A 72,089-nucleotide genomic window follows, 5' to 3' on the forward strand; every position below is an offset into this window, starting at 1 on the left:
TTGCGATATATTGTAGCATGTGATATGGTATATATGCATGTCTGTTTCGTAATCTTGATACAAATATATGTTGATTCAGTTGATAATACATATGCTAGAGATAAGCGGTAATTTGCATATACCCTTAGTATAGGGGACCCAAAGGAGAACATTTTTCTAAAACTGGGAGTCGATGCTCCCGAGTATAATATATATATATATATATATATATATATATATATATATATATATGAATAGTTTTTAAAACTATGAATCAAATAAGGTTTATTCGATAACTTTATTTTATTAATGAATATTATTTTGAATATTTATTCGAGGGCTTATGACCCCGTTTATTTTATTAATGAATATTATTTTGAATATTCATTCGAGGGCTTATGACCCCGTTTATTTTATTAATGAATATTATTTTGAATATTCATTTGAGGGCTTATGACTCCGTTAATTTTATTAATGAATATTATTTTGAATATTCATTCGAGGACTTATGACTCCGATTAATTGCTAAATAATATTCTTTATTTTATTAAAGAATAATGTGTCGATAATCAAACTTACTTTTGATTATTCAAATAAAGATATTACTTTCGTATAAGTATATCTTTGGTTATTTAATATTCATTTCAAGTATAAGTTTTACAACTTCTACTTCAATTATTTTTATAAAGATTATTCTTTATGGGAATATTATTTAAATAATAATATTCAGATATTTTCTAATATATTGGGACTGATTTAGTTTATTAAATCAGCATCACTCCAAACATTCTTAAAAAAGTTTTCGAGTCTTCAAAATGATTTTAAAGGTTAGGGCGGATCCCAAACTCATTTTTATATTTAAGATCCTCCTTTCGAAGGGGATTTAAATATTCGCTCAAAATCTGAGGGATCCGGCTCTGTGGTGTGTTTCATATTCGCAACAAGGTTGCTATTTTGATAAAAGAGTTTTTGATTACTTACCCAACACTCGGGAAGTAAAATTCTTGGAACAAGTTAATTCATTAACAGGCATCGCCTGGGAAATATCGGTGAGTTTTCCTTTCCAACTAGATACGACTTCTTGGTGGAGCCGTATCAACAAGTTTCTACTTGGGGAAAGGGGGGACGAGCTTTACGTTTCAGAGTCATGGATTTCATCTGAACTAGGAGTGGCGTAAGTGGTCGAGTAGCGCCGGCCCAGCCTTATTATATTGGCCCAAATGGCCCGGAAGTTCCGCTAAGACGGTCCATTCCTTAGGAGTCCAGTGTTCGGTTGACAAGTAAATCCGACAGGTTCTCCTCTACATGTAGAAAGTGGTGGGGTTGTAATAATGCGACTGATCATCGTAAGTGGTCTTCCTGGCGCGACAAACTCCCGTAATGAGTTCATCATCCAGTTGGATATTTCTGCAACACTACCCAGAGCACTTCGATAGAAAGGCTACGGTTGGGCGATTGTTGAGTGTTGGCAGGGTCGAGTTTTCAAAATGGTGTTTCCATTGAATGAAGTATCTCGTAACTTCATTTCTTTTGAATGATATTTCAAAGATTGATTCTATACAAGTTATGCCTTGTAGCTTCATATATGTGATGAACTAATTATAACATTGAACGGTGGTAGTTCAAGTAGTATTCGGAAAAGATATAAGTATATTGGAGTATCTTGTAACTTCATCTTTTAAACTTATATCTAGTAAATGATTATCTTGTGCATGTCAAAGATTTTCAGAAAAACGTTGAGACAAGGTTAGATATATGAGATCACCTTGCAACGATATTTTTATACATTTATAAACTGGAACTCTGTGTATATTATACATGTCAGAGGATTTCAAAGATTGTGAAAAGTATATAGGTATATATATATACTGAATATTTTGCGACTTGGTCGCGTTAAGATATCAACTTGGTTCATTTCTTCTTGACCAAGACTTTCATGAGTACTATGAGAATGCTCATATATTGTTAATCATTATACATATTATTTTGGTGGGCTTGTTGTTCACCCTTGTTTTCTTCTTTTATCACACAATAACAGATAGAAGAGATGAACAGGACCAAGCTTCCAATTCGCAAGCGGTTAGGAAACGTTCCGCAGTTTTCTGGAAGCGTTGATGCCGCTGTAGCTATGGTAGAAATTACCAATAGGCTAGACTTTCAACTTCTGATGTACCAGACTTATGTATCTATATGAATTGTAATAATGGCAAAGAAATGTAAATTTATTCAGAAACCCTTTTAAGGTGTAATGGCATATAATTTTGGAATAAAATGACTCGTGTTATTTTTGGATATTCATCTCTGAGACTATAACTTGTGGTGTGTGTGTTTATTGTGGGGTCACAGTACAGAATTGTTGATTGTTTATTAAGATTGGGTGTTATTAAGGGAAATGGAACTCGTGACAACCCGGATCCCCGACCCCGGATTTGGGGGCGTTACAGAAATGGTATCAGAGCCCAGCGTTATAAACCTTAGAGATGATGTGACGTTAAGATAATAAGTTCATTAAGATAATAAGAACTCTTGCCAAGTTCATAGTCGGGCTACCTAATGTAGTACTGACGGTTAAAACCCTTATGGGAACCCTTATAAATATCGTGATAGGAGCGTAGTTTGTTACCTTATATGGTAGCGGGACTCCGAACCCTGAGGTTGAGGAGCAACAACGCGATGATGTTTTATTAGTTATTGGAGATCAGATTGTGGATCCGATATAGCGTCCTAACACGGGACGGGATGATGTTCATATTGAGGATGTAGCGGTTGAGGATGTTGTCCTAGAAGGGATTATCGTTGAGAAGGATCCTGTGAAGGATCCTGACAAGAATGAATAAAGGACCACTGAGGAATTGATGACCATGGTTAGGGCAACTACCAGAGGTAGGATTGGCCGGTCACTACCAAAGGTTCGTTCAAGTTTGTAAAGATAGTAGCCCCTTTAACGCGGCTTACTCATAAGGCTGAGAAGTTCGAGTGGATAGAGAAATGCGAGAACAGCTTTTAAGAACTGAGGCAAAGATTGGTGATGGCCCCTATGATGGCATTGCCGGATGGAAAATAAGATTTTGTGATCTGTAGTGACGCTTCGCATAAGGAATTAAGGTGCTTCTTATACAGCACATCAAGGTAATCGTGTACGCGTCAAGACAATTAGGGGAATATAAAATTCGATATCCCCACCCATGAGCTCGGGCTCGTGGCAATAGTTTTGCCCTAAAGATTTGAGGCACTACTTGTATGGAGAGAAGTGCGAGATTTACACAAGCCATAAGTGCTCTAGTGCATTTTCACGTAGAAAGAGCTCAACATACGCCAGAGGAGGCGGTTAGAGCTAATCAAGAATATTGATTGGGAGATTCTTTATCATTCGGGGAAAGCCAATGGGGTGGCTGATGCCCTTATTAAAAAAGAGAAACTCAAGATGATAATATCTTTGGGAGAGTTTATAAGAGATTTTGAGAAAATGGAAATAGAAGTGAAGGTAACCGAAGCCGGTACCGAAAAGATGTTTGAGATTGCAATACAGTCCGAATTATCGGAAAAGAACATATTGTGCCAGAAAAAGTGATGAATGAAGGCAAAAAGCCAACAATTAGATAAAAAATTAATACCGAGAAAGATGATAAGGGAATAATGAGGTATTCCTACAGAATTTGGGTTCCAAATGTTCAAGAGCTTAAAGATGAAATCTTAGATGAAAGCTAGTTTGAGAAATAAGATTTAGAGCAAACTCTGAACGTGATAGTCGGGGAGGTCACCATCAAGATAGAAGGAACCCATAACATAATGGAGTGGAAAATGAGGATTTTAACGTATAAGATAACCCCAAGTATGGGAGAAGGATGAAACATTTCATACTAAGGAAACAGAAAGTCGAGTAAGGAAAGGAGACCTGAGACGGTACTCCTATACGGTAATTCATGGACCTGTCTAAAAAGAACTTAGACTATTATCCCCAACCACCACCTTGAGGAAACAATGTGGTAGGAAATTCTTTCATGACCTTTAAGTCGCTAAGCTCTCAGAGTTCCAAGGAACAGGTTGACCCAGTCGAGGCAAGAGCCTGGCTAAAGGAAATATAGGAATCATTTGAGATTCTAAATGATTGACGAATCACAAAAGACTGTTTTTGTCACTTACCCTCCTAAGAGAGAGGCCACCCGCTGGTGAAAGGCCAAGGAAGGCACGGAGCAAGAGATTATAATAAACTGATTAAAGTTCAGTCAATTGTTTTCGGGAAAGTAATTCCCAAGGTTAGAGAGATAGTGTAAAAGCTTTAGATCCAGAACAAAGGCGGACGAGTATGATGAATTATGAATCTAAGTTGTAAAAGCTGTCAAGATTCGTTCTGAGGACACGAATCCCAGAATGACGTGATGTTTGAAGTAAATGATTAGTGGGTTCATGAAATAATGATAAGAGAAAGGAAAATAAAAAGAAACTGAAGTAGAAAGGAATATAAAGGCAATAGAGTTTGAGGAATGATAAGGGAGTTGGGTATGAGGAAACCCTAAAGAATCATAGTAATAGAAATATAAAAGTATGTGATCGTCAAGATGAGGATGATTCACTATGAGCTAAAGTTGATGGTTAAAGGCATAAGAGATGTACTTATTTTATCCCCTGTAAGTTGGGAGAATTCAAGGAAACCTTGAGATAGTTCGAAGGATAAATAATAAGACGTGGATAGACTGAGGAGACAAGGAAGTAAGAAATTAGGAAAATTGGATGAAGGAAGTGACCTTCAAGAATGTGAAGTGTAAGACCGGTAGCTTGATACCCAGAAAGGGAGACGCCGGGTATGAAAGATACCCCAGCATTGGGGTGACTGTTGAGATAAACAACAAAAGTAAATAAGGAATTATTAAGAAGAAGTTCACGTTGAGCACGACCAATATCTTCCAGAACATCCTTGTTATCGTTACCAAATTAGGCAAGAAAAGCGGATAACCATTGTTATCTTTTGGAGGCCATATTGATTGACCTCATTTTGAATACAGATGTTATTGTGAAATTAGGCATATACTATCGAGGTGGAAATGATTGAATAAGACACCCTTATCAGGGATATATGACTTGATTTATCCATGGAAGGATGCATGTACCTTTTTAAAGGTGGAATTAAGGATAGAACATCGGTGACTTAAAATGAATCCTAGGGGAATGCATAAAGGTGGGCATTTCACCCTTAATAGGGATAGTATGAGTTTTGACAGTATGAATTGGAAAGGATTAAGGTAATAACAACCTTTAAGTATCAGTGGAGAAATTTTTCAGAAACATATAGACAATGGTTCTAGTATTAGTAAAGGGTATTTTGATATGCCCTGTATCTAGGGAATACAGGAGGAACGATTCAAGGATAACCTTAGAGGTTTTACAAGGAGAAAGGTAATATTCAAAATTCTCAAGAATAGAAATTTTGATAACGGAAATATGACATAATAAAAATAATGCCAAGTGGGGCACATGTTAAACCATGAGAAAGTATAGATTGAACCCAACGAAGGTCAAGAATGGTGAAAACAAGAAGGACCCAAGATAAGAGACGTCCTAAGTATGATCGAGAGTCAGTCGTGACAATGATTAACCTCTAATGACAGAGGCAATAACTTATGGAAAAATGGTGGTATTTTTTTTACTCATCAGATTTTAAGGAAAACATCTTCACACAAGCAGTATTTGGAAATGAGGTAGAAAATTTAGTTGGAGATCGTTCAAACAAAATTGATTGTAAGGAAATTTTACTATCAGGAAAGGCCAAAGAGGTGGCTGACACTTTAAGTATAAGAGAGCAATTATAGGCGCTCGTGCCAGAGGAATACAGTGATGATGGTTGAAGCCGTAAAGGTTGTATTATGGTTTGGAAGATTGACATTCCTTCTGATGACTGTGCAATACCCAACCATAATAGTAGTTGGTAAAGGTTTAATTCGTGTAATCGCCATGAGCGGGCTATCGATCTTAGAAGGTCCTATCTTGAGAATAATCCAGGACCATGTTTCAAAAAGGACTAAACGAACCTTTGAGTTAAGTCTTCTATTGAAGGCATATGATTAAGAATGGTATTAACCTGCTATCGTTGCTTTGATTGAAACTCTTCTGCAATTTTATCTGCTTGATGTCATGAAAGTACGTCAGGATCTGGAGTGTTCTTCATGAATTATGAATGGGGATTATGTTAACTCCTTAGAAGAATTCGATACGACAGGTATGGACTCCGTATGGTTAGCTATTAAGATTCCAAGGAAAACAAATGACTACCGTAGGTCCGTGGTGGACTATAGTAATGCATCAACGATTCTTTGAATAATGAGCCGATTACAACCGCGAGAGTTGTATGGTAATGAATGTTGAGATTGAGTACCACTAATCGGGTTGTGATGATGTATAAGTTATCATTGATAGACTAATTAAGTCGATTATCTACCTATTGAATACTTATTCATTCTTATCAATAGAGAGTCGTATTACTATACGAGGAAGGTTGCAGTGCAAGCATAGTATTCTAGTAACGATGATGTCTAGAATGAGATCCCAGATTCGATTTTCGATGTCGAGGGAGTTTCAAAGGTGATTTTGTATAAGCTCGAGGAAGAGCATGGGTCCATAGAATGATGGACGGAATAGCAAAAATATTTAGGCATGTGAAATATGATGCTATAATACTTAATGTTGATATATATACGTATATGTTTTGTTCTCCTATGATAAACCTCTATAGTTCAGGGGTAGATTCCCAGCCAGATATTTTGTGGCAGTATATTTTATATATATATATAATTCTCTTCAATTCGTTCTTTTCTCTCCTTTTCATTTCATATAAGCTGAGAAGAACAACCCTTCCAGAAGGGGAGGTATTGCCGAATGACTATCTATCTGTGTGATAGAAGCCTAGTAGGATACCACATATTGTTTAATTGCTTGTCAAGTACTAAAGGCTGGCCACCTTCTGTACTAACTATATAATAGAACAAGTGTTCATGATCATAGTGATCTCTCAACAAATTCCTTTACTTCTATATGATGGATCAAGCTTTCGAAGATAGAAGCAGCTAGAAAGGAGTAGTATCAGTGCGGTGGTATTCTGATTCTAACACGTTCGTGATACTAAGGTTGATGTGGTTATTAAAAGGTTATAGAACGCTAAAGAGCAAAAGTGTAACCAGTATAGTATTATGTACGGAAGATAGCAACGACTACGAACTGGAAAAGAATGGGTAGTGAGAAGCAAAAGCTATAATGCTAGAAGTTATGATGAGAGCCGGTGCAATAGACTTAAAAGAATTTGGAATGATCACTTAACGCGGGTTAAGTTATCTCACGAGAATCGATCGTATGTCAGTATCGAGGTATCGCCTTATGAGATCCTTGAGAGAAGACAATGTCGATCTCCCTTATGATAGGATGAAGTTGTAGAGCACAAGATGCTCGGACCCGCAGTAGTTCAAAGGACCAAGGATATAATAGATCTAATCAGAGGACGGCCGGTAGTAGCCCAAGATGGACATAAGAAGTATGCTGATTTGACTCGAAAGGACAAAGAGTATTATGAAATAGGGGACCTAGTGATGTTAAAGGTATCTCTTGGAAAGGATTGATGAGGTTCGGAAAGAAAGGAAAGCTAAGTCTACAATTTGTTGGACCCTTTGATATATTAAGACGTATTGGGAAGTTAGCATACGAGCTAGCCCTACCCCCGAACCTGTAGCAAATTCATAACGTGTTCCACGTATCAATGTTAAGGAAGTATAATTCGGATGCCAGACAAATAGGGGCATTTGAGCGCATAGACATGTAACCAAACGTAACTTATATGGAGCAACCAGGAAGGGTTATAGATTGAGAAGGAACAAGTGCTTGGGAGAAGGGCTATCAAACTAGTCAGAGTTTGATGGTAGAACCACAATGTGGGAAGATTGACTTGAGAGTTAGAAAGTGCAATGCTAAGAAAGTATCCCTATTCATTTTTTTTCCTGATTCCGGGACGGAATCCTTTTAAGGAGGGGAGTCTGTAATAACCCCAAAATTTTTGAACTTTTAATAACCCTTATGAATAGTGTTTTGCTGATTATGTTGAATAAGAAAACTTTCCATGCCACACTATGTAGGGGTTCTTCTATTATTATTCTGAGATCTTATTAGTACTTTATATGGGATATAAGTGTATGTAAAGATCGTCAGAATCCAAATCCGAACACTTTGATTTTTCCCGAAAATCCACCATATACCGAAAGAATTGAGTATAAGGTAACAAGATAAAAAGGATTTAAATTCGAGGATTATAAGAGAGGATCATAAAAGGAATATAATGTATTAAGAAAGGTTAAGGAAACCCAAGTAATAAGATCCCGGGTATGATCCCTCAAACGATAAACGAAAACGAAAGTTAAGCGAACCGTATAACAGATCAGCGGTCATTAGCCAAGTAATTAGAAGCTAATCAAAGAGGTTAGTGAGGATGATGTCATCAAACCAATAAGAGGAGGACAAGTGGGGGAGGATGACATAACAAGGTGACATAAGCATGACATAAGGGAAGGAAGTGTGGTTGATTTATAACCACACAATTTTTCATGGTTAAAAAAATGATTAAAACAAAACAAAAATCAACCAACCAAGGCAAATCAAAACAAATCACAAAAACACAAAAGCTCTTCCCTTTTCTTCAAAGAAAGCTCTCAGCTTTTTTCTTATTTCAAGAGAAGAATTTTAAAAAATCAAGATCCAACCATTGTTAAATCACAAGGTAATTATCCAAGGTCCCTTATGATTAGTTATGGCTATCCTAGAAGTTTGAGCCTCCAATTCTTCATGATTCTCTTCTAATAAATCAATGAAGAAGATAATGAATAGTGTTTTCAAGATTTCTAACTTGGTTTTCTTTGTTTTTCCTTTATGATCCAAGCATTCCTAAGCTACCTCAAGGCTTCTTAAGGCTTCCTAGCTACTCTAATCACTTCAAGGAAGGTATAACATCTCCAAACCCTAACCTTACTTTGAATATTAGGATGGTTTTGATTGTTATGGTAAAAGAGAAGCTTGATGCTTGTATGTTTAGAGTTTGGGTTGGAGTTGTAGTAATTTGGATGTTGAAATCTTGTTAATTAGTTAAAGAACTTAAGTAAACTTTTAGTTCATGATTGGTAAGTAGTATAAGTTGATAATATTGAGTTTTTGGGGCTGTTATGGTGAAGTATGGATGGAGTTTGGTTGTAATGTTGATTGTGGGTTGATTGTGGGTTGATTTGGAGTGGTATAAATTTGGGTAATCGCGTAAATATAGTCGTCGTAATGCCCGATTTACCGTAGACTATTTTTGTTCTTAACATCAGAACTCTTGAACTCACTGTTAGGTTTTGACCATTGATATTTAGATAGTCCATGTTACGAGCTTCGTTTTGTTATGTGGTTCGTTTGAATCCGATGAACGGTTTTGGAGAAACGACCGTTTTAAGTAACGGCGCTTCGCGAACGAACCATTACCCCTCGCCTTACTTTGAAACCTTAGTTAAGGACTTTAAATGATAATTGGGGTATGAAACAATTATAATAAGTGGATTAGGCAGTTGGTAAGGTACTCGCGAAAGAATCGCCTTAAAACTCTTAATTTTTAATTTATTAAAAATAGTGGAGCTGAGGGTACTCGAGCGACTTAAGTAAATCGTTAAGCGCGAAAGCGAACGTTAGGACTCTAAATGGTTAAAGTCTAGTTTCTTAAGCGACCGGGGTTTAATTCCGACTTATATTGTTGTTCATAGGTTATCGGACCCACTCTAAGCTTAAGTCTATCCGGGAGCACTCAGGCAAGTTTTCTACCCGTTATATTGTTGTTGTGATGTATATATGTATATGCATCATCTTGTGATAGATGCATAATGGTTAATTAGCAAATTCTTGCGATATATTGTAGCATGTGATATGGTATATATGCATGTTTGTTTTGTAATCTTGATACAAATATCTGTTGATTCAGTTGATAATACCTATGCTAGAGATAAGCGGTAATTTGCATATACCCTTAGTATAGGAGACCCAAAGGAGAACATTTTTCTAAAACCGGGAATCGATGCACCCGAGTATAATATATATATATATATATATATATATATTTATATATATATATGAATAGTTTTTAAAACTATGAATCAAATAAGGTTTATTCGATAACTTTATTTTATTAATAAATATTATTTTGAATATTCATTCGAGGGCTTATGACCCCGTTTATTTTATTAATGAATATTATTTTGAATATTCATTCGAGGGCTTATGACCCCGTTTATTTTATTAATGAATATTATTTTGAATATTCATTTGAGGGCTTATGACTCCGTTTATTTTATTAATGAATATTATTTTGAATATTCATTCGAGGACTTATGACTCCGATTAATTGCTAAATAATATTCTTTATTTTATTAAAGAATAATGTGTCGATAATCAAACTTACTTTTGATTATTCAAATAAAGATATTACTTTCGTATAAGTATATCTTTGGTTATTTAATATTCATTTCAAGTATAAGTTTTACAACTTCTACTTCAATTAATTTTATAAAGATTATTCTTTATGGGAATATTATTTAAATAATAATATTCAGATATTTTCTAATATATTGGGACTGATTTATTTTATTAAATCAGCATCACTCCAAACATTCTTAAAAATGTTTTTGAGTTTTCAAAATGATTTTAAAGGTTAGGGCGGATCCCAAACTCATTTTTATATTTAAGATCCTCCTTTCGAAGGGGATTTAAATACTCGCTCAAAACCTGAGGGATCCGGCTCTGTGGTGTGTTTCATATTCGCAACAAGGTTGCTATTTTGATAAAAGAGTTTTTGATTACTTACCCAACACTCGGGAAGTAAAATTCTTGGAACAAGTTAATCCATTAACAGGCATCGCCTGGGAAATATCGGTGAGTTTTCCTTTCCAACTAGATACGACTTCTTGGTGGAGCCGTAATAACAAGTTTCTACTTGGGGAAAGGGGGGACGAGCTTTATGTTTCAGAGTCATGGATTTCATCTGAACTAGGAGTAGCGTAAGTGGTCGAGTAGCGCTAGCCCAGCCTTATTATATTGGCCCAAATGGCCCGGAAGTTCCGCTAAGACGGTCCATTCCTTAGGAGTCCAGTGTTCGGTTGACAAGTAAATCCGACAGGTTCTCCTCTACATGTAGAAAATGGTGGGGTTGTACTACTGCGACTGATCATCGTAAGTGGTCTTCCTGGCGCGACAAACTCCCGTAATGAGTTCATCATCCAGTTGGATATTTCTGCAACGCTACCCAGAGCACTTCGATAGAAAGGCTACGGCTGGGCGATTGTTGAGTGTTGGCAGGGTCGAGTTTTCAAAATGGTGTTTCCATTGAATGAAGTATCTCGTAACTTTATTTCTTTTGAATGATATTTCAAAGATTGATTCTATACAAGTTATGCCTTGTAGCTTCATATATGTGATGAACTAATTATAACATTGAACGGTGGTAGTTCAAGTAGTATTCGGAAAAGATATAAGTATATTGGAGTATCTTGTAACTTCATCTTTTAAACTTATATCTAGTAAATGATTATCTTGTGCATGTCAAAGATTTTCAGAAAAACGTTGAGACAAGGTTATGTTAGGTCCCAATTTGTTTGTAGAAGGGGGGGTTGAATACAAACAGTACCAAATAATCGAATAAATGCGGAATAAAAAATGTGAAAAAAAATTCAAGTTAAATAAAAATATTATTAAACTTGAAAGGTGTTACAACAACTGTATCGATTACAAGGTATTAATCTCAAATCAATTATCACAAATCTAGAATAAATTTGACATGAACTTTTTCTATTTTTGCAATAATTAGAATCAAATGCTAAACGCTATTTGAGATTAAGTTCTAGGGATTTTGATCCGCTAGATTGTTACACAAGAACAAGATAAAGATTTCTAGTTGATTGGATTTAACTTTGCAATCTAGAAATTGATCTTTGAATTTCAGCAGAGAACAATGAAATATTTCTTAGGCGGCTGCTGTGTTCTTGTATTTTTTTCAGTTTTTTTTTTGAATGTCTTCTGCTTCTTTTTCTTTTTGTATGCAATCCAACAAAATTACTTGAACTGCAATGACAATCGGTAGGACAATCTCTTTGGCTCAGCAAGACTTTCAGTAGGACTTTCAATTGTACTAGCAAGACAATCTGATTGAACTACAATGACTATCGGTATGATAATCAGTTGAACTAGCAAGACAATCTCCTTCCTAGTGTAACTTTCGGTATGACAATTGAAATGACTTGGCATGACAATCGGTATGACAATCCAGATTGTCATGCTAGTTCATTTTCAATTGTCTTGCTGATTTAAGACTGTTTTTAAACCAATTAAACTTCTGAAAATTCCTAAAATTAATTCAGAATTAATTAATCAATTAATTCAATTAATAAATAAATTATTCTTCGCAGATATAATTTATTTTCTTAATTAAATTAGATGACTTAATTAATTAATAGAGAATTAATTCTAGTCTTGAGCAGCACCCATTCTTCTGCAAATCTTCTGAAAATCACTGAAAATTATGAATCAATTCCACCACTTCAACGTTGACACTCGATGTACTGTCTGGTTCATGAGTGACTAACTTTCGTGATGTTTCTTCATGTCTTGACTTTGATACTCTGATTTTCTTCAGATTAAATCCTTGTAATAAATGATACCCTGACGAGATCTCTGTCACTTGATTAAATCCACGATCTTGATTTATATCACTGAGGCATGATTAAATTCTTGAACTTCTTCCAGTGAATTAACTCCTCAAGTCTGTAGATGAACCTTGTTTCTGAATCCTTTGACAGATATTACTTTACGAGATCTCTCTGACGGTCGATCCACTATTTACTTATTACATTCTTATTTGAGTTGAGTTGAATCCTCGAATATACAAATAGGCCTATGACATATGACTTACAATCTCCCCCTATTTGTTTGTTAGACAATAACACACAAATACCTAGAGGATAACTCAACTAACAAATAAGAAAAAGATATAAACAGAAATGCAAAGTAAATAGTAGAAAAGTTCTGGACTAGATTTAACATTTTCCAGATTCCAAGTAGATGTTCCTCTAGACTGAACATATCTTCAAGTAGTTCCATCTTCATTTGTACAACCACATTTCCTGTTGAGAAACCCATATCTCTTGCTTCTCCCCCTATGAGAATCAACTGATTAAAGAAGATCACCTTCATTTTACCACCTCTCCCGTACAATAGGATCCGCAGATAAAAACCAATGGTACTCCCCTAACAGCTTCTTCCCTTACTAGGAAATCACCTTGTGTTTACCACCTCTCCCGTACAATAGGATCCGTAGATATAAACAACAATGGTGTGGTGTAGTGTACATTTTTAGGATCTTTTTCTTCCTCCCTGCTATTTCTCCCCCTTAGTTGAGGAATCCTCCAAACTATTACTTAAGCTTTTATCTCCCCCTTAAAGAAGGAATGTATGCCGTCGTCTGAAGGAGTTCTCATATTTCACTTGGTTGGAAAAGAAATAACAAGTAGTTTCTCTTTCTTCCTCACTGTGAGTGTGTGATTGTGTTTTAGTGTACCTCACATGTGTTTTACTCTTCTCTCCACTCGTGTTTACACTCATTCTCTCAAGTGTATCACTCTTCTCTCATAGCTCCATAATCCAGCTGTACCTGCAAGGAAAATCACCTTAGCCATCCTTAAGGAGGCCACAGGTGGTGCAATGGGAGTTCACAAATCCCCATCCTTGTTAAACTCGTCAGATGAATCTGAGTCATAATTTACAAGTTACTAGTTTCCCTTTTAGGGTTCCAGATTTGAATTCTGGGAAGGTAAACAATGATCCAACGATTTTAGCATAAAGATCAAAGTTCCCTTCTAATGTCTGTGAAGACACTTCCTTGTGACTCATCAGGTAATATCTGAATCATTGTCAACAAGTTGTCGATCTGCTCCTATGTCAGATCCACTATCCGCAGATGCATCCAGGGGATTTAAGCCTGGGGAGGTAGACACTGACCACTGACATATGGCTTTTGGATCAGTATCATCTCCTAACACCTGTAAAGGCAATTGGTCCACTAACGAACCTTGAACAATCGAATCTGACCTTAAAATGGTCGAAACTCTTATTTCCGTCAACTCATCCTTTGTGTATGTAACCTCTCCTTGTGCATCAAGAATTGTTTATGTTTGAAGTGGTGACACTACATCGGATACCTTGGCCGACAGGCAAAATTCAATAGACTCACCCTGTTGAGAGAATGAATCTAGTAACTGTTTTTGTGCCTTTTCAGCCATTACATCTTTTTGAGAAGATGTATGGGGGCTAGCAGTTGTCTCGGTTTAAATACTACTCATCTATGTAGGAGACAGAGCTACTGGGTTGACTACAGAACCTTCCTTATGTGGTGCACTAGGCACTATCTCCCTCACGCTCATTCATACTACTTTTAGTGGTAAAAGAGTGTTGGTTGGTTCTGTTTTTGTGTTTGTCTTTACAGTCTGGGATAGACGTTGTGGGTTTTCAACCTCATGACTGTCAATGAAAGAAAGTCATTGGAGACTGAACCTGTAACACAGAATATATGGTAATAGAGAGAAAATGATTTACAATAGTGATTTCAAAAGATTTTACATGACATAAGAAATCACTAATGTAGAAAGAAGTTTGATTTTGTTTTTCAATATGAATGAGTTTTTGATAAAACATTGATCACTTAGGGTAAAGTCTAAGTAATTCTCATTCATGTCAAAAGCTTACAAATATCTACAACATAATGTTAACAAGATATCATTGACCGATACTTGTCAAGTACTTTAGATACTAATTGTTATGTTGCATAAACAATATACCACTGCACATATAAAACAATATGATTGTGCTTAGTGATAAGAGAGTTATAAATATGACGACTCTACTTATTCATATAAAATTGTAACTGCAGTTAGAGTGCCATACCATGTCCATGACGATTGCTTGAGCAGTATACTAGTTCATACCAACCTGAAGTGAGATTGTGAAGAAGAGATTGCATAGTCCAATAGATCTGCAGCTGCAAAGTCCATGAACTGTGGTGCACTGACTTCCTCTTTTAACTCACCAATTAGGAGTACACTTGTACACATCTTACTAGAGTACAATTCCAAGTGTAATGTGCAGCAGGTGCCTGATATGTCGTAATATTCTCAAGTCTCGTCACTGGTGCTGTATGTTAGATACTGCTTCCTGATAATAACCTAGCACAATATACAAAATTACAATGATAACATTCTCAGCTTGCAAACAGCCATATCCCTCAGATAAACCTTTGCTGTTATCTCCAAAGGTAACCAGGGGGCCAGCTTTCTCAATCCACATTTGATAGCAGGGCTCTATCTCCGGTCATATGTCTTGATGATCCACTGTCAAGAATCCACACTACCGGTTACACCTGTTTAATGCCCTGCACTACAAATGGATTAGACCTTCTTCGGAACCCAAACTTGGTTGGGCCCGGCATACTTGTAGAACTGTCCTTTGTCAGGCAAAACAATATTTTTAATTTTAATTGTCTCAACTTTCTCAATGACTGAACATTTGACCTTGTAAACAGCCTTAACAAATTTCTGTTTAAGCTTAGGCACAAATGTCTCCTTTCTAGCCTTAGAAGGACTAGCAGTCTTAGACCTATCATGCTTCTTGTTATTCACATGCTGACGAGGAGTAGTCTTATCATTAGACACATGCTTACCATTAAAATAAGCATATATCATATTAAAAGCACAAGACATACAATTAGCAACACCACATGCTTTATGAGAGTGATTAACAGCAGGCAATTTATGCATGGTAGACATGGCATTTTTGTTATCCAACTCATGTGTGTCTGAGTTAGTCTCAGTTGCTTTCACAACTTTGACTGGAACTTTCGACACACTTGACTTGGAAACAACCTTCTCATTAGCAAGATCTTCAGCACGTATTTCTTCTTGAATAACAGAAGAGGTCGCATCAAATGGTTCAGCAATTGATGCTTTATAGAGGGGTTCATCAACACCCTTAAGCACATGTGGTACTTCCCTCCCTTTAGCACATACATGAGGAGGGGAGTTTATGCCTAATTCTCCAATAGCAGCATTGTAATCATAACCTATTCCAGATGTTTGATTAACAGCTTGCTTACTGTAGAACTCTTTAGCCTTCGAACAAGAATTGAAGTAGGCTCTAACCTTAGTCTCAAGACCGGTGATCTTGTCTTTGAGAATAGTTTCGAGTTTTCTATAACAGTCAACTCTATTCTCTAGAAAAGATACCTGTTCTTTTAATTTGTCTTGATTAATGTGCACAAGTCTTAATTCATTGACCTCTTTCTCAAGGTCTGTGATCTGTAAACTTAACAGTTCATTATCACGACGTGCACAATCTAAGTTACCTCTTAGATGATAAACCATTTCAGCATCAGAAAGTTTTACCTCTATTCTTGACGATGAAGCTTTTCCATCAATAGCCATAAGAGCAAGATTTCCTTCATCTTCATCTTCACTGTCAGTATCATCCCAGCTTCTTCCCTTTGCCAGATAAGCCCTTTCAGAGTTCTTTCTTACTTGCTTTGGCTTCCTACATTCTGTGGCAAAGTGTCCCAACTCATTGCAGTTATAGCATCTAATTGTGCTTCGATCAACCATCCCTGTTTTGTACCCACCACTGCTGGTGTTAGAGGATGAAGATCCACCTTTCTGGAATTTGTTGTAGTTGGACTTGTACTTAAGCTTGGGATTCCTCCTGAATCTGACATGGGAGAATCTCTTGACAATTTGGGCCATTGATTCATCTTCCAATTGCTCCAGCTCTTCCAAGGAATAAAAATCATCACTTGATTGATTTGTAGTAGGAGGATCATATTCTGCTACTAACTCATTTTCCTCACCCTTGGAAAACTGTACCATTCTTTCTAACTGTTGAGATTGTTGTTGTTGTTGACCTTCAGCTACAAGTGCAGTAGATGTGCTGACCATTCTATCCTTCCCGTAGACTTCCTTCTGTTGAATCTGCTCCAACTCATAGGTTTTTAACACTCCATAGAGCCTGTCCAAAGAAATCTCACTCAGATCTCTAGCTTCTCTAATGGTAGTGATTCTATGTTCAAGATGAGCTGGCAGTGTTAAAAGGAACTTTTTGTTGACCTCCCTGATTGAATAATACTTTCCATTGATGTTCAGGTTGTTGATTAACGCATTGTACCTCTCAAACACTTCAGTAATTCCTTCTCCTGGATTTGATTTGAAATGTTCATATTCAGAGGTTAGGATTTCCAACTTGTTCTCCCTAACTTCCTCTGTGCCTTCATTAATCACCTCAATAGTTTCCCACATGTGTTTGGAATTTTTACAGTTCATCACATGCCTGTTCATCAAGGGATCAAGGGAATCAATTAATATTAATTGAAGGCTGGCATCCAAGGAGGCTTCTTCCTTCTCAGCAGGAGTAAAATCTTCAGGCTCTTTTGGATAGGTTCTAGCTTCAGTAGTCACCACACCATCTATTATTACCTCCGGTTCAATAACCATCGGAGTTTTTATACCCTTCTTTAACAAGTTTGAATATTTGGGATTTGCAACTTGTAAAAATAATAGCATCTTCTTCTTCCACATGATATAATTCTCTTTATCAAATTGTGGAATTTTAACGGTTCCAACTTTATGTGAAGTCATTATGAATTTTTGAATAAATAAAAATTCAAGGAGTTGAAAAATCACAAAAGTCTAGGATCTTGATTTGTTCGTTAATCAGAAGGCTCTGATACCAATTGTTAGGTCCCAATTTGTTTGTAGAAGGGGGGGTTGAATACAAACAGTACCAAATAATCGAATAAATGCGGAATAAAAAATGTGAAACAAAATTCAAGTTAAATAAAAATATTATTAAACTTGAAAGGTGTTACAACAACTGTATCGATTACAAGGTATTAATCTCAAATCAATTATCACAAATCTAGAATAAATTCGACATGAACTTTTTCTATTTTTGCAATAATTAGAATCAAATGCTAAACGCTATTTGAGATTAAGTTCTAGGGATTTTGATCCGCTAGATTGTTACACAAGAACAAGATAAAGATTTCTAGTTGATTGGATTTAACTTTGCAATCTAGAAATTGATCTTTGAATTTCAGCAGAGAACAATGAAATATTTCTTAGGCGGCTGCTGTGTTCTTGTATTTTTTTCAGTTTTTTTTTGAATGTCTTCTGCTTCTTTTTCTTTTTGTATGCAATCCAACAAAATTACTTGAACTGCAATGACAATCGGTAGGACAATCTCTTTGGCTCAGCAAGACTTTCAGTAGGACTTTCAATTATACTAGCAAGACAATCTGATTGAACTACAATGACTATCGGTATGACAATCAGTTGAACTAGCAAGACAATCTCCTTCCTAGTGTAACTTTCGGTATGACAATTGAAATGACTTGGCATGACAATCGGTATGACAATCCAGATTGTCATGCTAGTTCATTTTCAATTGTCTTGCTGATTTAAGACTGTTTTTAAACCAATTAAACTTCTGAAAATTCCTAAAATTAATTCAGAATTAATTAATCAATTAATTCAATTAATAAATAAATTATTCTTCGCAGATATAATTTATTTTCTTAATTAAATTAGATGACTTAATTAATTAATAGAGAATTAATTCTAATCTTGAGCAGCACCCATTCTTCTGCAAATCTTCTGAAAATCACTGAAAATTATGAATCAATTCCACCACTTCAACGTTGACACTCGATGTACTGTCTGGTTCATGAGTGACTAACTTCTGTGACGTTTCTTCATGTCTTGACTTTGATACTCTGATTTTCTTCAGATTAAATCCTTGTAATAAATGATACCCTGACGAGATCTCTGTCACTTGATTAAATCCACGATCTTGATTTATATCACTGAGGCATGATCAAATTCTTGAACTTCTTCCAGTGAATTAACTCCTCAAGTCTGTAGATGAACCTTGTTTCTGAATCCTTTGACAGATATTACTTTACGAGATCTCTCTGACGGTCGATCCACTATTTACTTATTACATTCTTATTTGAGTTGAGTTGAATCCTCGAATATACAAATAGGCCTATGACATATGACTTACAGGTTAGATATATGAGATCACCTTGCAACGATATTTTTATATATTTATAAACTGGAACTCTGTGTATATTATACATGTCAGAGGATTTCAAAGATTGTGAAAAGTATATAGGTATATATATATATACTGAATATTTTGTGACTTGGCCACGTTAAGATATCAACTTGGTTCATTTCTTCTTGACCAAGACTTTCATGAGTACTATGAGAATGTTCATATATTGTTAATCATTATACATATTATTTTGGTGGGCTTGTTGCTCACCCTTGCTTTCTTCTTTCATCACACAACAACAGATAGAAAAGATGAACAGGACCAAGCTTCCAATTCGCAAGCGGTTAGGAAACGTTCCGCAGTTTTCTGGAAGCGTTGATGCCGCTGTAGCTGAGGTAGAAATTACCAATGGGCTAGACTTTCAACTTCTGATGTACCAGACTTATGTATCTATATGAATTATAATAATGGCAAAGAAATGTAAATTTATTCAGAAACCCTTTTAAGGTGTAATGGCATATAATTTTGAAATAAAATGACCTGTGTTATTTTTGGATATTCATCTCTGAGACTATAACTTGTGGTGTGTGTGTTTATTGTGGGGTCACAGTACAGAGTAGTTGATTGTTTATTAAGATTGGGTGTTATTAAGGGAAATGGAACTCGTGACAACCTGGATCCCCGACCCCGGATTTGGGGGCGTTACATTTTTTGTTCTACAAATGACAGACTTTGTAAGAAGTTTTCCAAGCTGATGCAGTCAAGATATCAAATGAGTATGATGGGAGAACTTAACTATTTTTTGGGCCTTCAAGTCAAACAGAATGAAGAAGGAACTTTTATTTGTCAATCTAAGTATACCAGAAATTTGTTGAAGAAATTTGGAATGCAAGATTGTTCAAGTGCATCCATTCCTATGGCCACTGCAACAAAATTGGATAAAGATACTGGTAAATCAATAGATATTACTGATTACAGAGGTATGATTGGTTCACTACTCTATCTAACTGCAAGTAGACCTGATATCATGTATGTCACCTGTCTCTGTGCAAGATTTCAAGCAGATCCAAGAGAACCACACTTAACAGCTGTGAAAAGAATTTTCAAGTACCTTAAGGATACAGCTGATCTGGGATTATGGTATCCAAGAGAATCAGACTTTAAGCTAATAGGTTACTCAGATGCAGATTTTGCAGGATGTAAAATTGACAGGAAAAGCACAAGTGGAAGCTGCCAATTTCTTGGAGGCAGATTGGTTTCTTGGTTTAGCAAGAAACAGAAGTCAATTTCCACATCAACTGCAGAAGCGGAATACATTGCTGCAGGAAGCTGTTGTGCACGGATTCTTTGGATGAAGAATCAGTTTCTGGATTATGGGTTAGAATTTTCTAAAATCCCTATTTACTGTGATAATCAAAGTGCTATTGCTATGACAGGTAATCCAGTTCAACACTCAATGAGAAAGCACATCAGCATTAGGTACCACTTCATACAGGAACATATGGATGAAGGTACAGTGGAATTGCATTTTGTTCCAACAGATCAACAACTAGCAGATATCTTCACAAAACAACTGTGTGAAGCTACTTTTACAAGATTGGTAAATGAACTTGGAATGGTTTTAGGTTCTTTCTCCAAATCTGCTTAGTTTATGTTCTGATACATCAGACTTTATGATCAGTATTTACAGATATTACTATCTTTGTGTATTTTGTGCTTAAATTGAAAAATTTCTTAAGTGTTGATTGTTGTCTGATGTGAATTTCTAAACTCTGATAGTGATATGAATGTTTCTGTGACTATTCAATCCAATAAGGATAACTGTGCTAGATGCTGACCTAGTAGTCTTTAATATACTAAAGATCCCATGTTTGAAGTAATTGTTTATGTGGAAATCTTTTAACACAAGCAAATTCTGATATTGAGCTTAGTTAAGTTTAATTTATGTATTCTATTACTAAGTCAAAAACTAGAATAGTGCTTCTTATCTGTTAAGTTCTGATGTTAGTAAATCTGGTGAATGTACTAAGTACTGATAAGCCTCACTTATCAAAAGAAAAAAAAAGAAAAGAAATAAAAATTAGGTACTCTTTTGAGATCTAGAGTAAAAATATTGAAGGAAAGACCCAAGTGCATTGCTGGTATTAAGTAATATGCATTAGAAAAGCAAAATAAAATTTTCTTGGTGACTTTTCACACTCTATGATTACTGGAGAAATACTCTAATAATAGCATAAATTCTGATAAGCAGTCGTGACTCACTTACACTGAGAAGCCACCGTAAAATAGAATTTCAAAAGATGCATAAAATGAGCACAAAATAGTTGAGGTGGACTCATGCATGAACTCATTCAATAGTAGGCTTCAGAATAATGACAGATTTTGAGCAAAGTTCTTAGTTATGCCTTATTTCTACGATGTACTGAAGTGAATTAGACTTTACTCTTTGTCTGATATTTAGCTTAATGCACACAGTTACACTCCATATGAATGATGAAAATTACTGTGGTGATCAATGTTGTTTTAGATGAACAGTCTATGTGTCAGATTGCATAAATTCTGAGGACAAGTTCTGATGAAAGTTCTGATGATTAAGTTTTGATGAAACCATATCAGTATTTATGTGAAGAATTAAGTTCTGATGACATTTAAATCCTGATAATAATCAAGTTATGATGCTGACGTGACAATATTTATTTACTTGGTATATTTTTGGTCATTACTTGAACGATAATATTTTTACAGAATATTGGTTTATGTGAGATAAAACAGTCATAATCATTATGGGTTAGTGGTTAGCGTGTATGTCTTGAAAACCTGCATGCGCACAGTAATTATTATCATATCCCGTGCTCATTAACTCTGGCTTTAGATCTTTTACTGACTGTTATTATTACACTTCAATCTAGGGAGTCGAGGGATCATTATTTTTTACTTGTAAAGTTTAACCAGTTCTCGCGTCTCTTAGTATTCTATTGGCTATTTAAACCAACCATTCATTCCAGCCAAATTATCTTTCATTTTCTCACAAACTCACTCTCTTTTTATTCATACCAACAAAAATGGTCCGTTTCAACATGTTCCTGAACTAGGAAACCTTTAACATCGAGTTGAGTTGTGATGAATGGCAACAGGAGTGGCATGTCACCGCCATTCCTGAAGAACTTTAGAACTAAGTTCCACAAGAGGTTCACACAGAACTCTTGTTCTTATCAATGGAGTATTACCTCCATCTTGATAGGTTGGAAGAGGAAAGGAGAGAAGCTCTCCGTCAGTAAGAACGGATCATCCGTCTTGCAGTGCTCTTCGTCAGTAGCAGAAGGAGTTAGTCGTTAGGTATTCTTAGACTAGGACTAAGGTTGTTGATGTTAGGAATCGTAGAATAGGACTATCTTGTAATTTTTGCATGTAATTGCTAAATTTCATTGAATGTAATCATCTGATATATCAACGAAATTTTCTTTAATTGCAAGATTTGTTCTTTGTTTCTCAAATTATGTGACTGTGCATGTTTAATTGTAATTTATTAATCTTTACTTCATCAACTTTTAATTTAATTTTATGATGAATGTTTTGATTAAATTATGTTGATTTGAGGAAACAACTGAGGAACAGGTTCCCATATCAGAACCTGTTGTTTTAGAAGCTGAGAAGGTTTCTTCTCAGAAAGATACTGTAACTGGGAGTTCTAGGCCCCTCAAAAGGCTTAGAAAGTTAAATTCTAATAATAAAGCTCCTACAGTGTCTCCACTTTTGAAGAAAGTAAAGAAACAGAGAGCTCCCAGGGACATAGTTGAGTCAGATTCAGATGTAGTGGAAGCAGCTAGGGAAGGGGATCAGGAATCTCTGATCTCAACAGAACCTATTGTTATTGAATCACTTCCTTCTGCACAACATAAAACTGCTCAAGACAAAATTTCTACACCTCCTATGTCACCTATAGTTGATCCAGTACATACTGAAGAACCAGGTACAAGTGCTGAAATTGATATTCATAACTTGATTGTGCCTGAGGTTTTGTACTTGGAAGCTCCACCAATTCAACTCACTCCACCAACAACATCAATGTTGGATGTTGATCAGAACCTGGCTGCAGATCAGAATTTAGAAGATGATGTTGAAGCCTCTATAGCCTCTCATACTGTTATTTTATCCGAGGATGATGATACTGTAGGTTCTATAAGTTCTGATGCTGCTAATGAAGAAACTACTGGTGAAGCTGCTGCTAATTTAGATGTTGATGCAGCTGGTCCATCAGGACATGCACCTCAACAAACAATTTCTAAAGCTGATTTAGTTAAGAAGTTTGTTATAGGGGAAGCACCAGTACCTTGGAGTGAAACTCCTAGATGAAAGGAGTGGACTAAAGAATGGAACTCAGTTAGTTTTGTTCCTTCTGAAAAGATTCTTGCTGAGCATCTTGTAAAAGCTGATGAAATGCTGATAAATGATGATTTCAAGGCACAACTGAGAGTTACTGCATTGAGTACAAGGCACCTTCAAGGTCAACAATCAATAACTCATGACAAGGTGAATAAAATTCAAGAAAACTTGATCCAGGAAGATATGAATGTGAAACTCGAAAAGAACAGATTTGTCAAGCCAGCCTTTGACAGAATTGCCTACATTGAGAAAACTCAGGAGAAGCAACAAACTCAAATTGAAGAAATTCTGAAGAATCAAGCTTCTCACCAAAATTAACTCAATGAGATCCAATCCTCAGTGGAATTGCTTGTCTCTCTTCTTTTATCTGCTGATGTCAAAAAGGGGGAGAAATTGATTAAGTCCAAATGCAAATCTATTCAGACACTGAAAGGAAAGGATGATGGAAATGATGACCAGGGAAACTCTGATAAGGGTAGAGGAGCTGGTTATTGATTTTCAATATCAAGATGTCAAGGGTCAAGGCGAAGGGTTTTCATCAAGTACAGCTAGAATTACAAGTCAAGGAACAAGTTCTGATACTGGGAGAAGAACAAGTTCTGATACTGGTAAAAGGATAAGTTTCGGTGAACATCTGGAACTTGATGAAGAAATTTCAAGAGAGTTATTTCTTAAAGAAAATCCAGGAATGGACTTTGAGAGTTTAAAGGAAGCAGAAGCTAGACTCAAAGCAGAAGGTGTCAAGATAAAATCTAAAACTTCTGTTGAAGAAAAGAAATTTCCAAAGCCTAAGGGTACTATGATAAAGGAAAGAACAAGTTCTGAGGCAATCAAAGCCAAATCACAAACGGAAATTGATCCAAGGTCCAAGGGCAAAGAAAAAGTTGATGAATCTGTAAAGGTTTATATGCCAGTCATAGATGAAGAAATAATTGATGATGAAGAAGATGCTAATCTTACTCTGATGCATAAGAAGATTTTTCAAACAACCTCTGACATGGCTCATGTTGTTCAGAGTCAAGATATAGTAAATTCTGATATGACAGTGAAGCAAGCAACCTCTGACTTAGCTTAAGTTGGCTTGATATCAGAAGATAAGGAAAAGAAAACCTCTAACATTGCTCATGTTAAACCTTCAAAGATACTCCTACCAGGATTCACCAAAGCTAAACAGGCTCAACCTTTGAAGACTGCAACAAGTGGTTTTGAAGCAAGAGTTGTTACAGGAAAGGAAGCAAGAGATAAATTTGGGTTGGGTAGTTCTGATGAAAGAAGAGTACATAACACTACCAATGATCCAACTTCCTTAAGTGAACCAGGTGTTGGAGCAACTCCTGAAAGATTGAATCGACTTGAATATGTTCAAATGGTTTACCATACCTTCTTGAAAGAGCATATCTTGTTATATTTCATGACAGATGGAAGGGTATACCAGATTAAACAGAATGTTATACCACTGAAGTATTTTGAGGAACTGGAACATGTTCTATTCCTACTTCAAGTGAAAGACAGATTAACAGATAGTTCTGCAGGGTATTTAAAGTCTCAAATTCAAAGATAGAAGAAGCTTTATTTTGTAAAGTCTAACAGCACATATTGTCCCAAGTACAGATATCACAAAGGTGATATTGTCGATATGAAGCCTAACTCTGCTAAGATTATAACTACTTTTCTGGGTTATAAAGCTGTGGAATTCAATCTAGAGTCTGACAAGGCATATCTGAGTAGACTAGATCAGGAGATAAGAAAAGCTAAGATAAAAGATCTCAGAGCAGCTATTTTTTAAACTGGTGAAGATACAGCTGAATTGATAAATGCTAAAAGGAGAATGGTTAATGAACTTGAATATGCTGAGAGATGTTTGTTGAAGAACTATCTCAGGACAACTTTTGATATCAAAGAGATCAGAAATTGAAGTCAAGTCAAAGATCTACAACTGCTTAAATTCTGAAGTGTATACAGACTGAAGCTGTTATCAGAAGTTTAAGATGGTAAAGCTGAAAGGACTGTAAGTTGTAGTTATCTAGTCAAATTCTCATGCATTTGTACTTAATGTTTTTGACATCATCAAATATCTGTTGAACTTGTATATTATGCTAATTTACAAGTTGGGGGAGATTGTTAGATATATTTAATAATGTCATGTGTAATATGATTTGTGTTTAGTTTTCAGATCTTACTTAACAGGACAAATCAGTACTTAACTGGAAATCAGCACTTATACTGAAGACAGAACTTAAGATATCAGAACTTAAGTTATCAGAACTTAAGATTTAAAAGATATTTATCAGGAGATAATATCAGGACTTAAGATGACTTTCAGATAAGGCAGGCGGCTGATTGAAAGAAAAGAAGATCGAGACTAAGACAGAAAGAATTGTGCATGAAGAAGGAATTTTATGAAGAATAGAATACTTGGAAGAAAAGATAACTAGTTGATATATTTTAGAAAGCAGAATTATATTCCATATCAATTAGAAGATTATCTTATAACTGTGTAGTATATAAACACAGGCATAGAGTTTACACTATAAGTGTTACGATTATCGAAGTTATTATTCTTTGTAACTCTAGCAGCTCTCGTGATAATTTGTTCATCACTGAGAGATGACAGTTCCATATTGTAATAGAGTTTATTGTGTTGAATAAAATTTGTTTTCTGTTACTTGAGTTCTTATATTCGATTTGATTGTGCTAAACACTGTATTCAACCCCCTTCTACAGTGTGTGTGACCTAACAAAAATATAAAAAAAATCAGAAGTTAATATTAATAAATCCTGACCTATATTCGGTCAGGATTCTGGCTGGATTCCTGGTCGAACATTTCTGATCGAAAAAGATCACGACAAGGAATTAGAGACCCATAGTTCGGTCAGAATCTACAAGTCAAACGTCAAAATCCTGGTCGAAGCTATATGATCGAATATCCCCACGATCAGAGTTAACTGGCCTATAATTCGGTCAGAAACTCTAAAGACAGCCTTGAATCCTGACCGAATTCGATCAAGATTCCTGATCGAATACTCCTGATCGAAATACCGCACGAGCATAAATAATGGGAGCATTATTCGGTCAGAACAAAGTTAATCCTGACCGAAATTCATGGCCGACTGTTCTTGGCCGAAATGAGCTTCGATCAGAGCTTGGGGGACCTTAATTCGACCAGGATCCTGGTCGAAAGGATTCCTGGTCGAAAATATGTATAAAAAAAAGAAGAAGAAAAAAGGAAAATTTCAACAAAATTCTGAAAAAAATTCATTAAAAATTCAATAAAGCTTCATAAAAGTTGGAAAATTCCTAGAAAAATTCCTGAAAATTGTGAATATTTTCTGGAAATTAAGGAAAAATTCCAGAAATTAAGGAAAAATCCCAGAAATTAAGGGAAAATTCCTGAAAATTGTGATCATTTTTTGGAAATTAAGGAAAAATTCCAGAAATTAAGGAAAACCCCCGTAAATTAAGGGAAAAATCATGTAAATTAGAGGAAATCTCAGAAATTAAGGGAAAAAATCATGTAAATTAGGGAAAAATATCAGAAATTGAGGGAAAATTCCTGAAAAATACCAGAAAATTTCTAAAAAGAGGGAATAAGATAAAGAAAGTAATAGGGAGCTTCCAAAACAACCCTGAAGCCATGTACGAGGCAAATCGTTGTAAATATGTAGGTCGTGCCACACTTTCCCAGAAGTTGGGGGCAAATGATAGGGAGTAAAATAAATCATGGTTGCGTAATTAATATGGCATTAATTATACCCGAATTGGGATGACGGTTAAGCCCATTAGAAATGGCCCAAAACCCTTAATATTAATTAATTTCATAATTAATTATTAAGGGATAAATCAGATGATAAATAAAGTCCAAATAAGGACACAGTTCCTTAGATATTGGCCTCGAAGAAATCCCACAGGATAAGGAATCAACATCCTGCATTATAGAATTCCAAAGTCCATTCTAATTCTGAGACTTGTCCACAAAGTCTCCTAACCCTAATCTAAATTGAAGGCATCTCATGCCTATATAAGGGGTCTCACCCCACAAATCAGAACTACGTTTTTTAACTTGATCTTTGGCAAACAGCAAGGTACGTAGGCATCTTGTTAAGGCAGATTGAGTCATGAAGCACAAGAGCAGTCAAATCGAGTCTCGGGGCTCACGAACCATAGCATTAAATATACCCTAAGTTTTTATCCATAATAGTAGTTATATTAGATACATGATTTAATTTTTTTAATTAAATTATATTTATTTAAACTTTATTTTGGAAGGTGTTAACATCCTTTTTAGGAAGATGTTAACCAACCGACCAAATGAAACCATGTTTCGCTTATAATAATATAGTTAGAAATTAAGTTGGATAATAATTCATAGAGTTTGTAGTTATATTAGATACATGATCTAATTTTTTAATTAAATTATATTTGTTTAAACTTTATTTTGGAAGGTATCAACATCTTTTCTAGGAAGGTATTAACCAACCGACCAGATGAAACAATGTTTCGCTTATAATAGTAAAGTATAGATATATGTATTTTTCATAATTTTTGTAGTTTTGATATGTTTGAACATGTATGTGTTTTATTAATTTATATATTATATTTATTTTTAATAGTTTTATTTTATTCAATATTATTCTTTTAGAAAGTGCTATTTTTCAAAAATGTGACCGTGCAATAACTAAATATAAAATAGATCTTACTTGACTTATAATTTTAAATAAATTCATGTTAGTGCCATAACTAAATATTAAATAGATCTGATTTGATTTATAATTTTAAATGTATTTATTAATAGACTTTGTTCTTAAGTACTATTTTAAGTTTAAGAGCATCGGTGGACTTTTATTGTTCGATGGATAGCTAAAAGATGGGTATTCACGCATGTCTATAATTATACATTTTGTCAAAGGAGAAAGGTCTTTGAGCACGACGTTAATCTTTATAAATTAATAATATAATCATAATTTATATTTTTAGAAGGTGAAAGTATTTTTTTGGAAGGTATTAACCAACCAACCAAATTATCATATCTTTTGCTTATAATAATATAGTATAAATAGATTATACAAGCTTAAGGCCCGTTTGTTATCGCTGTTGCAAACAGCTACAACAGCTTTTTACTGAAAACCTGTGAGACATGTGTTTGGTAAATTCTAAAAGCTGATGTCTGGAAAAGCGCTTTTGGTCTAAAAGTTGATGTTAGCAAAAGCATGTCCCCCATGCTTTTGAAAAAAACTGTTTTCAGCTTTAGCAGAAAGTAGCTATCAGTTTCACCATCAAACCTTCTCAAAAACATTATTTTAGAAATTATATCTCAAAGTATGCAGAAATTAAAAAAATACCAAACAGTCATTTAATTTTCTTGACAGTACTTTTTCCACCGGCACTTTTTCTCACAGGACAACAGTTTTCAACAGCACTCCCAAACGGAGCCTAAATCGATGCACGGGTTCCCGTTAATATTTAAATTTTTTATTTATCTCATTGTATTTTAATTTAAAAATATTTATATAATCATATCATAATTATAATTTTATAATAAAAATAATGGGATAACATGTGGTTGTAGTTTAGTATGATTAATATATTATATTTAGTAGTTTAGCTGATATATAACACTATTTATTTATAAGTTGCGATTGTAGTTTAGTAGTATAAGTAGACTATGTGTAATAGTTTAATAATTTAGTAGTTTAGCGGATATATAATACTATTTATTTATTTTTTTAATAACCAAAATTTGGGGATAACCGTTGAACCAAATTATACCTCATTCCGGTTATTATAGTATAATATAGTATATACTATATTTATAATTCATATCGAACTAATACCAGTCGATATTAAAGTCAATTTATCAATCAATTTAAATTCTAATTCATATTGAACTCTATATTAGTATAATTGATGTTAAAAAAATTCCACATTTAAATTTTTAATTTATATTGAGTCCTATATTATTCTAATTGATATTGAAGTCAACTCCGTCAACTAATTTAATTTTTTTAATTAAATTCTAAGACAATCTTTACTATAATGACAATTTTAATTGTTATTTATATAAAGTATAATATATATATATATATATATACGGGGTTGTTCAAATAGAAACTGCCTTAAATTAAAAATTAGAAACTAAGGTCCAGCCCACCTCATTTTAGTACCATCCACCCACCTTACTTTTAATTCCCTGTACCTTATCCCCCGACTCTTCCCCCAAAATTCCTCACTTCAAACTTACCTCATTATTCCACCCTACCACCATCGTCACCTTTGCCACCACCATCACCCCTCGTTACTACCATCATCCATGTTCGTTACTTTTCATTTACCACATATATTCCTCCATTCATATTTTCTGAACTTTTTTTCTGAGCTTTTTCTTTTTCCACCTCTCTACATATGTTAATTATTGTATTAATAGTTAAAGTTAGTGATTTCTGTTTGATATTATGGTTGTTACAGTCATGGTGATAATGGTGAGATAGGTGGTGGTGTTATAATGATTGTATTTAATGATCAGTATAAATACCATATGTGCTATATTTCGGCGATAAATCACTATTATACTTACAAGAATCACTAAAATTTAGCTAATTTAACTAATAATATAAAATGAACAGATAGAGATATTGAACTTTGTTGGGCCTGGTCCACTTATGTGGGCTATGGTTTTATTAAACCCAAATAAATAAATAAATAATACAGGAAAATGTCCGAGAGCAGAAAAAGAAATTAAAAAGGGGGAGACAAAGCGTTGTTGTGAGTATGGTATTTATACTGATATACTCTTCAATCACTAAATCGTATGACGACAATCACTAAACTGTACATAGTAATCACCAAATTACACATAGTAATCACTATATTGTACATAAAAATCATTGTTTACCTGGTCTGGTTTCTAGGGTTTAGGGACTAATTAGGGTTTGGGCTCTAGGGTAAGCCCTAAACCCTACACCCTAAATAGATGGAATGTTTTTCAACTAATTTCTTATTATTAGAAAGAGCTAAATATTTTTAAAACATATTTAAGAAATCGGTGAACACTAAAAAATTAACAACTATTAAATTAAATTATAATTTAAATTTTAGATAGTAATTTCTAGATCTTAAATTATTAAATTTTGTAAACAGACAAAACACACTATTCAAAAGAATGTTGAAAAGAAAATGGAATTTGAAGAAACTAAAATACAAGAAAGTCAAGATCAATTTCAAGAGTAAGAACCAAATAAGAAACCAAAAATGAACAAGTGGAAGAAGATGACAGTGAAAAAGATAAAAAAATTACTACATTACACATGTTATTCACTAAACCAGTATTTAGTGTATAAAAGATAAAAACGTATACTAGGAGATTAATGGTGTATGATAAGGGGATATATGGGATACCAGGAGAAAGGTGTGGTACAAGAGAAAGGCGATAAATCACTAATTATACTTACCAGAATCACTAAAATTAAGAAAGCTCTGAAATTATAATAATTATGGTTTAGTGATTATGTTAAGTATAAATAGTGGTTTATCGTCGGAATATAGCAAGTATGGTATGCAAATTGATCATTTGGAGATGGAGAAAAATATAAGGAAGTCGGATTTCAAAAAACATTTGTCGATTAATGAAAAATATTAAATTAAAAACAGATATAAAAGTACGTACATAGTATAGATATACAGAGGGACAGTTGGAATTAGAGGGAGGAGAGAGAAAATGTTGGATAAATTTTGTGTGGTGGAGATTCAATCGAAGCTATAAAGTTAGTGGTTGTCATTGGTTTCTAATTTTTAGAATAAGATTGGTTTCTATTTGACAATCTCCCTATATATATTATAATATCTATAATATAGATATTATAAATAGATATTTATATCCACACCGTCAAAATATAATTTGTTACTCGATAGAATGATCTCAATATAAAATGAGATAATCTACACTTTTCTTCCAGACTAAAATAAAATAAAATTATATTATTGATCATCGCTTAAATAAAATTTAAAACAAACTAAATATATTTAATTGGTTTGGTTGGTATAATATGCCTCTGGTTAAGAAAAAAATTTAAAAAAATTATTGAGTCGGTTAAAAAAATTATACTATTAAATTGGGTTAAAACGAAATAATATATACTGTTCATTCAGGCTAAAAAAATATTATACAATTGATCCAAAGTGAAAAAAAAAATATAATTTGACTAACTAGAATTATATTATTAAACCGGGCACAAAAGAAATGATATATAATTTTCATCGAGGCTAAAAAAAGTTATACAATTGATCCAAACTAAAAGAAAATTAAAATTAAAATATAATTTGACTAAATAAAACAAAATCATATATGTTATTTATTTAGGCTAAAACAACATTTTTCTATTGATACGGGCTTATAACTAAATTAAAATTAAATAAAAAATAATTAGTTAAATTTGGTCGCTGTAATGAGTCTCGAGTTAATACACAACTATTGATCACAGATATAACGAAATTCATATGAGAGTAAGCATAATTCGTATACTATTGATTCAAAAAAAATATTGTTGAAGTGCGCTAAAATAAAACAATATATACTATTCCCTGTTAAAAAATATTATATAGCTGATCCAAACTAAACAAATTAAAATCAAAATATAATTCAACCAACTAAAACAAAATCATACATATTATTAATCCAGACTAAAAAAATTATCCTACTGATATGGACTTCAAAAAAAAAAAAATTAAACTAAAAATAATTAGTTGAATTTGATCGTGTCTTATGTTAAAGAAACAATAATGTAAACTACTGATTCATGATAAAACGAAGTTAATATCAAACTAGGAATAATTTATATACTATTGATCTGAATTAAAATTTAATTTCAAAATATAACATAATATATTTAATAAAAACACATAGAAATATCAATAAAACTATATTGTTCGACCAGTAAAATTGTTTTTTTTAATATCTCTGATTAACAAGTGATGAACATATACATATATTAATATATTCATCAATAAATCATATCACATAAATGTTTTGAATGCAAATTTTTAAATCAATTTAAATTAACTTTTTTAAATATTTTATAATATTAAAACAATAGTAAATCACACGGTATTAAGCTAGTTAGTCCTAATAGATATACATCAGTTTTAAATGGACGTTGCCATATTTTGTTGCTACAATAAATTTTATTTTTTTTACATCAGTAAAGAAATGTACTCATCCATATTGTACAGTTTTTTTATTCATCTAGATTATACTTATGTGCCGCATTTTTCATATTACAATTCTTATCTCTTGATGTATAGAATCCCCTTTCTTTAAATATAATATTATTATGTGCCGCATTTTTATCCTACAAATATTAAAATATGTGTCCTCCCTTATTTAAATATAACCAAATTTGTAAATATTTATGGATATCGACATCATATACCTATATAAAACATCAATTATAGTATTTAAAATGATATACTTTCTTTTCCTTTATAATGAAAAATTATATATCCAAGTACTCTTTTTTTTTACTTTATTATGAAAAAGAAATTGTACTTTTGTTAAATTTTATGAGTGTTCTAAAAGGTGAAAATAAAAATGAGTAGTTACATGCACCTTAGTGAAGAATCAGGTAATTAGTGTTTAATTGAATTTATCTATAAAATATATTGAATATTTTATAACAATTAATAAGATGGTTAATGATTTTTTTTTCTAAAGACCTCAAATATTGTTCACCAAAATCTTCCCAATAGGTCGTGTGTAATTATTAAATTTTCTAATCAAAATATGGATTATATATATGTATCAGAAGTTAAAAAACGCCAAAACGCGCCATGCATATGCCACATTGCCACGTGATTTGATAAAAAAGAAATTGGGAAATAAATTTGTGTTAACTAGGACTCCTCTTTTTATAATATGAATCTAACAAATTGGATTGAAATTTAGAAAAAAATAATAGAATAAATGATTAAAAACAAATGAATCCATCTTCTCGCAGACACTTGACCTCGCTGACGTGACTGACGTCGATATAAAATTTACCGTTATGTCTCTACTTTTCCGTCAATGGCGCTCTATACTTCCACGAATAACCTCACTATTTAATCACAAAATTATATACACAAATCCTCTGTATCTATATCTCTCTCTAAAATATTTTTTACTCTTCTTTTTCTACTCATAACGGAGTGAATCACAAGTCACCTGTCTCTCTCTCTCTCTAGACCAATACTTTCTTTCTCTCTCTCTAACTGAATTCTCCGGCGATTATGTCGATATTTTCGCCGGAGATTGATGCGTGTGCATTGGTGAGAAGTGTGTGCTGATCTGAACGTTGGATTGTTAGATCTGGACGGCTGTGATTTGTCGGTGGAAGATGTCGGTGCTTCGTGATTTTGAAAGCACTGGTGAGATTTTGTAACCTCAAATGTTTTATTATTATTTTTTGATTAAAATTGTTTTTTAGGATTGTTTTGAGATGTTTTAGCTGGAATTTGTAGTTAATTTAGCTTGCTTTAGTTTCAATTGGTTATAAATTTTGATATGTTTAAGCTGATAATTGTTTATATATTGTGTTCAAATTGTATGTAATAAAAGGTGATATATTTTTAGTTGACTTGCTCAGAACTAGCACCTTAAATATTAGAATTCGGTTATTGTTTTCGTGTTGATAAGGTGCAATTGTGTGTTTTGAAGGTGACATATCTTCAGTTCGTAGAATTAGGTTATTGTTTTGGTGTTGATGAGGTGCAATTGTGTGTGTACAAGGTGATATATCTTTTGTTGACCTGCTCGGGACTAGTACTGTAAATAGTAGAATTCGCTTAGTGTTTTCGTGTTGAAAAGGTGCAATTGTGTGTGTAGAAGGTGATATATCTTCACTTGAGCTGATCGGAATTACCAGTGTAAATAGTAGAATTTGCTTATTGTTTTGTTGCTGATAGGGTGCAATTGGGCTTTCTGTGTGTAGAAGGTGATATATTTTCGGTTAACCTGCTCGGAACTAGTACTGTAAATAGTCAATAGTAGAATTCGCTGATTGTTTACGTTATAAGGTGCAATTATGTGTGTGTAGAAGGAGATATATCTTTGGTGGAGCTGATCGGAATTAGGAGTGTTAATGGTAGAATTCGTTAATTTTTTCGTGTTGATAAGTGCAATTGTGTGTGTAGAAGGTGATATATCTTCAGCGGAAATTCACTTATTGTTTTCATGCTGATAAGGTGCAATTGTGTCTGTGTAGAAGGTGATATATCTTCGGTTGACCTGCTTGGAACTAGCATTGTAAATAGTAGAATGCGCTTATTGTTTTCGTGTTGATAAGGTGCACTTATGTGTGTGTTTTTTCTGGAAGTTTTGAGTTCTTGTAATATCAAGTGAAATGATATACGGGGATTAAATCAGTATGAGAAATTAACCTCTGCATCGACAGTTTTTTATTTGAATATATTTGACAGCTGTGATGAAAATTTAGTGCGAAAAATAAGAAGTTGCAAAGTGCTAAGGTCTAAAACCTTTTTGGCTTTTTTTAATCTGTAAAGTTATATCCAAACTGCTTATAATTTATGTCTATTTTTTGAGTAAGTATTTGTGATATTGGTTTGGTTGCTTGCAATTTGCATACAGATTATGCAATTAAAAAGGAAGTTAAGTTGAATCCAGAAGATCTAGCTTAAATAATTAGATTTCTAGTTGCATTTTATACAATTTCATAGGGTCTTTAGCATTGTCTTAATATTATCAGGGATTTTAAGAATTGTGAACAGTGTATCTAATGATTGTGGCCTGATATTGAAAAGGGTATTGCTGGTTAATTGAGTTAGTTATCACAACAGGATGGTCCTTACATGCAACAATGTTGTTGAAGGCAAGGTCTCGTACTTCAGATGTAATAGATTTGTATAGCATGAGTGATGATCTTAATAGTACAGCTGGGAATTCATAGAGGAAGAAATATTTATATGTCAAGTAATATCATGGTTCAAGCGTGCTAGCTATTTATATAATGGTTGATTGTAGTTTCTCTATCTGTGGATTGCTTCATTGTTTTATTGTATGTTTGATTCCATTTTTATTATGAATTTCAGGGGAACTAAAAAAAGTTCGATCATCATTATTGATGCAGTTTTTGGTTGCATGTTATGTTGTATGCATCACCTATGCCGACTTGCCTAACAAGCATCTGAAAGCAAATATTGTATCGCCAACTAAACTGTCATTGGTAGCACCTGATCCACTATTGCCTGCAGAAACTGCTCAGCCTCCTTATTACGGTTCACTGATATCCTCTGCTCATACTCCTTTAATAAGCTCACGCATGCCAAGACGTTTAATAAAAGAGAAAGCAGTAGTGCCTCATGGTGCTGGACTGTCACCTCCTGACATAGAAGAGATATCCCCAACTCAATCTGGTGATGGTATTATACCTGCCGGTCTAACTCAGCCACCACTATCGCCATACACCTCCAGTAAGACACTCAGACACTCTTCTCTTTGCATATTACCACCAAAATAAAATAGGAATTCATAATGCTAGATCCTATATTCTGATTTGCATAAAACGTTATTTAGTTCATTACGTACACAAAAAATCTTCGTATGCTTTACTTTTGAATACATATACGAGGGTTTATAGTATTATAAAATAAATTTATGATTTAGTGCAAATGGAAAAAAAGTGATGTCAGAATATTAATCAACTACGTAGCTGTATATAATTTTCTTATATGAGAACTTAAATATTAAAATGTTCTTCTGTAAACCTGTTCAGCTGTGCTAGTGCTGTCAGAAGTTTATAAAGTTAACATCTTAAGTTTACTATTAAAGGACCAAAAGTACCAGCTTCTTCTAATTTTTATTATGATGAAAAATATTTGTCTTGTTTGTTAGTGTAGCTTATCCCTGTGCAATAGCATTGCAGTGACAATGGTTTTTGTTTTCCAGACTGTTGCGGTTCAGACATGGTGCTGAAACGAGGGACCCGAGGCTGCCATTGTGTATATCCTATAAAGCTTGATATGCTCCTTATAAATGTTTCCTCCAACCCTAATTGGAATCTTTTCCTAAAAAATTTTGCGTATCAACTTGGTTTGCGGGATTCTCAAATTAATCCAATCAACTTTTATGTCGTAACATTATCAAATTGGAATATATCGTTGGACATAACTCCGTATAAGGGGATCAGTTTTCCTGCCAATGAAGCATCGGGAATAAACACCTCACTTTCCACTCACAGGGTTCATTTGGACCCCAATTTAGTGGGTGATTACAAGCTTCTCAATATAACCTGGTTTAAGTATCTTGCACCATCTCAAGGTAATTAAACTATGTTTTTTTTTGCTTGTAGGATCTCTTGTATAACATCTTTGCTATTTATTTATTTATTTTTGCTTCACTGCCATTCAGCATTGTGATTGGTATCATTTGATTCCTTGCTATATAACGTTTTTAATGTGTGTATGCCATACTGAACAATTTATTAAGATTTGTTGAAGCAGTATTGTTTCTTCCTATGGCTGAATATTGTGAGTGCAGACTTATGGGCGGGACAGGGGATTGTGTCAGTGCGAACAATGTGCATTGCATTACATGGATACTATACATTAAGCCAGTTGAGATTAATCAATATATGAGCATCCAACTCCTTCCCTCTCTTATAATGATCACTGCATGCTGGAGGGAGAGGAGTAATGCAGTTTTAGATGCGTTTACTTCTGAATGCTCAACTGTCAGCTCAGCTGGAAAACCTTCATCAGTTGAGATACAAGTACCATCGGACTAGCAAGCCTAACCCTCCTTTTCTAGATCATAGTTTCATTTCCAAATTAAATGGGCTGGTTTGACCAGCATGAGGATACATTTTGATAGCCTTTTAGGTGAAAGTTTCTAAAAACCGGCCAGTAAATTGAGATGAATAATAAGAACATCGTAATGTAATTTTTTTGTAAGTTTCAAGTTAGTTAGGAGCTTGATTAAATTGAGACTCAAGAAAATTTTTTTAAAACTGAAAAGATAGTGAGCACTCTGTATCAAGTTTTGTTCATTTTGTTCCAAATCTGGTAGAATTAACAGCTTTTTTAATTCACAGCTCCTTCGGTTGCAAAACCACCACTTGAAGTACGACCACACAAGCCTTCATCTCCCGCAGCACCAGTGACTTCACGACAAGGGAAACATCCAAGTTTGATCCTGCTTGTTGGTATCGGTGCTGGCATTCTGATAATTGGTATTATAATACTTCTTATAGTCTGTTCATGCACATCTCACAAAGGAAAGAAGAAAGAATCTCCCTTAAAAACTGGTATGTAATAAAGCTATATTGGGTCCTTTACAAACTGTTTTACTATAATATATTTATTTTAATATAATAAATCGCAAAATTGTAAAATTGCAACTAGTAAATAGCAGCTTTAATTTTTTAATTTTTAGGATTACTTGAAGGCTGAAGCACAGTTATGGAGTATAAACTAATCCGAAATTAGTGTAGTTTAGTTAGTTGTACCCCATGGACCAAGGTTTAAAATGTGAAAGGCACCGGTAGTGTAGTGTATATAGATTCTTGATCTCTGAAATAATTTATAATGAAGAGGAAACGTAGTACCAAGATAGATAGGTACCCTAAATTCCCTTGAAGACTTTACATTCAGCTTTTCACAGAAAATCAAGAAAAAACTTATCACTAATTGTGTAGTATAATATAATATAGTGATAATCAATAACGTGGTTTGATTCTCTACAAACATATAGGTTTCTCTATAAATGGCGACGCGTGTCTTTGAATTCTCCTATTCGTGAGGGAAATTTTTTGGATGTTTTCCTTCCAAAAATAGTGACTACTGATGACCATCTTTGTTATTGTTACAATAGGGCTTCTCAAATTGTATTGGGGTGAAGTAATACTTTGTCAATCTGATATAGTGTTTTTATTGACTACTTATATGCATAAAGTTGCTAAGGCTCACACGTTGCAGATATCTATGTTTTTTGTTCTAAATGGCAATTGTATTGATTATAACCGGTTGAAGTTTCGAATCCTTGTAAAAGTTTTTCTTGAATATTTGTTTATAAGAACTTGTTTTTTAAATCTTAATATTGCTTCCATGAAAGTTTTATATATAAAAAAGAATTCTCAAGTTGATGGTACGAACTGGCATGGGGTATAAGTTGCATTGCTTAATAACCTTCTTTTGCATTTATCCCTTCTTGGTTTCTTATTTCCTTCAAATCATTGTACAGAAACAGTGAAGGCTATCACTAGTAATGCAATTCCTACAGGAGGGCCAGTTCCCCACCCAACCAGCACACGTTTTCTTGCATATGAAGAGCTTAAAGAAGCAACAAATAACTTTGAAAGTAGCAGTATACTGGGAGAGGGTGGATTTGGAAAAGTTTTTAAGGGGACATTAAGTGATGGTACACAGGTAGCAATAAAGCGGCTTACTAGTGGAGGGCAGCAAGGGGGTAAAGAGTTTTTGGTAGAGGTTGAGATGCTTAGTAGGTTGCATCATCGTAACCTTGTTAAACTTGTTGGTTATTACAGCAATCGTGACTCTTCACAAAATCTGCTGTGCTATGAATTGGTTCCTAATGGAAGTTTGGAACAATGGCTCCATGGTAACTCTCGTACATGAATCCTTTGTGGCATCCTATATTTAAATAAATTGTTAAATTAAAATTTTCTGTTTGCAACTTATACAGCGGGTTGAAAATCTTATCAGTAAGAGTTACAACATAGAAAGTAATTACCTAAACTAAGGCACTCCGGATAATCGTCTGCTAATCTTATTGTTAATGCAGGTCCTTTAGGACTTAACTGTCCTCTCGATTGGGATACCAGGATGAAGATTGCTCTTGATGCCGCACGTGGCCTTGCTTACCTGCATGAGGATTCACAACCTTGCGTCATCCATAGAGATTTTAAGGCCTCCAATATCCTGCTGGAGAATAATTTTCACGCTAAAGTTGCTGATTTTGGCCTTGCAAAACAGGCACCTGAAGGCAGAGTAAACTACCTGTCTACTCGTGTTATGGGTACATTTGGGTCAGTCTCGTGTTCATCTCTGCTACCTTATCAAAATTAGACATGGCACTATAATAAGACCCCGGAAAATACTAATTTGGTTGCTAAATATAACATATACATCTGTAAACCAAGGTAAATTTGCACTGATTTTAGTAACACTGCTTTACAGGTATGTAGCTCCCGAATATGCCATGACAGGCCATCTTCTGGTCAAAAGTGATGTCTATAGCTACGGGGTAGTTCTCCTTGAGTTGTTGACAGGAAAGAGGCCGGTGGATATGTCACAACCATCGGGACAAGAAAATCTTGTTACATGGGTTGGTACTAATATCTTGATACATTTTTCTTTTGTTCAGACTATGTGCTGTTGAATTAAATGGTACAAATATACTAATATATCGTGGTTTCAGTCGAGGCCAATGCTTAGGGACAAGGATCGCCTGAATGAGCTTGCTGATCCGAGGCTTGATGGAAAGTATCCAAAGGAAGATTTTGTAAGAGTTTGCACAATTGCTGCAGCTTGTGCTGCACCAGAGGCAAACCAACGACCCACAATGGGAGAAGTTGTACAGTCGCTTAAAATGGTACAGCGTGCTACGGAGTATCAAGATCCTGTATCAACATCAAACAACCGTCCTGCGATTCGGCAGTCATGTACCACCTTCGAGTCTGACGGGACATCTTCAATATTTTCTTCTGGACCTTATTCTGGCCTTAGTGCGTTTGATAATGAAACCATCTCTCGAACAGCCGTATTTTCTGAAGATCTTCATGAAGGAAGGTGATCAAATTTTCGTTAGCCGAAGTGCGTCACACATTGATAAGGGCTGTCCAGTCAAACCACTTGGTACTCTTGCCAATTGAAGGCAGAGAATTTTGCCTGCTGATGCTATATCTATCCGGCAATGATTTTGTGCCTTTGGTTGGTTGGGGCTGAGGATTTGTGTTGTGCTTGTAGTCCTATTGTAGAGACGCGTCGTTCAGTTTTCGCAATGCAGTGGGGTGATCGTTCTCTACATGTTGGACTATCATTTATGTACATGCGTGCTTTGTGGTATCTAATTTGTTTCACGGACGTTGAATAAGGAAATTCAAATCATTTCGTCATCTTCACCCCCATCTAAGTGATTACTGAGTATCATCTCTGTTTCAACTCTATATTTAGTTGCAGTAAGCATAGTCGGCTATAAAATTTAATACCGTACATCGAGACCATCTGTTACACGTAAGCGTAGTGACCGTATCTACCGTAGTCGATATTTTCCACGTAATACTTGAAGTTAGATTTCGATAGGGAGTTTCTAGCTATAATTTAAGCATACGTTAAAGCAGGCCATTAGTGATGAAAAAGAGAGAAGTGAAAGAAGGGACGAGAAAACGAGCGTATCCATGTAAATGGTCCCGACTCCACACTGTTTTTGGAAATTTACCGTCAGGCTGTTGAATAAGTTTGGTTCACGTTTTGTTTAGATTATTATATCGCTCTTAAGTTTCAACCATCACGTACTGATGTTCACTTCAGGTATATAGAGGATTGAATATCTGTGGTCGCCTCACAACCAGCACACTTCATATGTGCAAATTGCAATGTGCAGTGTGTGTAGTAGCCTAGTAGGCCAGTACTATGAATTAGTTTGCTGTTTAGGTATTTAGGGCGATAGCATGTTAGACCCACACGTTACTATCAAACTTCAGCAGTCACATCTTCCGCATACCCAGCTCAAAGGCTACCATATCCATAAATTAACAATGCCTCGTATTTCCCATTATCTCTTCAACGTATTTTTTTGATTATTACAAGCCAGTAGTGATCATCACTCCTTCATGGAATGTATGCATGCTAGAAAAGCCCTCGACACAATTCTGATCTATAAAGTTAGTGTGTACAAAATGACAGCACGATCGCGGATGATATTACGAAAGCGACGAATGATCTCTGTTTTCTGTGTTTTTGTAGGGTTTAATTCTAAATACATTATAATTGATTAATAAACATATATAAAGTAATGCAAATAAAAATGCTAAGAGAATTGGTGACGCGGAAAACTTCTAAAGAGAAGAAATAAGTGTGGGTGGCTATTTATAACATATAACAGCAAAAAATATTTCACTTATGTAGATAGTTATCTGTGGTGGTAGCATTTTGTACATGATTTATCTATATTTATATACATGTTATTCAACTAACGTCCTAAAAAATCTCCCACTTAACCCTCAACTGGCTAATGAAATATTCAAATCCACTATCCCCACGAATAGGAACCATTTCCATATTATTCATCTTATCCACTACTCTTTTGTCAGGCTACATGTCGTCAAGACGCCTTCTTCTGCCGTTACGTCCATGTCTTCTCGTCATGTCATGTTCAGCCATCACGTTCGTGTCCTTACGTCATGTCATGTTGTTAACAAATATTACGGTCACAACATTTGCCCCATTAAATTAATAAAATCCATTTTATTAATTTAATCTTCCAGAAGCGTGTAAAAATGCAAAGTAATCTTGAAGTGATAAGTCATAGTCTCTTCTCATTCCTCTCCTCTAGATTCACGTTCATCGTTAATAGGGAAAACCAATTTATCTTTCCAACTTCGTGTATATCCCTTTTTGTACTCTTCCTTTCATATACTCATGCCCAAAAAATCCCTTAAACATATCTCTTCAAAAAACTCTGCATCAATAGCCGAATCGATTGAAAAAAGTGAATGGGTTTCCACCAATATTTTTGACCCCCGAGATAATGGCAAGCAAAATTGGAAAGACGATAGGATTGCTGAAACTATGGATTTATTTAAGGACAAATTCAACATGGTGCTCCCTTCTCCTGATGAACTGGCCGACTGGTACCGCGAGGGTGGATATGCTTCTATTTCTACCCTTTTAGCATCAGTTTGTCTCTTACTTACTCTGATCCTGTTAAGAATGTCCTTAATGCTTTACATGTGTCTCCCGCACAATTGACGCCCTTCGCTTGGAGAACCTTGGCTTGTCTTGACGCAATCGAAGAAAAACACAACTTGAAAATTAATGCTGATGTAGTTAAATGTTCATACTCCATCAAGAAATTCAGTAATTGTCGATTTAGTTTTGTGAATAGGGATAAACATAATCCTTTGATTTTGAACAATGACACAGTGACTGATCGTGGGTGGAAATGAGAATATTTTAATGCTGAAATATCAACCCTTGGCGAGAATGTTGATTATTTACTGGAGAAGTGGAACGTAGATGGTATTTCTACCTTTTTAATTCTTATTTTTCTTTACATTATTTTTCCTTATGTCTCTCGATAATTGTTTAAATTGTTTTACTTTTGTATGGATTCTAGACCTTGCTTCCCCAATTCCTTTTGCTCATCATTCACATGGTTTTTATTACATGTTTACCGTTATTTCGAAGAAATTTGTACTCGTTTGCCCAATCATTCCTTGATGTTCGCGTCTTTTCTGCACCCATCCTTACCCTTTTTTGTAGGTGTTGAGTTCGAAGCAAAAGAAGATGATAACGTTGCTAAGGAGTACTGAGAAAATTATGGCTCTACTAGTTTCCGGGAGGATTTGGCCAAATTGTCTTAATAGACCCATCAGGAATGCTTCAATGATTGATGTGGACGAGTTCGTTGCTTCCATGAAGAAAGCTGCAACAAAGGGAGATGTCAGTCTTCCATCTGGAGTTACAGCGGCTAAAGGTGCTTCCTCTCGAACTAGAAGTAAGTTCATATCTCTTACTCATAAGCCCTATTTGTCCATACAAATTATTTCATCAGAATTTAGAGAGAGTTCCAAACCCTTGAATGATATTGATATGAGCTCCGGACGCAAGTATGCTAGAGGTATTTGTCGTGTGCTTTCCCACTTGCTATGCCTTTTCATTCTCCTTAGTGATCTTGTAGTTCTTTTATCAACTATTGACCCATTATTCCTTGTTGTAGAATTTAAACCACCAGTTATTAAAAGGTTGATTGTTTCTAGTAAAGATCTTTTTAAGAGAGCACGTGAGGATAAATCTGTTAAGACCGAGAATTCGAAAGCCCCGGTGATTTTTAGCCCTGTTGTTAGTCCTCTTGTTAAGAAGGTTAGAACCGATCCTTCCAGTGTATAGCTCACCATTACAGTGTGGGGGTGAGACCTTCCTCCTTTGCTCATCTGTTGGGGGACATGTTATTGCCCCAGTCTATGAAAAGCCAAAGTTCTAAACCTGTTGAAAGCATCCAGGATGATACAAAAGGCCACATATTTCATGTAAGTATATTGTATTTTCTTAATATCTCATTACCAAGCTTATCATATGGCTGTGATATTTATGTCTCCCTTTTCTTTTCTCTGCAGGCCTTCCAAAATGTCATGGTCGCCTATGAGGCTTATGGGAATGAAGTGAAGAAGTTCAAAGCTCTCGAGGATGAGCATAAAGATTGTTCCCAAAAGTTACAGACTGCCCTTGATCGTACGTCGGAAAATCTAAAGAAGGTTAACAAAATTCAACAAGAATTTGATGATTTTGCTGCAAAAGTCCAGTCGTTAGAGGATTTTGCTGCAAAAGTCCAGTCGTTAGAGAGCGAGATGAAGGATGAGTGTAATAACCCCAATTTTTTTGAGAAATTTTGAAACCCTTATGAATAGTGTTTTTGCTGAACGAGAAAACTTTTCATGCCACGCTATGTAGGGGTTCTGTTATTGATCTTATGGGATATTATTAGTACTCTATGTGGTATATAAGTGTATGTAAAGATCGTCAGAATCCAATTCCGAACACTTTGATTTTTCCCGGAAATCCACAAGATACGGAGAGAATTGAGTATAAGGTAACAGGATAAAAAGGATTGAAATTAAAGGATTATAGGAGAGGATCATAAAAGGAATATAATATATTGAGAAAGGTTAAGGGAACCTAAGTAATAAGATCCCGGGTATGATCCCTCAAACGATAAACGAGAACGAAAGATAAGCGAACCGTAAAACAAATAAGTGACCAAGAGACAAGCTTGTACAAGAAGCCAGGGATTGTGACATCATCAAACCACAAGGTGTGGACAAGTGGAGCATAATGACATGTGCAAGGTGACACAAGCATGACATAGAAGGGAAGGAAGTGTGGTTGAATTATAACCACACAAAATCAAGGTTAATTAAGTCATTAACCAAAAACAACACAAAAATCAACCAACCAAGCAAATCATTTCATTTTCATCAAACAAAACACAAAAATATCTTTCTTCCCAAGCTAGCACTCGGCCCATTTCTTAAAATTTGAAGATCCAAGCTCCACCACTTACTATTTAGCAAGGTAATTATCTAAGCTTCCCCATGGATAGTTACATACTTCCTATAAGTTTAAGCTTCTAATTCCAAGCCAATCTTTTTCTATAAATCAAGGAAGAAGATGGTGAATAGTAACCTTCAAGAAATAACTTTAGTGTTCTTGAATTTTTATGAAAGATTAAGGTTATACAAGCAAGGATCAAGGTTCTTTTAGGCATTCAAAGCTCTTGGGTTGTGTTAGGAAGCTTCAAGGAGGTATAAACAACTTTCACCTTTAACTTATAGTTTGAACTTTGAGTTTTGATGAGTTTATGGATGGATTAATGTATATATAGAAATATCCATGTATGTATAGCAAGATCCATGTATGTTAGATAGTTTGGTTGGATTTGTGGTGATTTTGGATATGAATCTTGGTTAATGGTTAATGAATCTTAAGTTATGGTTAGTAGATCATGTTTGCGGTTGAATAAATTGGAAAACCTTGAGATTATGGACTGACTTTGCCTTGATATAAGTTGTGTTTGATGTATTGATGATGGTTGGGTGGTTTGTAGTGAATTGGTAAAGAATTGGAGTGGTATAAATATTGGTAATCGCGTAAACATAGCCGTCGTAACGTCCGATTTTCTTTAGACTGTTTTGTGCATAACATTAGGACCCGAGGACCCCCTGCTATATTATGACCACTGCCATGTTTAGATAGCTCATGTTACGAGCTTCGTTTTGATATATAGTTCGTTCGATTCCGATGCACGGTTTAGGAGAAACGACCGTTTCAAGTAACGGCGTTTCGCGAACGAAACTTTTCCCCTCGCCTTACTTTGAAACATAGGTTAAAGACCAAAAAGGGTTAATTAATGTATGAAACATTTATGGTAAGTGTGTTAGGCAGTTGGTAAGACACTCGCGAAGGAATCGCATTAAAACTCGTAAAGGTTAAATTATTAAAAATGGTGGAGCCGAGGGTACTCGAGTGACTTAAGAGAATCAGTAAGCGCAGAATAAGCGTTAGAGTCTAAGTTAGTTAAAGTATAGATTTACAAGTGACTTTGGTTTAATTCCAACTTACTTGTTGTTTAGGTTACCAGACTCGTCCCGAGCCATTCGTAACCCCCCAGTCGCTCAGGCAAGTATTCTATCCGTTATACTGTTGTTGTGATGTATACACTTGTATATGCATTATCTTGCGATAGATGCATGTTGGTTATTTAGCAAATTCTTGCGATATATTGTAGCATGTGATATGGTATATATGCATGCCTGTTTCATATTCTTGAAATATATATCTGTTGGTTCAGTTGATAATACCTATGCTAGAGGATAGCGGTAACTTGCATATACCCTTAGTATAGGGACCCAAAGGTGAAAATATTTTCTAAAACCGGGAGTCGAGGATCCCGAGTAGATTTTGTATATATGGATATGGATATATATATATATATATTTATATATATATATGGTCATAGTTTTCAAAACTATTAATCGAATAAGGTTTATTCGATAACTTTAACTTTATATTATTTATTGAATATTATTTGAATATTCATTCGAGGGCTTATGACTCTTTTATATTATTTATTGAATATTATTTGAATATTCATTCGAGGGCTTATGACTCTTTTATATTATTTATTGAATATTATTTGAATATTCATTCGAGGGCTTATGACTCTTTTATATTATTTATTGAATATTATTTGAATATTCATTTGAGGGCTTATGACTCTTTATATTATTTATTGAATATTATTTGAATATTCATTCGAAGGCTTATGACTCAGTTTATATTATTTAATGAATATTATTTGAATATTCATTTGAGGATCTATGACTCCGATTATTTGCTGAAATATATTCTTTATTTTATTAAAGAATAAGGTGTTAATAATCAAACTTATTTTCGATTATTCAAATAAAGATAATACTTTCATATAAGTATATCTTTGGTTATTTAATACTCGTTTCAAGTATAAGCTTTAATACTTCTACTTCAATTATTTTTATAAAGATTATTCTTTATGGGAATATTATTTAAATAATAATATTCAGTCATTTTCTAAATATTCTGGGGACTGATTTACTTCATTAAATCAGCTTTACTCCAAACACTCTTTAAAGTGTTTTCGAGTCTTCAAAATGATTTTTAAAGTCAGAGCGGATCCCAAAACTCATTTTTATATTTAAGATCTTCCTTTTTAAGGGGATTTAAATACTCGCTCAAAACCTGGGGAATCCGGCTCTGTGGTGTATTTTATATTCGCAACGAGGTTGCAGATTTGGTAAATGAATTGATTACTTGCCCAACGTTCGGGAAGTAAGCCCATCTCATTGAGTCGGCATAAGCGACAGGCCGGGGTACGGTCTATTATTGTGTAAGTGGCTGGGTGGCAGTCCATCAACGCGTGAGGGGCCGGGGTACGGTCTAGCGCGAGGTCCTAATGCGGCCAGGGTGATGACCGGTGAGGAATTCATCCATCTACAGTAGAAAAGGTTACTTATTGGTATCTTTGCCTGATCAGCAAGATATCGGGTTTATGCCAAAGGTTTTCTCCTTTCCAAAATTCATTGGATGTTTCAAACTCTGTTCATACTTTACATAACAGAGGTTCCAGGAAATGTTTAAGAGATATATATGTGGATATATATATATCGAGACTAAATAAAGTATCTCGTAACTTTATTTCATTCAATAATATTTCAAAGATTGAATCTATTCAAATCTTGTCTTGTAGTCTCATCTATGTGATGAACTTTTGAAACTGATTATAACTTGAACGGTGGTAGTTCAAGTAGTATTGGGAAAGATATAAGTATATTGGGGTATTTGGTAACCTCATCTTTTAAACTTATATCTAATTAATAATTGTCTTATGAATGACAAAGATTTTCAGAAAAACGTTGAGACAAGGTTAGATATATGAGATCACCTTGCAACGATATTTTTTTATACAGTTATACACTGGGACTTTGTGTATATTATGCATGGAAGAGGACTTCCAATATTTTGAAAAGTATATATGTATATATACTGAATATTTTGCGACTTCATCGCATTAAGATATCAAACTTGGTTCATTTCTTTTGACCAAGACTTTCATGAGTATTATGAGTAGGCTCATATATGGTAAATCATTATACATATTATTTTGGTGGGCTTGCTGCTCACCCTTGCTTTATTTCTTCATCACACAACAACAGTTAGGAAAGATGGCCAGACTCCAGCAGACCCAGCGCAAGCGCGTGGGAAGCGTCCCGCGTCTTCCCGTTGATGTTGTAGCTGCAGAGGTAGATCTATTGTAGATCAGACCATCTACTTTTGAGAATCAATTATGTATAATTATAACTTATGGCAGATAATGGCAATTAACTGTAAATTATCAAGTAATCATTTTGGGTTGTAATAACTTTTAAATTGTGGATTCAAAGACTTGTACTTATTTAAATTTCATCTCTGAGACTATAATGGGTTGTGGTGTGTGTTAGTGTGGGGTCACAGCATAAGGTTATTTATTATTAATTAAGTGAAGTGATATTGTGGAAAGAAAGACCGTGACGACCCGGATCCCCGACCCCGGATCTGGGGGTGTTACAGAAATGGTATCAGAGCTAAGCGTTATAAACCTCAGAGATGATGGGACGTTAAGATAATAAGTTCACTAAGATAATAAGAACTCTTGCCAAGTTCATAGTCGGACTACCTAACGTAGTACTGACAGTTAAAACCCTTATGGGAACCCTTATAAATGTAGCGATAGAAGCGTAGTTCGTTATCAGTATAGAGTAGCGGGACTCCGAACCCTGAGGTTGAGGAGCAACAGCGCGATGATGTTTTATTACTAATTGGAGATCGGATTGTGGATCCGATAGAGTGTCCTAATGCAGGACCAGATGATGTTGATATTGAGGATGTAGCGGTTGAGGATGTTGTCCTAGAAGGGATAGTTGTTGAGGAGGATCCCATGGAGGATCCTGACAAGATTGAATAAAGGACCACTGATGAATTGATGACCATGGTTAAGGGATTGCCGGTCACTACCGGAGGTTCGTTCAAGTTTGTAAAGATAGTAGCCCTTTAACGCGGCTTACTCATAAGACTGAGAAGTTCGAATAGACAGAGAAATGCGAGAATAGCTTTTAAGAACTGAAGCAAAGGTTGGTGACGGCCCCTATGCTGGCGTTGCCGGATGGAAAAGGAGATTTTGTGAAGTGTAGTGACGCTTCGCACAAGGGCTTAGGGTGCGTGCTTATGCAGCACGGTAAGGTAATCGCGTACATGTCAAGACAATTAAGGTAATATGAAATTCGATATCCCCGCCCATGAGCTTAGGCTCGTGGCAATAGTTTTACCCTAAAGATTGGAGGCACTACTTGTATGGAGAGAAGTGCGAGAATTACCTAAGCCATAAGTGCTCTAGTACATTTTCACGTAGAAAGAGCTCAACATATGCCATAGGAGGCAGTTAGAGCTAATCAAGAATAATGATTGGGAGATTCTTTATCATTCGGGGAAAGCCAATATGGTGGCTGATGCCCTTAGTAAAAAGGAGAGACTCAAGATGATAATGTCTTTGGGAGAGTTTATAAGAGATTTTGAGAAAATGGAAATAGTAGTGAAGGTAACCGGAGCCGGTACCGAAAAGCTGTTTGAGATAGCAATACAGCCCGAATTATTGGAAAAGATCATATTGTGCCAGAAAAAGTTATGAATGAAGGCAGAGAGCCAACAAATAGATAAGAGGTTAATACCGAGAAGAATGAGAAGGGAATAATGAGGTATTCCTACAGAATTTGGGTTCCAAATGTTCAAGAGCTTAAAGATGGGATCTTAGATGAAAGCTAGTTTGAGGAATAAGATTTAGAGCAAACCCTGAACGTGATAGTCAGGGAGGTCGCCATCAAGATAGAAGGAACCCATGACATAATGGAGTGGAAAATGAGGATTTTAAATTAAAAGATGACCCCAATTATGGGGAGTAGGATGAAACATTTCATACTAAGGAAACAAAAAGTCGAGTAAGGAAAGAAGACCCGAGATGGTACCCCTATACGGCAATTCATGGACCTGTCTAGACAGAACTTAGACTATTATCCCCAACCACCACCCTGAGGAGACAGTGTGGTAGGAAATTCTTTCATGACCTTTAAGTCGCTAAGCTCTCAGAGTTCCAAGGAACAAGCTGACCCAGTCGAGGCAAGAGCCTGGCTAAAGGAAATAGATGAATCATTTGAGATTCTAAATGATTGACGAACCACAAAAGACTGTTTTGTCACTTACCCTCCCAAGAGAGAGACCACCCGCTGGTGAAAGGCCAAGGAAGGCACGGAGCAAGAGATTATAATAAACTGATTAAAGTTCAGCCAATTGTTTTCGGGATCATAATTCCCAAGGTTATGGAATAGTGTAAAAGCTTTAGAGCCAGAACAAAGGCAGACGAGTATGATGAATTATGAATCTAAGCTGTAAAAGTTGTTAAGATTCGTTCTGAAGACGCGAATCCAGAATGACGGGATATTTGAAATCAATGCTTATGCTGTGTTGGTTCATGAAATAATGATAAGAGAAAGGAAAATAAAAAGGAATTGAAGTGGAAAGGAATAAAAAGGCAACAGAGTTTGAGGAATGATAAGGGAGTTGGGTATGAGGAAACCCTAAAGACTCCTATTAATAGAAATAGAAAAGTATATGATCATCAGGATGAGGGTGATTCACCATGAGTTAAAGTTGACGGTTGAAGGCATAAGAGATGCATATAGTTTATCCCCTGTAAGTTGGGAGGATTCGAGGAAACCTTGAGATAATTCGAAGGATAAATAATGAGACGCGGATAGACTAAGGGGATAAGAAAGTAAGAAATTAAGAAAATTGGATGAAGGAAGTGACCTTCAAGAAGGTGAAGTGTAAGACCGGTGGCATGATACCCAGAAAGGGAGACGCCAGATATGAAAGATATCCCAACATTGAGGTGGCTGTTGAGATAAACAACAAAAGTAAATAAGGAATTATTAAGAAGAAGTTCACGTTGAACATGACCAATATCTTCCAGAACATCCATGTTATCATTACCAAATCAAGAAAGAAAAGTGGATGACCATTGTTATCTTTTGGAGGCCATATGGATTGACCTCAATTTGAATAAGGATGCTATTATGAAGTTAGGTATAGACTATCGAGGTGGGAATGATTGAATAAGACACCCTTATCAGGGATATATGACTTGATTTATCCATGGAATGATGCAGGTACCTTTTAAAGGTGGAATTAAGGATAGAACATCGGTAACTTAAAATGAATCCTAGGGGAATGCATAAAGGTTGGAATTTCACCCTTAATAGGGACAGTATGAGTTTTGACAGTATGATTTGGAAAGGGTTAATATAGCAACAACCTTTAAGAATCAGTGGAGAAATTTTTCAGAAGTATATAGACAATGGTTCTAGTAATAGTAAATGGTATTTTAATATGCCCTGTATCTAGGGAATACAGGAGGAACGATTGAAGGATAACCTTAGAGGTTTTACAAGGAGAAAGGAAATATTCGAAATTCTCAAGAATAAAAATGTTGATAAAGGAAATATGACATAATTATAATGATGCCAAGTGGGGCACGTGTTAAACCACGAGAAAGTATGGATCGAACCAGTAATGGTCGAAATTGTTCAGGGCAATTAGGACTTAAGATAAAAAATGTTCTAAGTATGATTGAGAGTCAGTCTTGACAGTGATTAGCCTCTAAAGATTGAGGCAATAACTTATGGAAAAATGGTGATTTTTTTTCTTTTCTTTCCCATCTGATTTTAAGGAAAACATCTTCACTCAAGCAGTGATCGGAAATAAGGTAGAAAATTTATTTGGAGGTGGTTAAAATGACATTGACTGTAAGGAAATTTTACTATCAGGAAAGGCCAAAGAGGTGGCCGACACTTTAAAGGTAAGTGGATAATTATAGGCGCGTGTGCCAAAAGAAAACAGTGATGATGGTTAAAAATGTGAAGGTTGAATTATGGTTTGGAATATTGACATTCCTTCTGATGACTGTGCAATACCCAACCGTAATAGTAGTTAGTAAAGGTTTAATTCGTGTAATCGCCATGAGCGAGCTATCTATCTCAGAAGATACTATCTTGAGATAAGCCAGGACCATAGTTCAAAAAGGACTAAACAAACCTTTGAGTTAAGTCTTCTATTGAAGGCATATGATTAAGAATGGTATTAACCTGCTATCGTTGCTTTGAGCGAAACTCTTCTGCAAATTTTATCTGCTTCATGTCATGAAAGTACGTCAGAGTTTGGAGTGTTCTTCATGAATTGTGATTGGTGGTTATGTTAACTCCTTAGGAGAATTAGATACGAGATGTATGGACTCCGTATGGTTAGTTATTAAGACTTCATGGAAAATGAATGACTACAGTAGGTCAATGGTGGACCATAGTAAGGCAGTAATGATTCTGCGATTAATGAGCTGATTACAACCGTGAGAGTTGTATTGGAATGGGTGTTGAGATTGAGTACCACTAATCGGGTAGTGGTAGTGTATAAGTTATCATTGATAGACTAATTAAGTAGAGTATCTACCTAGTGAATAATTATTCTTTCTTATCAATAGAGAGTCGTATTATTATACGAGGAAGGTTGCGGTGCAAGCATAGAATTCAAGTAACGATGATGTCTAGAATGAGATCCCAGATTCGATTTTCGATGTCGAGGGAGTTTCAAAGGTGATTATGTATAAGCTCAAGGAAGAGTGTGGGTCCATAGAATGATGGACGGGATAGCGAAAATATTTAGGCATGGGAAATACGAGGCTATAATGCTTGATGCTGATATAAATACGTATATGTTTTGTTCTCCTATGACAAACCTCTATAGTTCAGAGGTAGGTTCCAAGCCAGATATTTTGTGGCAGTATATTTTTTTCATATATACAATTCTCTTCAGTTCGTTCTTTTCTCTTCTTTTCATTTCATGTAAGCTGAGAAGAACAACCCTTCCAAAAGGGGAGGTATTGCCGAATGACTATCTATCTGTGTGATAGAAGCCGAGTAGGATACCAGCTATTGTTTAATTGCTTGTCAAGTACTAAAGGCTGGCCACCTTCTGTACTAACTATGCAATATAACAAGTGTTCATGATCATAGTGATCTCTCAACAAATTCCTTTACTTCTATTTGATTGATCAAATTTTGGAAAATAGAAACAACTGAAAAAGGAGTAATAAAGTGGTGGTAGTATGCGGAATGGGAACACATTCGTGATACTAAGGTTGACGTGGTTATTAAAAGGTTATAGAACGCTAACGAGCAAAAGTATAACCAGTATAATATTAGGAACGGAAGGTAGTAGCGATTACGAATTGGAAAAGAATGGGTATTGAGAAGCAGAAGCTCTAATGATAAAAGCTATAATGAGAGTCTGTGCAATAGACTTGAAAGAATTTGGAATGATCACTTAATTCGGATTGAGTTATCTTACGACAATAGATCATATGTCATTATCGAGATGTCGCCTTATGAGATCCTTGAGGGAAGATAATGTCGATCTCCCTTATGTTAGGATGAAGTTGTAGAGCGCAAGATGCTCGGACCCGCAGTAGTCCAAAGGACCAAGGATATGATAGATCTAATCAGAGGACGGCTGGTAGTAGCCCAAGATGGACATGATAAGTATGTTGATTTGACACGAAAGGATAAAGAGTATGAAATAGGGGACCTAGTAATGTTATAGGTATCCCTTGGAAAGGATTGATGAGGTTCGGAAAGAAAGGAAAGCTAAGTCTACAATTTGTTGGACCCTTGGATATATTAAGACGTTTGGGAAGTTAGCATATAAGCTAGCCCTAACCCCGAATATGTAGCAAGGTCATAACGTGTTCCACGTATCAATGTTAAGGAAGTGTAATTCGGATGCCAGTCAAATAGGGGCATATGAGCGCATAGATATGCAACCCGACGTAACCTATATGGAGCAACCAGGAAGGGTTATAGAGTGAAAAGGAACAAGTGCTTAGGAGAAGGATTATCAAACTAGGCAGAGTTTGGTGGTAGAACCACAATGTGGAAAATTGACTCGAGAGTTAGAAAGTGTAATGCTAAGAAAGTATCCCCATTTGTTTTCTATCTGATTCCGGGACGGAATCCTTTTAAGGAGGGGAGACTGTAATAACCCCAATTTTTGAGAAATTTTGAAACCCTTATGAATAGTGTTTTTGCTGAACGAGAAAACTTTTCATGCCACGCTATGTAGGGGTTCTGTTATTGATCTTATGGGATATTATTAGTACTCTATGTGATATATAAGTGTATGTAAAGATCGTCAGAATCCAATTCCGAACACTTTGATTTTTCCCGGAAATCCACAAGATACGGAGAGAATTGAGTATAAGGTAACAGGATAAAAAGGATTGAAATTAAAGGATTATAGGAGAGGATCATAAAAGGAATATAATATATTGAGAAAGGTTAAGGGAACCTAAGTAATAAGATCCCGGGTATGATCCCTCAAACGATAAACGAGAACGAAAGATAAGCGAACCGTAAAACAAATAAGTGACCAAGAGACAAGCTTGTACAAGAAGCCAGGGATTGTGACATCATCAAACCACAAGGTGTGGACAAGTGGGAGCATAATGACATGTGCAAGGTGACACAAGCATGACATAGAAGGGAAGGAAGTGTGGTTGAATTATAACCACACAAAATCAAGGTTAATTAAGTCATTAACCAAAAACAACACAAAAATCAACCAACCAAGCAAATCATTTCATTTTCATCAAACAAAACACAAAAATATCTTTCTTCCCAAGCTAGCTCTCGGCCCATTTCTTAAAATTTGAAGATCCAAGCTCCACCACTTACTATTTAGCAAGGTAATTATCTAAGCTTCCCCATGGATAGTTACATACTTCCTATAAGTTTAAGCTTCTAATTCCAAGCCAATCTTTTTCTATAAATCAAGGAAGAAGATGGTGAATAGTAACCTTCAAGAAATAACTTTAGTTTTCTTGAATTTTTATGAAAGATTAAGGTTATACAAGCAAGGATCAAGGTTCTTTTAGGCATTCAAAGCTCTTGGGTTGTGTTAGGAAGCTTCAAGGAGGTATAAACAACCTTCACCTTTAACTTATAGTTTGAACTTTGAGTTTTGATGAGTTTATGGATGGATTAATGTATATATAGAAATATCCATGTATGTATAGCAAGATCCATGTATGATAGATGGTTTGGTTGGATTTGTGGTGATTTTGGATATGAATCTTGGTTAATGGTTAATGAATCTTAAGTTATGGTTAGTAGATCATGTTTGTGGTTGAATAAGTTGGAAAACCTTGAGATTATGGACTGACTTTGCCTTGATATAAGTTGTGTTTGAGGTATTGATGATGGTTGGGTGGTTTGTAGTGAATTGGTAAAGAATTGGAGTGGTATAAATATTGGTAATCGCGTAAACATAGCCGTCGTAACGTCCGATTTTCTTTAGACTGTTTTCTGCATAACATTAGGACCCGAGGACCCCCTGCTAGATTGTGACCACTGCCATGTTTAGGTAGCTCATGTTACGAGCTTCGTTTTGATATGTAGTTCGTTCGATTCCGATGCACGGTTTAGGAGAAACGACCGTTTCAAGTAACGGCGTTTCGCGAACGAAACTTTTTCCCTCGCCTTACTTTGAAACATAGGTTAAAGACCAAAAAGGACTAATTGAAGTATGAAACATTTTTGGTAAGTGTGTTAGGCAGTTGGTAAGACACTCGCGAAGGAATCGCCTTAAAACTCATAAAGGTTAAATTATTAAAAATGGTGGAGCCGAGGGTACCCGAGTGACTTAAGCGAATCAGTGAGCGCAAAACGAGCGTTAGAGTCTAAGTTAGTTAAAGTATAGATTTACAAGTGACTTTGGTTTAATTCCAACTTACTTGTTGCTTATAGGTTACCAGACTCGTCCCGAGCCATTCGTAACCCCCAGTCGCTCAGGCAAGTTTTCTACCCGATATACTGTTGTTGTGATGTAAATATATGTATATGCAATATCTTGTGATAGTGCATGATTGTTATTAGCAAATTTTGCGATATATTGGAGCATGCTGATATGGTATATATGCATGTCTGTTTCGTAATCTGGTTATCTATCTGTTGATTTCAATGCTTATAGTTGCATAATACCTATGCTAGAAATAAGCAAGTAGTTGCGTATACCCTTAGTATAGGGGATAAAAGGTGAACATATTTCTAAACCGGGAGTCGATGTTCCCGAGTATATTATATATATATATTTATATATATATGGATATAGTTTTTAAAACTATGGATCGAATAAGGTTTATTCGATACCTTTATTCTATTATTTGAATATTATTTGAATATTCATTCGAGGGCTTATGACTCAGTTTATTTTATTATTTGAATATTATTTGAATATTCATTCGAGGGCTTATGACTCAGTTTATTTTATTATTTGAATATTATTTGAATATTCATTCGAGGGCTTATGACTCCTTTTATATTATTTATTGAATATTATTTGAATATTCATTCGAGGACTTATGACTCCTTTTATATTATTTATTGAATATTATTTGAATATTCATTCGAGGACTTATGACTCCTTTTATATTATTTATTGAATATTATTTGAATATTCATTCGAAGGCTTATGACTCTTTTATATTATTTATGAATATTATTTGAATATTCATTTGAGGATCTATGACTCCGATTATGTGTTGTAATATATTCTTTATTTTATTAAAGAGTAAGGTGTTAATAATCAAACTTATTTTCGATTATTCAAATAAAGATAATACTTTCATATAAGTATTTCTTTGGTTATTTAATGTTTATTTCAAGTATAAGTTTTAATACTTCTACTTCAATTATTTTTATAAAGATTATTCTTTATGGGAATATTATTTAATTAATAATATTCAGATATTTTCTAATATTCTGGGGACTGATTTACTTCATTAAATCAGCCTTACTCCAAACACTCTTTAAAGTGTTTTCGAGTCTTCAAAATGATTTTTAAAAGTCAGAGCGGATCCCAAAACTCATTTTTATATTTAAAATCTTCCTTTTTAAAGGGGATTTAAATACTCGCTCAAAAACCTGGGGAATCCGGCTCTGTGGTGTATTTTATATTCGCAACGAGGTTGCAGATTTGGTAAATGAATTGATTACTTGCCCAACGTTCGGGAAGTAAGCCCATCTCATTGAGTCGGCATAAGCGACAGGCCGGGGTACGGTCTATTATTGTGTAAGTGGCTGGGTGGCAGTCCATCAACGCGTGAGGGGCCGGGGTACGGTCTAGCGCGAGGTCCTAATGCGGCCAGGGTGATGACCGGTGAGGAATTCATCCATCTACAGTAGAAAAGGTTACTTATTGGTATCTTTGCCTGATCAGCGAGATATCGGGTTTATGCCAAAATTCTTTTCCTTTCCAAAATTCATTGGATGTTTCAAACTCTGTTCATACTTTACATAACAGAGGTTCCAGGAAATGTTTAAGAGATATATATATGTGGATATATATATATATATCGGGACTAAATAAAGTATCTCGTAACTTTATTTCATTCAATAATATTTCAAAGATTGAATCTATTCAAATCTTGTCTTGTAGTCTCATCTATGTGATGAACTTTTGAAACTGATTATAACTTGAACGGTGGTAGTTCAAGTAGTATTGGGAAAGATATAAGTATATTGGGGTATTTGGTAACCTCATCTTTTAAACTTATATCTAATTAATAATTGTCTTATGAATGACAAAGATTTTCAGAAAAACGTTGAGACAAGGTTAGATATATGAGATCACCTTGCAACGATATTTTTTTATACAGTTATACACTGGGACTTTGTGTATATTATGCATGGAAGAGGACTTCCAATATTTTGAAAAGTATATATGTATATATACTGAATATTTTGCGACTTCATCGCATTAAGATATCAAACTTGGTTCATTTCTTTTGACCAAGACTTTCATGAGTATTATGAGTAGGCTCATATATTGTAAATCATTATACATATTATTTTGGTGGGCTTGCTGCTCACCCTTGCTTTATTTCTTCATCACACAACAACAGTTAGGAAAGATGGCCAGACTCCAGCAGACCCAGCGCAAGCGCGTGGGAAGCGTCCCGCGTCTTCCCGTTGATGTTGTAGCTGCTATAGCTGCAGAGGTAGATCTATTGTAGATCAGACCATCTACTTTTGAGAATCAATTATGTATAATTATAACTTGTGGCAGATAATGGCAATTAACTGTAAATTTATCAAGTAATCATTTTGGGTTGTAATAACTTTTAAATTGTGGATTCAAAGACTTGTACTTATTTAAATTTCATCTCTGAGACTATAACGGGTTGTGGTGTGTGTTAGTGTGGGGTCACAGCATAAGGTTATTTATTATTAATTAAGTGAAGTGATATTGTGGAAAGAAAGACCGTGACGACCCGGATCCCCGACCCCGGATCTGGGGGTGTTACAAATTCGTTGAGAGATCACTGTGATCATGAACACTTGTTATATCACATAGTTAGTACAGAAGGTGGCCAGCCTTTAGTACTTGACAAGCAACTAAACAATAGATGGTATCCTACTAGGCTTCTATCACAAAGATAGATAGTCATTCGGAAATACCTCCCCTTCTGGAAGGGTTGTTCTTCTCAGCTTACTTGAAATGAAAAGAAGAGAAAAGAACGAACTGAAGAGAACTGTATATATGTAAAAAAAAATATTGCCATAAAATATCTGGCTTGGAATCTACCTCTGAACTATAGAGGTTTGTCATAGGAGAACAAAGCATATATGTATTTATATCAACATCAAGTATTATAGCATCGTATTTCACATGCCTAAATATTTTTGCTATTCCGTCCGTTATTCTATGGACCCAAGCTCTTCCTCGAGCTTATACACAATCACCTTTGAAACTCCTTCGATATCGAAAGTCGAACCTGGGATCTCATTCTAGACATCATCGTTACTTGAATTCTATGCTTGCACCGTAACCTTTCTCGTATAATAATACGACTCTCTATTGATAAGAAAGAATAAATATTCAATAGGTAGATACTCTACTTAATTAGTCTATCAATGATAACTTATACACTACCACGACCCTTTTAGTGGTACTCAATCTCAACATCCATTCCAATACAACTCTCACGGTTGTAACCAGCTCATTACTCGCAGAATCATTGCTGCATTACTATGGTCCACTATTGACCTACTGTCATCATTCACGTTCTATGAAATCTTAATATCTAACCATACGGAGTCCATAACTGTCGTATCAAATTCTTCTAAGGAGTTAACATAATCACCTTTCATGATTCATGAAGAACACTCCAAACTCTGACGTACTTTCATGACATGAAGTATATAAAATTGCAGAAGAGTTTTAATCAAAGCAACGATAGCAGGTTAATACCATTCTTAATCGTATGCCTTAAATAGAAGACTTAACTCAAGGGTTCGTCTAGTCCTTTTTGAAACATGGTCCTGGCTTATCTCAAGATAGGACCTTTTAAGATAGATAGCCCATTCACGGCGATTACACGAATTAAACCTTTACCAACTACTATTACGGTTGGGTATTGCACAGTCATCAGAAGGAATGTCAATCTTCCAAACCATAATACAATCTTCACAGCTTTAACCATCATCACTGTATTCTTTTGGCACAAGCGCCTATAATTATCCTCTTACCTTTAAAGTGTCGGCCACCTCTTTGGCCTTTCCTGATAGTAAAATTTCCTTACAGTCAATGTCATTTTAACCACCTCCAAATAATTTTCTACCTCATTTCAATCACAGCTTATGTGAAGATGTTTTCCTTAAAATCTGATAAGTAAAAAAATATCACCATTTTTCCATAAGTTATTGCCTCAGTCTTTAGAGGTTAATCACTGTCATGACTGACTCTCAATCATAATTAGAATATCTTTTATCTTAAGCCCTAATTGCCCTGAACAATTTCGACCATTACTGGTTCGATCCATACCTTCTCGTGGTTTAACACGTGCCTCACTTGGCATCAATATAATTACGTCATATTTCCTTTATCAACATTTCTATTCTTGAAAATTTTGAATTTTACCTTTCTCCTTGTAAAACCTCTAAGGTTATCCTTGAATCGTTCCTCATGAATTCCCTAGATACAGGGCATATCAAAATACCATTTACTAATACTAAAACCATTGTCTATATACTTCTAAAAAAATTCTCCACTAATTCTTAAAGGTTGTTGTTACCTTAACCCTTTCCAAATTATACTGTCAAAACTCATATTGTCCCTATTAAGGGTGAAATTCCAACCTTTATGCATTCCCTTAGGATTCATTTTAAGTTACCGATGTTCTATCCTTAATTCCACCTTTAAAAGGTACCTGCATCCTTCCATGGATAAATCAAGTCATATATCTCTGATAAGGGTGTCTTATTCAATCATTCCCACCTCGATAGTATATGCCTAATTTCATAATAACATCTGTATACAAAATGAGGTTAATCAAAATGGCCTCCAAAAGATAACAACGGTTATCCGCTTTTCTTGCCTAATCTGGTAACAATAACAAGGATGTTCTGGAGGATATTGGTCGTGTTCAACGTGAACTTCTTCTTAATAATTCCTTATTTACTTTTGTTGTTTATCTCAACATTCATCTCAATCTTGGGATATCTTTCATACCTGGCGTCTCCCTTTCTGGGTATCAAGCCACTGGTCTTACACTTCACATTCTTGAAGGTCACTTCCTTCATCCAATTTTCCTAATTTCTTACTTCCTTGTCTCCTCAGTCTATCTGCGTCTCATTATTTATCCTTCGAAATATCTCAAGGTTTCCTCGAATCCTCCCAACTTACAGGGGATAAAATATATGTATCTCTTATGCCTTCAACCATCAATTTTAACTCATGGTGAATCACCCTCATCCTGACGATTACATACTTTTCTATTTCTATTACTACGAGTCTTTAGGGTTTCCTCATACCCAACTCCCTTATCATTCCTCAAACTCTATTGCCTTTATATTCCTTTCCACTCCAGTTTCTTTTTTTTTTATTTTCCTTTCTCTTATCATTATTTCATGAACCAACACAACATAAGCATTGATTTCAACATCCCGTCATTCTGGATTCGTGTCCTTAGAACGAATCTTGATAACTTTTACAGCTTAGATTCATAATTCATCATACTCGTCTGCCTTTGTTCTGGCTTTAAAGCTTTTACACTATCTCCATAACCTTGGGAAGTACTTTCCTGAAAACAATTGACTGAACTTTAATCAGTTTATTCTAACCTCTGGCTCCGTGCCTTTCTTGGTCTTTCACCAGTGGTGGCCCTTCTCTTAGGAGGGTAAGTGACAAAAATAGTCTTTTGTGATTCGTCCATCATTTAGAATCTCAAATGATTCCTATATTTCCTTTAGCCAGGCTCTTGCCTCGACTGGGTCAGCTTGTTCCTTGGAACTCTAAGGGCTTAGCGACTTAAAGGTCCTGAAAGAATTTCTCACCGCATTGTTTCCTCAGGGTGGTGGTTGGGGATAATAGTCTAATTTTTGTCTAGAAAGGTCCATAAATTTTCGTATAGGAGTACCGTCTCGGGTCTTCTTTCCTTACTCGACTTCTGTTTCCTTAGTTTGAACATTCCCTCCTCCTCCCCTAATCGGGGTCCTCCTACATATTTTAAATCCTCATTTTCCACTTCATCATGTTATGGGTTCCTTCTATCTTGATGGCGACCTCCCTGACTATCACGTTCAGGGTTTGCTCTAAATCTTATTCCTCAAACTAGCTTTCATCTAAGATCTCATCTTTAAGCTCTTGAACATTTGGAACCCAAATTATGTAGGAATACCTCATTATTCCCTCATCATCTTTTTCGGTATTAATCTCTTATCTATTTGTTGGCTCTCTGCCTTCATTCATCACTTTTTCTGGCACCATCTGTTCTTTTCCAATAATTCGGGCTATATTGCAATCTCAAACAACTTTTCGGTACCGTCTTCGGTTACCTTCACTTCTATTTCCATTTTCTCAAAATCTCTTATAAACTCTCCCAAAGACATTATTATCTTGAGTCTCTCTTTTATACTAAGGGCATTAGCCACCATTTTGGCTTTCCCTGGATGATAAAGAATCTCATAATCGAAATCCTTGATTAGCTCTAACCACCTCATTTGGCACATGTTGAGCTCTTTTCTGCGTGAAAATGTACTAGAGCACTTATGGCTTAGGTAATTCTCGCACTTCTCTCCATACAAGTAGTGCCTCCAATCTTTAGGGCAAAATTATTTCCATGAGCCCAAGCTCATAGGTGGGGATATCGAATTTTATATTCCCTTAATTATCTTGACGCGTACGCGATTACCTTGCTGTGATGTATAAGAGCACCCTAATTCCTTATGCGAAGCGTCAATACAAATCACAAAATCTCCTTTTTCCATCCGGCAACGCCAACATAGGGGCCGTCACCAACCTTTGCTTCAGTTCTTAAAAGCTGTTCTCGCATTTCTCTGTCTATTCGAACTTCTCAGTCTTACGAGTAAGCCACGTTAAAGGGGCTACTATCTTTACAAACTTGAACGAACCTCCGGTAGTGATCGACCAATCCTACCTCTGGTAGTCGACCTAACCATGGTCATCAATTCATCAGTGGTCCTTTATTCATTCTTGTCAGGATCCTTCACAGGATCCTTCTTAGCGATAATTCCCTTCTAGGACAACATCCTCAACCGCTACATCCTCAATATGAACATCATCCGGTCCTGCGTTAGGATGCTCTATCGGATCCACAATCCGATCTCCAACTAGTAATAAAATATCATCGCGCTGTTACTCCTCAACCTCAGGGTTCGGTGTCCCGCTACCATATATGATAACGAACTACGCTTCTATCACGATATTTATAAGGGTTCCCATAAGGGTTTTAACTGTCAGTACTACGTTAGGTAGTCCGACTATGAACTTGGAAAGAGTTCTTATTATCTTAGTGAACTTATTATCTTAACGTCACATCATCTCTGAGGTTTATAACGCTTCGCTCTGATACCACTTCTGTAACACCCCCAAATCCGGGGTCGGGGATCCGGGTTGTCACGAGTTCCATTTCCCTTAATAACACCCAATCTTAATAATTAATCAACTACTCTGTACTGTGACCCCACAATAAACACACACACCACACATTATAGTCTCAGAGATGAACATCCAAAAATAATCACAAGTCATTTTATTCCACAATTATCTGCCAATACACCTTAAAAGGTTTTCTGAATAAATTTACATTTCTTTGTCATTATTACAATTCATAAATATACATAATCTGATACATCAAAAGTTGAAAGCCTAGCCTATTGGTAGTTCCTACCTCAGCTACAGCGACATCAACGCCTATAGGAAACTGCGGAACGTTTCCTATCCGCTCACGAATTGGGAGCTTGGTCCTGTTCATCTTGCCTATCTGATGTTGTGTGATGAAAGAAGAAAGCAAGGGTGAGCAGCAAGCCCACCAAAATAATATTTATAATAACTTACAATATATGAGCATTCTCATAGTACTCAAGAAAGTCTTGGTTAAGAAGAAATGAACCAAGTTGATATCTTAATGCGATGAAGTCGCAAAATATTCAGTATATATATATATATATATATACTTTTCAAAATATTGGAAGTCCTCTTCCATGCATAATACACACAGAGTTCCAGTGTATAACTGTATAAAAATATAGTTGCAAGGTGATCTCATATATCTAACCTTGTCTCAACGTTTTTCTAAAAATCTTTGTCATGCATAAGATAATCATTTACTAGATATAAGTTTAAAAGATGAAGTTACAAGATACTCCAATATACTTATATCTTTTCCAAATACTACTTGAACTACCACCGTTCAAGTTATAATTAGTTTCAAAAGTTCATCACATAGATGAGACTACAAGATAAGACTTGAATAGATTCAATCTTTGAAATATTTTGAAGGAAATGAAGTTATGATATACTTCATTAAGTCCCGATATATATATATACACCTATATATATACATACGTTTCCTGAAAACCTCTGTCATGTAAAGTATGAACAGAATTGCAATATCCAATAAATTTGGAAAGGAAAGAATTTTGGCATAAACCCGATATCTTGCTGATCAGGCAAAGATAACAATAAGTAACCTTTTCTACTAGTAGATGGATGAATCCCCCACCGGTCATCACCCTGGCCACATAAGGACCTTGTGCTGGACCGCCACCCGGCCTCTTACGTGTTGATGGACTGCCACCCAGCCACTTACACTTTGATAGACCGTACCCCGGCCTGTCGCTTATGCCGACTCAATTAGCTGGGCTTACTTCCCGAACGTTGGGTAAGTAATCAATTCATTTGTTTTCTCAAAACAGCAACCACGTTGCGAATGTAAAATGCACCACAGAGCTGGATCCCCCAGGTTTTGAGCGAGTACTTAAATCCCCTTTGAAAGAAAGATCTTAAATATAAAAAAAAATGAGTTTTGGGGTCCACTCTAACTTTAAAAATCATTTTGAAGACTCGAAAACATTTTTAAGAATGTTTGGAGTACTGCTGATTTATTAAAATAAATCAGTCCCGATATATTAGAAAATATCTGAATATTATTATTTAAATAATATTCTCATAAAGATAATCCTTATAAAAATAATCGAAGTAGAAGTTTTAAAACTTATACTTGAAATGGATATTAAATAACCAAAGATATACTTATATGAAAGTACTATTTTTTTTTGAATAATCGAAAATAAGTTTGATTATCGAAACATTATTCTTTAATAAAATAAAGAATATTATTAAATAATAAGCGGAGTCATAATACCTCGAATGAATACTATAAATAATATTCATTAAATAAAATAAACGGAGTCATACATCCTCCAATGAATATCCAATTAATAATCATTAAATATAATAAACAGAGTCATAAGTCCTCGAATGAATATTCAAATAATATTCATTAAATAAAATAAAGTTATCGAATAAACCTTATTCGATTAATAGTTTGGAAAAACTATAACCATATATATATAAATATATATATATAATCTACTCGGGATCCTCGACTCCCGGTTTTAGAAAATATTTTCACCTTTTGATCCCCTCCACTAAGGGTAAACTCAATACCGCTTATCTCTAGCATAGGTATCATGCAATTGTAAGAATTTTAACCAACAGATATATAAATCAAGAATATGAAACAGGCATGCATATATACCATATCACATGCTACAATATATTGCAAGAATTTGCTAATAACAAATATGCAATTATCGCAAGAACATGCATATACACATATACATCACAACAACAGTTATATGGGTAGAAAACTTGCCTGAGCAGCTGGTGGTTACAATCGGCTCGGGACGAGTCTGGTAACCTATAAACAACAAGTAAGTTGGAATTAAACCAAAGTCACTTGTAAATCTATACTTTAACCAACTTAGACTCTAACGCTCGTTTTGCGCTCACTGATTCTCTTAAGTCACTCGAGTACCCTCGGCTCCACCATTTTTAATAAATTAACCATTACGAGTTTTAAGGCGATTCTTTCGCGAGTGTCTTACCAACTGCCTAACATACTTACCATAATTGTTTCATACATTAATTAACCCTTCTCGGTCTTTAACCTATGTTTCAAAGTAAGGCGTGTTAAGACCGGCATTTTATGTAATATTATTTGTGAATTTGGTATAATATTAAGTCAAATGAAAATATATTCAATGATTGTACGTATGTGTGAGTGAAAATTTCTGCATTATAAATTTGCTTTGGGTAGTATATGATTTTTCAAAGCAAGAGTTTATTTAATTTCTTTATTTTTGATTTAAAAGGAATATTCTAAGCTTTGGAAAAATCTTCTTTTAAAAGGCACTTTGTTCACAAATTTTGAAAATGATTTTATAAAGTCTCTAAAAATACAAGTTAATTTATGGTATAAATTTTATAATTTTTGAACTTGTATTTTATTTTATAAAAATAAATCATTATAAATTTTAGTTGTCATATTTATCAAATTACATGAATAACCTTGCATGCAAACTCTCTTCTATTCAATCAAAGGGCAAAGAAGACATTCTCAACCCCACTAACTCACATTTTGCTAACCAATTTACCCCTTTACCCTTGCATGCAAATCTACCTAACTATATTGGAGGGTTACTCTTGTAAAATCTCAAACCCACTCACATTATAGTCAAATCAATGCATAAAAACAAGTCCAAGAAGTGATCATCACCTCACTTCACCCCACCACTTCACTATCTTCTCCCTCCCTCCTCCCTCACCTCTCGGTTTTTCCCCTCCCCTCTCGGCAACCACCAAAACCGAGCCCCATCCCCTTCTTTCTTCAACTCTCACTCAAACAATCATCTTATATCCAAGTAATTTTACTCCCTATATGTTATTCTTATATATATTTCAAAAGTTTAGAGTGAAAAACCTATGTTTTGACCTTGCATGGTGATGTTTTTGTTAAACTCAAAGTGAACCTCCTTGATTCTTGTGAATCTAAGGCTTTCACCATGAGATATAGTATTATAGGGTCAAGAATGGCTAGACATAAGAGTGTTACACTTATGAAATGTTGTTCTTACCCTAATCCATTCGGCCATGACTTGATAGGAGCCGAATGGATGGTGTTTTGTTGCCTTGTTACATTTTTGTGTATTTTGTGATGATAACGTGAATTTTATAGTAAAAGCTTGATAAAACCCTTTTGCATGCTAGTTGATCATTTAGTTGTAATCCATGTTAGGCTTGCATGTTGAATTATGATAAAAAATTATTTGGAAATCATGTTGCTTTGGCTTGAAAGATCCGAAAGCATGCATGCATGTAAATCACTTTTGATTTTTTTTGGAAGTTTTAATCATTTAGATTCATGTTGTTAGTGAGCCTTAATTTCAGTAGGAATAATTTATTAATATTGATTTATACTTCTTATTGCATGGTAATAATTCGTGGTTATTTATAAAAAAATATATATATCTTGTTGCTTCAAGAGCATAAAGGTTTGTGATTTGTAAAGAGTAGTCTCTTTTGTTTTGCCATAGTTGCACCTTAGGTAAGGATGATCTCACCAAGGTTATTTTGAGAAAAAGGGAGTTAGTTCAGTAGAATACCATGTATAAGTCTTTGTTTAAGTTTTGAGTTGTTGTTAGATAGGTTTGTCAAGTCAAAGCCTTGGAAAAATGAGAGTTATAGTTTCTGCAGAAAAATCAGTTTAGTACCCTGAGGTTTAGAGTGAGTTTTGACCATGTCATTGATGTGCACTTTGAGGCCCAAGCTACCAGAAGTTAGTATGGGGAGTATATAATAGGTTTTAGGAGTTGGTTGGAGGTTTGCATGTCATTTGGTTAGGTGCATAAGTAGAATAACAAAATCTGTCCAGCAGGGGACAGTTTTGTTGCAACTTAGAAATAGGGAGATTTGGCCATGTCATGGGTAGGCCCTCATTAGGCCCAATTGGGCCTTAGTTAGAGGGTATGTCAGAGAAGTTTTTCCAACCATAGTTCATAGGATATGAGCTAGAACCATGTGTCACAAGATAATTCAAGTCAGGGCATTTTCTGCCCAGAAAAACAGGGGAACCTTGGACTTTTAGCTTAGGCCCAAGAAGGCCCAAGCCAGGCCTTTGAGCCACATCAAGCTTGTGAGATGCCCTTAGGTCAGGAGAGTCTTGTGTAAAAATTTTGAAGAAAAACTTGTAGTTTAAGAGTGTCTAATGCACTCAAGAAACCTTAGTTACCATTCTGAAATTTGCACCAGTGAGTACTTTCACTTATCATATAGCTTTAGAATACTTAGAAGTGAGTATTAGGTCGACCACCATAGTTGTAAGATAGTATAAGGTCAGTAGAGCAAAAGGCACAAGTGAGGGTCAATAGGTTTTGGATAATTTAGGAAAGGCACATTGAGTTAGGAAGCCCAAATTTGAAGACCTTGTTTAGTTAACGACCAAGTGACTTAAGTGGTGAGTCGAGATCATCCAAGCCTAGTGTGGCATTATGGTGTATATGATGTTATTTGGTATTAATATACGATATGTGATTATGTGGCTACGTGTGTACATTTGAAAATATAATGGTGGATATGAATTAAGTGCGTATAGGCCTAAGTGCCATCCATGTTTAATTTCGGGTTGTAAATAGGTTAAGATGGTAAGAATATATTATAATGAGGATTATTATTATTTATGTAGGATCTCGAGACGAGGGAAAACTTGCCATAAAAGTCGAGTGAAGCTCCAGTTGTTGCTCCTACCAGTCAGACCAGACCAGTCTATCTCAAGGCAAGTGATTCAACTTGACCTTCGTATTTACTATAAATAGTTCATATATATATCGATGCAATTATCCTGAGTCATTTTGATATATTTAAATCAAGCGTATCTTTTGTTTATCTTTGAGTTACATAGAGATGCCATGAACCCTCGAGTACGTATTGCAAGTAGTTCAAAAGTCTTTCATGATAGTTTAATGCCATGATAAAATAGAGATTTGTTATAATACTTTATTGATCCTTTTGATTATCATGCTATTGATCCCTGAGAAATCTTGATATTGCACCCTGATGCTTTGATTCAACTCTTGAAATAACCTCGATAGAAACTTTATCTTGATACCTAAAAGCCAATCATTTCTTAAATTCATTCATGATTGTTTGATAACCCTATCCTTACCCTAAAGCTTGATACCCTGTTATATCTTGAGCTGATGATCACTTTCTTTATATTTTAACACCTCTATCCTATTGGAACCAGTGATGCTTATCTTCTTGATGTTCTAATACCTATACCTTGTCTACAACCATTGCTTTAAGCCTAGTTTGGCATTACTCTTTCATATTATCCAATAGCCTTGCTCAATTTCCTTGTCAAAGTTCTTGTTTATGGAAACCTCTCAATTACCCTAATATAATAAAGTCTAGTGGATCATGGCCCCGAGATTTAGTGTCATATTTCCAGTGTTTCAAGTTGATCTATAATCCCTTGATAAAAATGATTACAGTCGAAAGAGATTTTGTCATAAATCGGCATCAGTTTTTAAAATGATTAAAATGTGGATTTTTCAGTCCCAAAGGGGGATAAATGTTTTCTTTGAATGGTGGATCTGGACTGAGACGCGAGTCCTTTCCACACTTATATTAGGCTTAAAAGTTGCCTAGGGATTCCCAATAATGTTTTAGAACCCAGCGAGGTTCGGGATTACTTCGCGGCTGATCACCGGCTGTAATCCGTAGCGTCATAAAATGATTTTGATTAAGAATGATTTTAAAATTGTTTTGATGCAAGCAAAATGATGCCAACTCACATAAGTTTTATCTCTCGTTATCATTGATTATGTCTTTCCATTGTCATTCCTAAAGGTATATCTCGATTTATGTTTTGCGTTGTACTGTTAGCACTTGTTGAGCTTTTGGCTCACTTCTTGCTTTACCCTGATATTACAGCTAGCAGCTATGGTTAGATTCAAGCAGACTGCCCGTAAGACCTGTGATGCTGATGCTTATGTTCGAGCTCAGGTAGAATAAGTAATAATAGCTGTGAGGATTCGGTATTTGTAATCAGATGTAATAGCTGGTAGTGATGGGCTGTTCCAAACCCTAAACTGTAAGATCTTGGATTGGTTGTGTATCCTTCATTAAAATGATGTAATAGCTATATTTATTTCGCTATTTAAGTTGGGGGTGTGACAGGTTTTGGTATCAGAGCTACGGTTTAGAGTCCCTGGACAGCCCAAATAGGTTATAGGATTTGTGTGTAGGTTATAGATATTATGCGAGAGAGTAGGTAAAGTAAATTATTATTAATACTCCTCTTATTGGTTGTCAGCAAAGGGCGCATTCCTCGTCATCCTCTGGGTCGGACGACACTATTGCTTTCTCCGTGTATGCTGAGTTGAGGCGCGAGTTCGACATGCTTCAGGGCAAGTACGACCGACTGATAGACCGACTGAAGAACGTGTATCCGAACAGCCGAAACTACGAAGGGAAGCCCAAGGAGCAGATGATTGCGAGACTTGAGACCTTGGTTCAGTACGTCAACACTAAGCTTGAGGAGATGCCAGCACACCGGGACCGTACCAGCCAGTATGTCATTCAGATGGTGGCGGATGAGCTCCAGAGCATTGTGAAGACGCTTCGAGAGGAAAAGACTACCAAGCCCCGTTCAGATGGAGTGGAGCCTTAGTTCTTTCCATTTACCTTTCATGTTGTTGTACTATTAGACTCTATGGAATCCCCAGTTGTTTCCGTCTTTCCTTTAAATAAGCCTGTTATTCCTAGAATCAGACTATGTCCCAATCCTATGTACTGTGACCTTTAAAAATTTCAATAATTATGTGCTATTGTTCCATTTGCTCTCAACTGTTATTTTATGTTTTTATCATCATATCTGCTTAATTTGGAAACTTGACCCCATATGTAAATGACAATGCCATGCGATACCCTCAAATCATTTTATCATTCATATCTGTTATGACACAACTCTTATTTCAGGATCATGCCTCCCAAAAAGAAGAACCCAACAACCACCTTCACCACAGACCCAAACATTCTTCGACTACTGGAAACCTTGCAACAGCAAACCAATGCTATAGCTCAACAACAACTAACTCTTCAACAACGAATTGAAAACCAAGATAACTGTGAGCCACACCAACCACCTGAACCACCAGTACCACCTAGACAAATTGTCACTTTCAAAGCTTTTCAGAATGTGAATCCACCTGTATTTTATGATACCACTGATCCAGTGATAGCAAACACATGGATCAAGGAGATGGAAAGGGCTTTTGAGTTGGTACAGTTAGGAGACGATCAGAAGACGCCGTATGCCACTTACTTCTTGAAGGGAGAAGTCATCTATTGGTGGGAATCAGTAAAAGCTATGGAAGTCACTCAGCAGGTTTCTTGGGAGAGATTTAAGAAGTTATTTCTGGACAAGTATTACCCTAAGTACATGCAGAATCAGATGGAGCTAAAATTTCTTGAGTTAAAGCAAGGGAACATGACTGTACTGGAATATGAGAAGAAGTTCACTGAGTTGTCAAGGTTTGTGACAAAGTATACTAGCACTGAGGAAGAAAAAGCAAAGAAATTTCAGCAAGGATTGGAGCCTTGGATCAGAGATAGGGTGGCTATGTTTGAGCTTGAAACTTATGCGGGAGTAGTACAGAAAGCTGCTCTGATTGAGAATAATGGGATGCAGTCAAGGAAAGAGAGGGATAACAAGAAGAGGAAGGTTCCATTTTATGGAGAAAAGTCTGAAGCTGGAAGTTCGCAAGATCGGAATGTAAAGAGGATTGGTTTCCAGAAGGGCAGAAATTTTCAAAGGAAGGGAAATTTGGGCAAAAGGCAAGAATCAAAAGGGAACAATCAGGCAAGCCAAGGGCAAGTTGGAGAAAACAGGTTCCAGAGGCCAGAATGCAAGCACTGTAGAAGAAGGCACCCCGGAGTATGCAATAAGCTGAGTATGACCTGTTATAGGTGCAATCAGAAGGGACATTTGGCAAACGAGTGCAAGATGCCGAAGCCAGGAGTTACGTGTTACAAGTGTGGGAAGACTGGACACATGGCTAGGGAGTGTAAGGCAACAGGACCAGTCAGACCTCTGATGAACGTGGCAAGTACCAGTGCAAGCGTGCCAGCTGAGGTATTGGCATTACCTCCACCACCCGCACCAACCCCGCAAGCAACAGCAAGGACATTTGATCTAAAGATGAAAGATGCTGTTCAGAATTCTGAGGTGATAGCAGGTACACTTTTATTCAATAATGTCAAAGCTAAAGTATTGATTAATTCGGGAGCAACAAGATCTTTCATATCAGAATCTTTTGTTGATAAGGTCCAATGTGATAAAACGGTTATGAGTGAGGTAGTAAATGTGGTAATTGCGAACCAAGAGAAGATTCCTGTGAATCAAATTTGTCCAAAATGTGAGATTGATATTTCGGGATATAAGTTCTCAGCCGACTTGATACTCTTCAAGCTGGGAGAGTTTGATATAATTTTAGGAATGGATTGGTTAGGAGAGAATAGCGCTTAGATAAATTGTAAGACCAAGAGAGTGTATTTAAAGACGAAGAGTGGAGAGAAGGTAGTATTTAAGGGGCAGAGGCAAGAGCAACTATTTCTTACAATTATTCAGGCTAAGAAGTTACTTAGAAAAGGTTGTGAGTCGTTCCTAGCATATGTAGTGGATTCAGAGAGAGGCAGCCCCAGCATGGAAGATATTCCTGTAGTTAATGAGTTCCCCGATGTGTTTCCCGACGAACTACCAGGCTTACCACCA

The 72,089-nt window shown here is 35.3% G+C and overlaps 1 protein-coding gene across 2 annotated transcripts; it reads left to right on the forward strand.

Annotated features, from left to right (window-relative positions):
* Positions 1 to 33,486: 33,486 nt before the first annotated feature.
* Positions 33,487 to 40,623, forward strand: LOC141689507 (putative serine/threonine-protein kinase PBL21). 2 transcript variants are annotated; one of them, XM_074493817.1, is made up of 8 exons: positions 33,487 to 33,895; positions 35,576 to 35,956; positions 36,432 to 36,803; positions 37,576 to 37,788; positions 38,724 to 39,101; positions 39,285 to 39,528; positions 39,680 to 39,827; positions 39,921 to 40,623. In XM_074493817.1, the coding sequence occupies exons 1-8, from the start codon at positions 33,865 to 33,867 to the stop codon at positions 40,293 to 40,295; spliced, it is 2,142 nt and encodes a 713-aa protein (XP_074349918.1). In that variant the 5' UTR covers positions 33,487 to 33,864; the 3' UTR covers positions 40,296 to 40,623. The 2 variants fall into 2 exon arrangements, with proteins under 2 accessions (XP_074349918.1, XP_074349919.1); XM_074493818.1 differs by having other exon boundaries at positions 33,489 to 33,895; positions 35,614 to 35,956.
* The last annotated feature ends 31,466 nt before the right edge of the window (positions 40,624 to 72,089 follow it).

This window comes from Apium graveolens, chromosome 10, assembly GCF_009905375.1.
Source record: "Apium graveolens cultivar Ventura chromosome 10, ASM990537v1, whole genome shotgun sequence".
Classification (NCBI taxonomy): Eukaryota; Viridiplantae; Streptophyta; class Magnoliopsida; order Apiales; family Apiaceae; genus Apium; species Apium graveolens.

Excerpts from the sequence above, each read along its gene's own strand:
- LOC141689507 (XM_074493817.1), top strand. The coding sequence starts at position 33,865 with ATGTCGGTGCTTCGTGATTTTGAAAGCACTG. Across the intron at positions 33,896-35,575 it reads TCGTGATTTTGAAAGCACTG|GGGAACTAAAAAAAGTTCGA; the intron begins GTGAGATTTTGT and ends TATGAATTTCAG. Across the intron at positions 35,957-36,431 it reads ACTATCGCCATACACCTCCA|ACTGTTGCGGTTCAGACATG; the intron begins GTAAGACACTCA and ends TTTGTTTTCCAG.